At 46.4% G+C, this 72089-nt stretch overlaps 3 protein-coding genes across 3 annotated transcripts; 2 read left to right on the top strand and 1 right to left on the bottom strand.

The window, feature by feature from the left end:
- Positions 1-16508: 16508 nt before the first annotated feature.
- Positions 16509-20093, top strand: LOC123062910 (MLO-like protein 1). Its single transcript, XM_044486601.1, has 13 exons — positions 16509-16915; positions 17029-17086; positions 17203-17396; positions 17818-17934; positions 18026-18080; positions 18223-18314; positions 18445-18519; positions 18610-18698; positions 18794-18843; positions 18921-18961; positions 19051-19260; positions 19469-19536; positions 19650-20093. Exons 1-13 carry the CDS (start codon positions 16790-16792, stop codon positions 19921-19923), a joined length of 1449 nt encoding a protein of 482 aa, XP_044342536.1. The 5' UTR covers positions 16509-16789; the 3' UTR covers positions 19924-20093.
- Positions 20005-24258, bottom strand: LOC123062909 (serine/threonine-protein kinase rio2). The gene is made up of 13 exons (XM_044486600.1): positions 23954-24258; positions 23810-23856; positions 23253-23323; positions 23052-23165; positions 22533-22708; positions 22353-22441; positions 22139-22256; positions 21650-21723; positions 21524-21571; positions 21274-21433; positions 20848-20973; positions 20648-20713; positions 20005-20564 (listed from the first exon to the last, which is right to left on the bottom strand). Exons 1-13 carry the CDS (start codon positions 24035-24037, stop codon positions 20274-20276), a joined length of 1464 nt encoding a protein of 487 aa, XP_044342535.1. The 5' UTR covers positions 24038-24258; the 3' UTR covers positions 20005-20273.
- A 23094-nt stretch (positions 24259-47352) lies between these two features.
- LOC123058928 (protein AUXIN-REGULATED GENE INVOLVED IN ORGAN SIZE) lies at positions 47353-48330 on the top strand. The gene has a single exon (XM_044481593.1). It carries the CDS (start codon positions 47800-47802, stop codon positions 48133-48135), a length of 336 nt encoding a protein of 111 aa, XP_044337528.1. The 5' UTR covers positions 47353-47799; the 3' UTR covers positions 48136-48330.
- The last annotated feature ends 23759 nt before the right edge of the window (positions 48331-72089 follow it).

The raw sequence follows: 72089 nt of genomic DNA, 5'->3' as shown, positions 1-72089 counted from the left end.
TTCACCTAAGTTCTTTCCTTTTACAGATGATAATCATGCTACACCCGTCCAGGACATGGCACAACGGAGACACAAGCGCAGACATGCAGTAGGGACCCGCCCAAAGGTTTCTTTTTAGATTAAGACCCTGTGTAAACCTTTTTTACTGTCTCTTGTTGCTCATATCCTCCGGATACTCCGCACAACCGAGAAGGATGCTAGCGTTATTGGCATGTGGCCACGCCGGGATTTTGCACGTACTTGGACACATGGGGTTTCTTATTAAGGGCATTGTTTAGCCCGGTATATGTTATAAAGACCGAACACCTTAGGGAGTGTTCGGCGTCGCGAGTTTGGCCCTATATGCATCAGCTCCGAATCATGTCTTTGGTAAAATGTTGGGTTTGCCCGGCTCCCACGTTTTGGTACCTTGCGTTCCGTTATATCGGCTAAGGTAGCACTGAGAGAACTACTGCGATTGTGCCATGGTTCATCCGGATGAGCACCTCAGTAGAGAAAGCCGAAAACTGACTGTCATGATATAGCGAGAGACTGGTCAACCACTCGATGACTCATCGGAATCTTCGGGATTCCTCCGCATTAACGAAGGGTCGTTTCCCGGTCATGTACGTACGCGCCCCGTATTCGGACTAGCGCAGAAGTACCAGGGGCTATATAGTAGCCCCATTGTCAAACTCCTATGGCTAAGTGAAAGTGTTAAAGCAATATAGTCCGATTGCCTCGTTCGCTGCGCTACCACTTCCTTAACGGACCAAGATGTTGGATCAAGTGTGGATACGCATTTTTTGCGAACACCCCCGCATTATATGCGTGGGGGCGGAAGCCGACGACTACAAACTTTCAGGTTATATACATATATACATAAACGGCCGCACTGCATGCATCATAGTACTTTCGGGCAAAAGTATAAATAAAGCCTTGATAAGTCAATAAAACATTGTTTTTACAATGGGAATACATGCCACTAGAACATAATATTCTTCGAGCACTGAGTCTCTATCGAACGAGCGCCTTCAAGAACTTCTTCAAAGTAGTGCTCGGCAGCCACTCGGCCTACGGCCGAACCCTGTGTCGCAACAGTGGTGGCCTCCATCTCCGCCCAGTATGTATTGACACGGGCAAAGGCCATCCGTGCACCCTCTATGCACGCAGATCTCTTTACAGCATCGATGTGTGGCACAGTACCAAGGAATTGTTGCACTAAACTAAAGTAGCTATTCGGCCTTGGCCCTCCCGGCCACAGGTGATCCACAACGGACCTCATGGCAAGTCCGAACAACCTATGGAGCTCGGCCCACTCGGCCAATCACTCATTCAACAGCAGCGGACGAACTGGAGCATGAAACTGTGACCAGAACAGCTTTTCCACTTCGGGACCTTTCTGATCCTTGAAGTACTCGGCCGCATCAGCAGCACTTGCAGCCGGATCCATGTAGGCATCCACAGAACTCCATAACCGGTCCAGAGGAGCATACTTCGGATCTCCGAACTTAGTCCGCAATAAGAAGGGCTTCCCAGACACGATATCTGAAGCTTGATTCAGCTCCTCCTTCATCGCTCTAATTTTGGAGCGGGCTTCCTTGGCAGCCACCAGAGCCTTCTCCAGGTCCGTCGCCTTCGCCCGCTTTTCTTCTTCAAGAAGTTGGTAACGGTCAGCGGCATCTTTTAACTCTACAGCCATCTTGGCTAGTTTTTCCTTGCTCTCGCAATGCGCGGCCCGTTCGGCCCTTAACTCTTTGGCCGCCTTTAGAGCGGCCGCATTGCTACTCCTTGCTTGCTCCTTGGCTCGGGCAAGCTCCGCCCGAAGGGTCTCCACGGTGGCAGCTCCATCTACAATCACACAACATATTAAAGATACTGGCATCATGCTACTCTTATTATGTGACGATCACCAGAGAAATCACTCACCCTGTACCTCATCAAGCCGCTTGTTGACAAGCACGATGTCGGCGTCTGCCGCATCAAGTTGCCGCTTTAGCTCGGCAAACCCATCAGTCCGGCTAGCCACCGGAGCTTCAGCCACCTCCACATAAAGGCGGTCTGGTTATTACCTAGGACTATGATCCTCTGTTTGCTGCCGTTTTCGACGACAACCAGAGTCTCAGGGGCTACTATATGTAAAGGGCACACCTAATGTATGCGGTACTATCAAAAACATACACTATTTCACGTACCTTGAAGCCTTTTAGCAGACTCATAAAGGCTTCATGCAAACCGCTTTCAGCGGATGAAATCCTTTCAATTACCATACCCATTAGCATACGATGCGCTTCCAAGACGGCCGCTTGCCCCAGAAGATCCTTCAGCGCGTCCGACCGCACACTGTACGGACCCTTGTTGTCACTCTCTTTAGGAGCCGGATACTGGGAATCCCGGGTAGCCAAAGGGTTATCCTCCGGCCTGAGTGGATCCGGAGATACCCTTTGCGACGACACTTCAAGGTCGCCTGCTTCGTGAGGCGGGGTGTCGGGGGGAGGCGTTTCGCTCTCCATCATCTCCGGAAGAATATCCCCCGAAGACGAACTCTGTCGAGACGGGCTATGGTCCGGACTACAATTTATAAGCACTGGTTATTGTCTTAGGAAGTAAGGTAGAATATTTCCTTTATTAAAGTACTTTTCGATTACTTACAACTCGGTAGAGGGTTGATCTCCGCGCATACACTGTGCGGCAAGAATACCCTCCGAGGCAGGACCCTCTGATGAAGATTTCTTCTCTTGTTTGGAAACCTTAGTTTCCGGATCTTCAGAGGTAGTCCTCTTCCTTCCCCGGGGAGAGAGAATGTCAGATTCTTCCCTTTGATTGTCCTCCTCGCGGAGGTGCTTATCCCCCCGGCTGGAATGAGTAGCAAGTGAGGCCCGCTTTCGCCCTCTTTATTCCCCCCCCCCCATCATCTTCCTTCGAGGGCACTGGATAAGGCGCCGGCTTGAGCATCTTGTCCAATACCGGAATGTCCAAGCCCTCGGGAAGGGGGACCGAACACCTGATCATCATCGCCTTTGTTATTCAGTCATGGTCAAAGAGCGGCTCTTTAGAATGATGCCATGATAAATAAAAGGACAGCAAGTTCGACATGGGATTACTTACTTGGGCAGCGGGGCGGTTGCAGCTCAGGCCCATGTCCTCGGTGGTGTCCGGACACTCTACTTGGGGTCTGAAGAACGATCTATACATCTCTTCATGCATCATGCCGAGGAAATGCTAAATAACTCGCGGTCCTTCCGGGTTGAATTCCCACATGCGGAGGGGCCGGCGTTTGCAAGGTTGGACTCAACGAACTAGCATAACTTGCATTACCATAACCAGACTGAAATCTCCCTCAAAGAGATCTCGGATACGGCTCTGCGGTATTGGCACGTCCTTGGCTGGACCCCAGCTCAGCCCCCTGCTGATCCATGACATCAGTTGTGGTGGGGGCCCGAGTGAAAGATGGGGGCAGCTACCCACTTGGCACTTCGGGGAGCTGTGATGTAAAACCACTCCCTCTGCCATAATCCAGACACCTCTGGGAAGGAACCCTCTGGCCATGGAGCGTCAGCGATTTTGCTTATTAAAGCACCTTTGCACGATGCATGCTGCCCCTCGATCATCTTCGGCTTCACATCGAAAGTCTTGAGCCACAGGCCGAAGTGAGGGGTAATGGGGAGGAAGGCCTCACACACGACAATAAATGACGAGATGTGAAGAAGGGAATACGGGCCCAGATCATGAAAATCCAGCCCGTAATAGAACATAAGACCCCTAACAAAGGGATCTAGAGCGAGGCCTAGTCCTCGGAGGAAGTGGGAGACGAACGCACCGCTCTCGTTGGGTTCGGGAATAGGGACGACCTGCCCTCGGGCGGGCAGCCTATGCGAAATTTCGGCGGTCAGATATCTGGCCTCCCTCAACTTCTTGATGTCCTCCTCTGTGACGGAGGAAGGCATCCACCGACCTTGAAGGTTGGATCCGGACATAGTTGAAGGTCTGAAGCACCTGACCTGAGCTTTGGGTGTTAGAACTCGAGGCGGGGGAAGGATTCGATTGAGCACGGGAGGGAAAAAAGAAAAAGCCTCGTCCCCATTATAAAGAGGGTGAATATCAGGCGTCCTCCTTGTGTCCATTTGGGACTTGCCTAAGATCTAGGAGTCATACCAACAGGCACGGTTGGGTTACCCACGTTTGTATTGATGAGAATCCCGTGATAAGGGGGACACGATCTCTGCTTTGACAAGACGTGTCAAGAAAACCGTCTCGCATTATGTGCGGAGCTGGTTGAGAGAAACGGTTCGAATGATGACCGGGTCATGGCGTGATTTCATGCTGTCAAAACGTGTCAGCAGATTAGATTTGTGGAAATATTATTCTCTCTACAGTGGTATGTGGAACTTATTTTGCAGGGTCGGACACTGTCCTTGTATTCAAACTCTTCCATGGTGTATTCGGAGGAGGAACCCGCCTTGCAATGCCGAAGACAACACTGCGCGCCGGACTCATCGTCATTGTAGCTGGTTCAGGGGCTACTGAGGGAGTCCTGGATTAGGGGGTCTCCGGACAGCCGGACTATATCCTTTGGCCGGACTGTTGTACTATGAAGATACCAGTTTGAAGACTTCGTTCCGTGTCCGGATGGGACTCTACTTGGCGTGGAAGGCAAGCTAGGCAATACGAATATGTATATCTCCTCCTTTGTAATCGACCTTGTGTAACCCTAGCCCCCTCCGGTGTTTATATAAATCAGAGGGTTTTAGTCCGTAGGACAACATACAATCATACCATAGGCTAGCTTCTAGGGTTTAGCCTCTTTGATCTCGTGGTAGATCAACTCTTGTAATACTCATATCATCAAGAACAATCAAGCAGGACGTAGGGTATCACCTCCATCAAGAGGGCCCGAACCTGGGTAAACATCGTGTCCCCTGCCTCCTGTTACCATCCGCCTTAGACGCACAGTTCGGGACCCCCTACTCGAGATCCGCCGGTTTTGACACCGACAAAGGGTATGAAGATGCACTCCCCTCTCACTCTCGTTGCTAGTTTCTCCATAGATTGATCTTGGTGACGCGTAGAAAATTTTAAATTTCTGCAACGATCCCCAACAGTGGCATCATGAGCTAGGTCTATGTGTAGTTTCTATGCATGAGTAGAACACAAGTTGTTGTGGGCGTCGATTTTGTCAATTTACTTGCCATTACTAGTCTTATCTCGATTCAGCGACATCGTGGGATGAAGCGGCCCGGACCGACCTTACACGTACTCTTATGTGAGACTGGTTCCACCGACTGACATGCACTAGTTGCATAAGGTGGCTAGCGGGTGTCTGTCTCTCCCACTTTAGTCGGATCGGATTCGATGAAAAGGGTCCTTATGAAGGGTAAATAGAAATTGGCATATCACGTTGTGGTTTTGCCGTAGGTAAGAAACGTTCTTGCTAGAAACCTATAGCAGCCACGTAAAAACTTGCAATAACAATTAGAGGACGTCTAACTTGTTCTTGCAGCATATGCCATGTGATGTGATATGGCCAAAAGGATGTGATGAATGATATGTGTGATGTATGAGATTGATCATGTTCTTGTAATAGGAATCACGACTTGCATGTCGATGAGTATGACAACTGGCAGGAGCCATAGGAGTTGTCTTAATTTATTTATGACCAGCGTGTCAACATAAATGTCATGTAATTACTTTACTTTATCGCTAACCGTTAGCCATAGTAGTAGAAGTAATAGTTGGCGAGACAACTTCATGAAGACACGATGATGGAGATCATGATGATGGAGGTCATGGTGTCATGCCGGTGACGATGATGATCATGGCGCCCCGAAGATGGAGATCAAAAAGGAGCAAAATGATATTGGCCATATCATGTCACTATTTGATTGCATGTGATGTTTATCATGTTTTACATCGTATTTGCTTAGAACGACGGTAGCATAAATAAGATGATCCCTCGCAATAATTTCAAGAAAGTGTTCCCCCTAACTGTGCACCGTTGCTAAGGTCCATTGTTCCGAAGCACCACGTGATGATCGGGTGTGATAGGTTCTAACGTTCGCATACAACGGGTGTAAGCCAGGTTTACACACGTAATACACTTAGGTTGACTTGATGAGCCTAGAATGTACAGACATGGCCTCAAAACACGGAAGACCGAAAGGTCGAACATGAGTCGTATAGAAGATACGATCAACATGAAGATGTTCACCGATGATGACTAGTCTGTCTCACGTGATGATCGGACACGGCCTAGTTGACTCGGATCATATATCACTTAGATGACTAGAGGGATGTCAATCTGAGTGGGAGTTCATTAAATAATTTGATTAGGTGAACTTGATTATCATGAACATAGTCTAAAACTTTGCAATATGTCTCGTAGATCAAATGGCCCATGCTAATGTTGCCCTCAACTTCAACGCGTTCCTAGAGAAAACCAAGCTGAAAGACGATGGCAGCAACTACACGGACTGGGTCCATAACCTGAGGATTATCCTCATAGCTGCCAAGAAAGCATATGTCCTTGAAGGACTGCTAGGTGACGCACCTGTTTTCCTAGCAACTCAAGACATTATGAACGCCTGGCAGTCGCGTAGTGATGATTACTCCCTGGTTCAGTGCGGCATGCTTTACAGCTTAGAACCGGGGCCCCAAAAGCGTTTTGAGAAACACGGAGCATATGAGATGTTCCAAGAGCTGAAAATGGTTTTCCAAGCTCATGCCCGAGTCGAGAGATATGAAGTCTCTGACAAGTTCTACAGTTGTAAGATGGAGGAGAACAGTTCTGTCAGCGAGCACATACTCAAAATGTCTGGGTTGCACAACCGCTTGTCTCAGCTGGGAGTCAATCTCCCGGATGACGCGGTCGTTGATAGAATCCTTCAGTCGCTTCTACCTACCTACAAGAGCTTTGTGATGAACTTCAATATGCAGGGGATGGAAAAGACCATTCTTGAGGTATATTCAATGCTGAAATCAGTGGAGGTGGAGATCAAAAAGGAACATCAAGTGTTGATGGTGAATAAAACCACTAAGTTCAAGAAAGGCAAGGGTAAAAAGAACTTCAAGAAGGACGGCAAGGGAGTTGCCGCGCCTGGTAAGCAAGCTGCCGGGAAGAAGCCAAAGAATGGACCCAAGCCTGAGACTGAGTGCTTTTATTGCAAGGGAAACGGTCACTGGAAGGGGAACTTCCCCAAGTACTTAGCGGATAAGAAGGCCGGCAATGCCAAAGGTATATGTGATATACATGTTATTGATGTGTACCTAACCAGCGCTCGTAGTAGCTCCTGGGTATTTGATACCGGTGCAGTTGCTCATATTTGTAACTCAAAACAGGAGCTGCAGAATAAGTGGAGACTGGCGAAGGACGAGGTGCGATGCGCGTCGGGAATGGTTCCAAGGTCGATGTGATCGCCGTCGGCATGCTGCCTCTACATTTACCTACGGGGTTAGTTTTAAACCTCAATAATTGTTATTTAGTACCAGCTTTGAGCATGAACATTGTATTTGGATCTCGTTTAATGCGAGATGGCTACTCATTTAAATCCGAGAATAATGGTTGTTCCATTTATATGAGAGATATGTTTTATGGTTATGCCCCGCTGGTTAATGGTGTATTCTTGTTTAATCTCGAACGTGATGTTACACATGTTCATAGTGTGAATACCAAGAAGTGTAAGGTTGATAATGATAGTCCCACACACTTGTGGCACTGCCGCCTTGGTCACATTGGTGTCAAACGCATGAAGAAACTCCATGCAGATGGACTTTTGGAGTCTCTTGATTATGAATCATTTGACACGTGCGAACCATGCCTCATGGGAAAAATGACCAAGACTCCGTTCTCAGGAACAATGGAGCGAGCAACCAACTTATTGGAAATCATACATACTGATGTGTGCGGTCCAATGAGCGTTGAGGCTCGCGGTGGCTATCGTTATGTTCTCAACCTCACAGATGACTTGAGTAGATATGGATATGTCTAATTAATGAAACACAAGTCTGAGACCTTTGAAAAGTTCAAGGAATTTCAGAATGAGGTAGAGAATCAACGTGACAGGAAAATAAAGTTCTTGCGATCAGATCGTGGGGGGGAGAATATTTGAGTCACGAATTTGGCACGCACTTAAGGAAATGTGGAATTGTTTCACAACTCACGCCGCCTGGAACACCTCGGCGTAATGGTGTGTCTGAACGTCATAATCGCACTCTGTTGGACATGGTGCGATCTATGATGTCTCTTACCGACCTACCACTGTCATTTTGGGGATATGCTTTAGAGACTACCACATTCACTTTAAATAGGGCTCCGCCGAAATCCGTTGAGACGACACCGTATGAATTATGGTTTGGGAAGAAACCTAAGCTGTCGTTTCTGAAAGTTTGGGGATGCGATGCTTATGTTAAGAAACTTCAACCTGAAAAGCTCGAACCCAAATCGTGAAAATGCATCTTCATGGGATACCCTAAGGAAACTATTGGGTATACCTTCTACCTCAGATCCGAAGGCAAGATCTTTGTTGCCAAGAATGGATCCTTTCTAGAGAAAGAGTTTCTCTCGAAAGAAGTAAGTGGGAGGAAAGTAGAACTTGATGAAGTGTTGCCTCTTGAACCGGAGAGTAGCGCAGCTCAAGAAAATCTTTTTGTGGTGCCTGCACCGACTAGAGAGGAAGTTAATGATGATGATCATGAAACTTCAGATCAAGTTGCTACTGAACTTCGTAGGTCCACAAGGACACGTTCCGCACCAGAGTGGTACGACAACCCTGTCCTGGAAATCATGTTGTTAGACAATGGTGAACCTTCAAACTATGAAGAAGCGATGGCGGGCCCGGATTCCGACAAATGGCTTGAAGCCCTGAAATCCGAGATAGGATCCATGTATGAAAACGAAGTATGGACTTTGACTGACTTGCCCGATGACCAGCGAGCCATAGAAAACAAATGGATCTTTAATAAGAAGACAGACGCGGATGGTAATGTGACCATCTATAAGGCTCGGCTTGTCGCTAAGGGTTACGACAAGTTCAAGGGGTTGACTACGATGAGACTTTCTCACCCGTAGCAAAGCTGAAGTCCATCCGAATCATGTTAGCAATTGCCGCATTCTATGATTATGAGATATGGCAAATGGACGTCAAAACGGCATTCCTTAATGGCTTCCTTAAGGAAGAACTGTATATGGTGCAGCCAGAAGGTTTTGTCAATCCTAAGAATGCTGACAAGGTGTGCAAGCTCCAACGCTCAATCTATGGGCTGGTGCAAGCATCTCGGAGTTGGAACATTCGATTTGATGAGATGATCAAAGTGTTTGGGTTTACGCAGACTTATGGAGAAGCCTGTGTTTACAAGAAAGTGAATGGGAGCTCTGTAGCATTTCTCATATTATATGTGGATGACATACTATTGATGGGAAATGATATAGAATTCTTGGAAAGCATAAAGGCCTACTTGAATAAGTGTTTTTCAATGAAGGATCTTGGAGAAGCTGCTTACATATTAGGCATCAAGATCTATAGAGATAGATCGAGACGCCTCATTGGTCTTTCACAAAGCACATACCTTGACAAGATATTGAAGAAGTTCAATATGGATCAGTCCAAGAAGGGGTTCTTGCCTGTATTGCAAGGTGTGAGATTGAGCACGGCTCAATGCCCGACCACGGCAGAAGATAGAGAGAAGATGAGTGTCATCCCCTATGCCTCGGCCATAGGGTCTATTATATATGCCATGCTGTGTACCAGACCTGATGTAAACCTTGCCGTAAGTTTGGTAGGAAGGTACCAAAGTAATCCCGGTATGGAACACTGGACAGCAGTCAAGAATATCCTGAAGTACCTGAAAAGGACTAAGGATATGTTTCTCGTTTATGGAGGTGACGAAAAGCTCGTCGTAAAGGGTTACGTCAATGCTAGCTTCAACACAGATCTGAATGACTCCAAGTCACAAACCGGATACGTGTATATTTTGAATGGTGGGGCAGTCAGCTGGTGCAGTTGCAAGCAAAGCGTCGTGGCGGGATCTACATGTGAAGCGGAGTACATGGCAGCCTCGGAGGCAGCACATGAAGCAATCTGGAGGAAGGAGTTCATTACCGACCTAGGAGTTATTCCCAATGCGTCGGGCCCGATGACTCTATTCGGTGACAACACTGGAGCTATTGCCCTTGCCAAGGATCTCAGGTTTCACAAGAAGACCAGGCATATCTAGCGTCGCTTCAACTCCATTCGTGAAAATGTTCAAAATGGAGACATAGATATTTGTAAAGTGCATACGGACCTGAATGTCGCAGATCCGTTGACTAAACCTCTTCCTGGAGCAAAACATGATCAACACCAGAACTCTATGGGTGTTCAATTCATCACAATGTAACTAGATTATTGACACTAGTGCAAGTGGGAGACTGTTCGAAATATGCCCTAGAGGCAATAATAAAAGGGTTATTATTATTATATTTCCTTGTTCATGATAATTGTCTATTGTTCATGCTATAATTGTGTTATCCGGAAATCGTAATACATGTGTGAATACATAGACGACAACATGTCCCTAGTGATCCTCTAGTTGACTAGCTTGTTGATCAATAGATGGTTACGGTTTCCTGACCATGGACATTGGATGTCATTGATAACGGGATCACATCATTAGGAGAATGATGTGATGGATAAGACCCAATCTTAAGCATAGCACAAGATCGTGTGGTTCGTCTGCTAAAGCTTTTCTAATGTCAAGTATCTTTTCATTAGACCATGAGATTGTGCAACTCCCGAATACTCTAGGAATGCTTTGGTTGTGCCAAACGTCACAACATAACTGGGTGGCTATAAAGGTGCACTACGGGTATCTCCGAAAGTGTCTGTTGGGTTGGCACGAATCGAGACTGGGATTTGTCACTCCGTATGACAGAGAGGTATCTCTGGGCCCACTCGGTAAGACATCATCGTAATGATCTCAATGTGACTAAGGGGTTGGTCACGGGATGATGTGTTACGGAACTAGTAAAGAGACTTGCCGTAACGAGATTGAACAAGGTATCGGTATACCGACGATCGAATCTCGGGCAAGTGCTATACCGGTAGACAAAGGGAATCGTATACGAGATTGATTGAATCCTCGACATCGTGGTTCATCCGATGAGATCATCGTGGAACATGTGGGAGCCAACATGGGTATCCAGATCCCGTTGTTGGTTATTGGCTGGAGAGATGTCTCGGTCATGTCTGCATGATTCCCGAACACGTAGGGTCTACACACTTAAGGTACGATGATGCTAGGGTTATAGGGAAAGTTTGTACGTGGTTAAAGAATGTTGTTTGGAGTCCCGGATGAGATCCTGGACGTAACAATGAGTTCCGGAATGGTCCGGAGACAAAGATTTATATATGGGAAGTCCTTATTCGATCGTCGGAAGTGTTTGGGGGTTTATCGGTATTGTACAGGGACCACCGAAAGGGTTCCGGGGGTCCACCGGGAGGGTCCACCTGCCCTGGAGGGCCCTATGGGCTGAATATGGAGGGGGGAACCAGCCCCTAGGTGGGCTGGGCGCCAAACCCCCTAGGGCCCATGCGCCTAGGGTTTGGGGGAACCCTAAAGCCCCCCCCCCCTGGCTTGGGGGGCAAGCCTCCCCCCTTGGCCGCCCCCCCCCCCCCCCCCCCTCTAGATCCATCTGGAGGGGGGGCGGCCCCCCTCTCCCTTGCCCCTATAAATATAGGGGAGGTGGGAGGGCAGCCGCACCACATCCAAGGCGCAGCCCTCCCCCTCCCCAACACCTCCTCCTCCCGCGACGCTTGGCGAAGCCCTGCCGGAGTACCACGCTTCTCCAAGGCCACCACGCTGTCGTGCTACTGCTGGACGAAGTCTTCCCCAACCTCTCCCTCTCTCCTTGCTGGATCAAGTTATGGGAGACGTCATCGGGCTGCACGTGTGTTGAACGCGGAGGCGCCGTTGTTCGGTGCTTTGATCAGAATCAACCGTGATCTGAATCGCCACGAGTACGACTCCCTCATCCGCGTTCTTGTAACACTTCCGTGTCATGATCTTCAAGGGTATGAAGATGCACTCCCCTCTCACTCTCGTTGCTAGTTTCTCCATAGATTGATCTTGGTGATGCGTAGAAAATTTTAAATTTCTGCAACGATCCCCAACAACACTAGGTACTTACTTAATAGATAATCATTACATAGAGAGGCTCATGAACTCAACAAGTTGATATTAAACTTCACAAAAGTTCACTCAAGTACTCTAGTTACTCAATCATCATCAACTAATAAGATGAGCTAGCTACTTAAAAAACTAATCTTCAGCAAGGAGTATGCCCAGTTGCATCAGCTTCTTTCTATCTACTTCTCCTTCTCTTCTGAAATGATCTATGTCCATCTTCAGGTCAATCCTCTCACCCTTGAGGCGTCTCCTATCCTCCTTCAGTTTATCCCGATCCTCGACGAGCTTATCCCTCTTGTCCCTAAACTGATTAGTCTCCTGAATGAGCCGAACAACATCCTTGCGTAGCTCTTTAATCTCCCCTTTAGATCGGCATTTGCCCCTTGCACGCTCTTGATGACATACTCAAAAGTGTTTAAGAATTCATTGTTGGTCATGTCCACATCGCACACCGACTTGTTGTTGCCTCCAAAATTGGCCATGGCCTACAGACACATCGCGTATATATATATATGATCAAGATAATATGCAATATAAAATAGTTCATGTGTTGGAAAGATATGATTTGTGAAGTTTCATTATCAAATACTTGGTGTGAGCTGTATCAAAACAAAATCAGATACTTTTATAGTGAATAGTGCATGTGTTGGAAAGACATGATTTTGTTAATTAAGTAGAATAAATAAAATTATGAATCTATTTTGATAAATAAGATATAGCAAACTGACTTCTATGCATACGCATACGATCATATATAAGAATAACTTCTGTATGCAAAGCTATTCGATTTTCATATACCAGTCAACCTATACATAAATGTGTAAAGAAAACTAAAATGATAACTTTGAAGAATATACATAACACATTCTATAAATTTCTACTAAACTTGCTCAGATCCGCCAACGGAAGATTGTCACTACAATTTCCAGCCGTTTGGCGTGTCCGCGTGAACGGAGGAGTGGATCTAATCTTGGCGCCGGCGAGGGGCGGCGGCGGTGACGGGGGTGGAGACGGGGCGGCGGCGGGGCGGCGACGGGGGCGGCAGCGGCTTTGGTCCAACGGGAGTTGTGTCTAGCTATGACGGGGCCCGGTGGGGTGTGAAATGAGAGCGGGCGGTGGACTTAGGTATTTTACTAGGTCATTGTTGGTGTTGGATAAAATGACAACGCCATAGCTAATCACGGGCAAAATAAAATGATGGCAAAAAAATATAATGTAATTATATACTATGGTGTGCAAAGAAAAATAACGCCAACACTAATAAAATAATTATGGCGTGCAAACAAAACCAACATCATCATTGGTTTCCAAACGGTGAGTGTATATGAGCCAATAGATTTGTGACGTTTACAAAACAATCAACGCCAGCACTATGCTTGTAAAGCTGGCATACGGATTTGGCCTACGCAACACTATTTGAAAAAAAAAATGCTGACGCGGATGTAAAATGCCACGCCATCTATAAAAGTTATGGCTAGCACTTTTTCCAGTAGTAGAATACTCGCGTGAAGCGAGATATAGTCCTGGCATAGTAGAGGGAGGTCCTGGTTGGCGCCTTAAACGCCACGAAGACTACTGGCGCTCACGCGCTCCCCCTAGTGGATCGTCACGTATAGCTGGCTCGATAGCTGTTCTTCCTTCGTTCTCACATGATGTGCTCGTTCGATCCATTTCTATGCAGGGATGCTTGCTAGGGTTTTTTCTCTCTCTTGTGAGCATGTGCTGTGAAAAAAGTTCATGAACGAAAAAATGTTCCCAAATTCAAAAAAATTCATCAATTTGAAAAAAGCTCATGATTTGGAAAATATTTAGAAAATTGAAAAAGTTCACGAATTTTAAAAATGTTTGTTAATTCCAAAAAATCATGAATTTGAAAAAAGTCAAGATTTTTTTAGAAAAAACATAAATTTGAAAAAAAGTTCACTATAAAAATTTAGCAAAAACTGAAAACAAATCACGGATTTGAAATAAAACCATAAATTTAAAAAAAAACTAAAAAGTTAGCAAAAACTGTAAAAGTTCGCAGATTTGAAAGAGTTCACAAAAAGAGTTAGCAGAACTGAAAAGGTTCACAGATTTCAAAAGGATTCATGAAATTAAAAAATCATAAAGTTGAGAAAAAAATTACAATTTATGAATAAGTTAATGAATTTGTATAAGTTTTTAATCTAAAAGTTCACGCAATTGAAAAAAGAAAGAAGATGAAAAAAGGAGAAAATGAAAAGAAGAAAAATGAAAAAAAATGATAAAACTGAACAAAAACTGGTTTAGAAAACTAGAAAAAAACGGAAGCTTAAAGAAGCTTCACAAAACCGGGCTGGGAAGCTTCACAAAACCAGGATGAACTTCTCCGCCTCCTGGATGTGCGCCGATTTGCAAAACATACTAAAACCGGCGCTTAAGGCGCCATATAGGATTTGGCGCATGGATGTGCAGCTCGAGTTTTTGGGTTCGGGGCGATAGAAAAAACACACCCCAATGGGATGTGAAAGTGGGCTCGTTTTCTTCTCCGGCTGAGCTTGGCTCGGCAAACCCATCGATCTGATCACACCAATGATACTATATCTACTACTTTAAGTTGGGTGGGCCCTCCTACCCTCACACCCAATCACAGTTTGCCAAATGGCTAATTACATAAAACTTAAACGTAAGTTTGTGTGGGTGTAGGGAGTAAATAGCATAAAACTGCTAGTTTACATGCTAGGGCTTCAAAAAACTATCACATTTTAATTTTTCTCAAAGACCTATCAAACGTGTGGTCGGCTGTTTTAAAAAACCCAAAACCACAGTGACTAGCGATTTAACCGTTTCCCTGACCTATTGGGCCCACCGGTCAGCCCACGTGGCCCAGCGCGCGGACGGAGCAGCAGTTAACGGCCGTTAGCCGACCGGTCCGGTCGGAACCAAAGGTGTCGGTCGGGCCATCCTCCCTCTCACTCCCCCCCCCCCCTCCTCCCTCCCTCCTCTTTGACCTAGGTGCGATGGCGGCGCCGCAGCCAGATGTCGTCGGCGGCGTGCCTTTGAGCCAAGGCGTTACCGTCGAGGAGGGCGGAGGACATTCAGAGGTGGAGAAATGGCTAGTTATTACAATGTCATGGTTAACTTGGAATTTTCTACCAATAAATAACATAACTGAAATATGATAGGGTTATTACAGTGCCATGATTAAGTTTGCAAAGTAACAAAGAATAACATAAGTGAAATAACAAGTTACATTGTCATATCATCCACAAATTGCACTCAAACTGCTGCATCATGTGCTATGCTGAACATCCATATGTAACAAACATAATTGACATCTAACCTGGACTCGGTAGCCATAGAAACGCCTTCCTGTTAAAGTGCCTTCAAAAACCACACACTTAACATGCCTCATGTGGTGCAAAATGCAGTTGGGTTCAGAAAGCTCAAGTTGATCACAGAAAAGGGGCTCCACAATGGTGTCTGGTTCCTCCTGTAACCAAAAAAACCAAAACAACACTGGTTCCAATCACCACTCAAAAGCACAATAAATTTGCACTGTTCATTAACCCTAAACAATCAATAAATCTCCAAATCAGCAAGAACCCTAACACTGTACAAAGATGAACCCTAAGTTAGCTCAATCCTACAACCAACCCCCGCCCTCACTAATCAAGATCCATATGAGAGAGACAACAATAACCCTAAACTAATCAAGATCCATGGTTGTAGCCTAGGCCTACTAGCACTTAACCCTAACCCTAGGTGGCAAGGAGTAAACTTACCATAAGTCCCATGTCCATGCTGACGACCTCGTAGTCATCGTCGAAGCTCGTTTCCTCGTCGTTCCAGGAAGGCATGACGGCAAGGAGGCCGACGGCAGCCGGCCTCGAAGATGGCGAGAGGCGGCGAGCTCATACTGAAGTAGGGGAGTGGGAGCAGGGGAGTGGGAGAGTGGGCAGGGAACGGACCGACCGACGGAGGGGTATTTACCCAGTTCTGACCGGACCGGTCGGCCTAACGGCCATCAATTGCTGCGCCGTCAGCGCACGGGGCCACGTGGCCTGATCGGTGGGTTCGGGCGGTCAGAAAAACGGTTAAAACGCTAGTTGCCTGCGTTTTGGATTTTTTGAAACAGCCGACCACGCATTTGGTAGTTATCTAAGAAAAAATAAAATCTGGTAGTTTTTTAAAACCCTAGCCTATAAACTACCCTCCGTTTGAAAAAACTTGTCTCTCAAATAGATATATCTAGCATCAAGTTAAAGCTAGATACACCCATTTAAGAGACAAGCTCGAACAGAGAGAGTAGTTTTATGCTATTTACTCGGGTGTAGCATTGCTCCTGATCACACACCCCTATCGATCGGATCGCACGGCCGAACACCAATCACGCGGGCGCTCCGTGCGTACGAGCGAACGGCCGGGCGGCCGGACACCGGCGCGGACGGCACGGGCGCCAAACAGTGGCATGGACGCGTGGGCTCACGCTGTGCAGCGATCGGGACAACACGATCAACGCGCTCCTGTGTCCGAACGGACCAAGCCCACACTGCCGATCGCGAACCACGACTCCACCTCCACCGGCGCGGCGGCCCACGACGTCTCTTCTGCGTTTCGCGGCCAGATGGCCGGAAGGTGAGGCCGATCGCCTGCCGGCGGCGGCGGCGGAGGGCGGGCGACCGGGATCATGGAGGGCGGGGAGCTGGAGGTGGACGCGCTGGAGTACACGCCGACGTGGATCGTTGCGGGGGTCTGCTCCCTCATCGTGACCGTCTCCCTCGCCGCCGAGCGGTGCCTCCATTACCTCGGCAAGGTGACCCTCGATCCCCGTCGCCCTCCTCCGCGTTTCCGAACGGCGTTTCGCCGGCCGATGATCTCTCGCGCATCGACGCGCCTAATTTGGAGTGCATGCGTGCATGCATGCAGACGCTCAAGAAGAAGCACCAGAAGGCGCTCTTCGAGGCTCTCCTCAAGGTGAAGGAAGGTGCGGCAGCATTCAGCTTTTCCTTCAGAGCAGAGGGAAGATGAACAACATTTTGCAGTAAGAAATGTTCTTGAGACGCCCCCAGTTTCAGACCGTCTTTGGGTGTGGTGATGCAGAGCTGATGCTTCTGGGCTTCATCTCCCTGCTGATGACGGTGTCCCAAGATGTGATCCAGAGGACGTGCATTCCCCCTAGCTGGACCAACTACCTGCTGCCCTGCAAGAGGATGGAGGAGCGTTCTGTCGTCGATCTCGGCGGTCGCCGGCTGCTTCCTAAGAGCGTGCCGCGGTCCGACCATTGCAAGAACAAGGTGGATGGACCATGGGTTTTTAAACAGTACATCTTGCTTCATTGTGCAGTTCATAATACGTACAGTTTCAGTATAATTCAGGTCATGCCAGTGCACTGGCGCCTATGCTTCATGTAGTATGCTGCAGGTTTATAATTGAGCTACTAGTTGTTTAAATGCTTTTATAAAGGTAAGTGATGTGGAAAACCAGCGACAATTAATATGGATCGGAGGGAGTATATGTTTTCCAGCTGCTAACTACAGATCTTAGCTTGCTCACTGAATTTTAAAAGTGGATGCGCACAAAGATAAAGAGCCAATAGTCCTTGCACTTCCATATGCTATATGACATCATCCCCAGTTCTTCCAACATCTTAAGAGATGTGCAATGCTGGAATGATCCTAGGTAACCTTGTGCTAACTCCAGTTTCTGTGTTTGCAGGGAAAAGTTCCTTTGCTGTCACTCGAAGCGTTACATCAGTTGCACATTTTCATTTTTGTTCTGGCTATCACCCATGTGATTTTCAGTGTTCTGACCATGGTTTTAGGAGGAGCCAAGGTAGTCTTTCATAACACTGTTCTTTTTTCTTAAACTACACTAATGATTAATTTTGGCTGCAAGTTAACTTGAACACGGTTCTATTGTGCAGATTCGCCAATGGAGACACTGGGAGGCTGAAATTCATAAAAACGATGCAGGAAACGGTCGGTTGCTGCTCCACATTTTGATCTAATAAATACCTTTACTTCAGAAATAATTTAATCCTAGAAATGTATGTATATTTAAGGAAAAACAGGCTGCCTTCTTAATACCAGTTATGGCTGATGCAATCCTGTGCAACTGCAGGACCTAAGAAGTTGACCAACGTTCAACAATTTGAATTCATCAGGGAACGTTTTAATGGCGTTGGCCAGGAGTCTACGATGTTGAGCTGGATGGTAAGAAAATGCATCCCATATAATCAATCATACGGTTCTCAGTCAAAACACCATGTATCCTCTTTATACTAACACACATATCTATATTTTTTTTGTTAAACCTACCCTACTAATCAAAACATTCCTTCAGCATTCTTTTGTTAAGCAGTTTTACGCGTCGGTCACTAAATCGGACTACGCGACCATGCGACTCGGTTTCATCATGGTAAGGATGATATATAGTTCAACAGCACGCTGACACTCTATCCCCTCTTCATTTATGAAAATTAATAACAAGAGATCCTTTTCTCTGCAGACGCATTGCCGGGGGAACCTGAAATTTGGCTTCCACAGATACATGGTGCGAGCCTTGGAGGCCGATTTCAAGAAGGTGGTTGGCATAAGGTGAAAATTCTTATGTTTTGGGGGTTCATTTACCAGTAGTTGTTGAGCAGCGCAGCCGAGTGGCCTGATCATTTCTTAACCTTGCTTCCACCTAGGTGGTACCTGTGGATATTCGTGGTGATATTCATGCTGCTGAACGTCAATGGTAAGTTGCAATCACATTGCCATCTCCAGTGATTGCAGCTCTCAGGATCATATACCAACTTGCTGATTGACCTGCAGGCTGGCACACCTACTTCTGGATCTCCTTCCTTCCTCTCATCGTAAGTGTCCCTGAACCCCCCAGCACGCATGTCAAAGTGTGAATTTCTGTAGGTAAGCCTCCTTGTGCTGTTGCTGCTGCTGCCTGCAGCTCCTGCTGGCCGTGGGCACGAAGCTGGAGCACGTGATAGCTCAGCTGGCGCACGACGTCGCGGAGAAGCACTCGGCGATCGAGGGCGACCTGGTGGTGAACCCGTCCGACGAGTACTTCTGGTGCGGTAAACCCAGGGTGATCCTCTACCTCATCCACTTCATCCTCTTCCAGAACGCCTTCGAGATCGCGCTCTTCTTCTGGATTCTCGTAAGTGTCTTCTGTTGCCGCATAAATGCATAGCCCATCTTTTTCCCATCAGCTTGAGCTTTTTGGGTGAACTGGCTGGTGCGCGCAATTCTACATCTTCTGCAAAAGTGTATCAGTAGAAGAGCATCAGGGCATGGACAGTTCTTTGATGCTCCTACTAATGACTAACTGAGATGTCTCTGTTGGGTTGCAACTGGATCGATCCAAGACCACCTACGGGTTCAACTCGTGCATCATGGACCACGTCCCCTTCATCGTGCCGAGGCTCGTCATCGGGTCGGTCGCAATCCGTCGTTTCACTCTTCTCTCATCACCAAGAAGAAGCAAGCAGCCATGTTTTCTTCTAAGGCTCAGGCTCAAAGACTGCTGCTGTTTGCTTTTGCTTGCAGGGTGGTCATCCAGCTGCTGTGCAGCTACAGCACCCTGCCGCTGTACGCGATCGTGACACAGATGGGGACCTTCTTCAAGAAGGAGATCTTCGACGATCACATCCAGCAGGGGCTGGTGGGGTGGGCGCAGAAGGCCAGGATGAGGGCAGAGTCATCCAAGGATGCTGCTGCCGCTGCCGCCGCCGGAACCACCAGGCACGGCGCCTCCTCCCGGCTGGAGATGCTGCGGCGAGCCGCCGCCATGATGCAGTGCCGCCGCGCGCTGCCAAGGTAGCTCCAAAAGAACCAAGATGAAGTGTCATGTCTCACCAAGACACGATCTAGCAAGAACGGCAACTAGTTACACCTCAGAGGATTGATATAGGCTTGGTTTTGCTTTAGTAAACTGTCAAAGAGCAAGAAGTGTATAGTACTTATAGCTGATAATAGTACAAGATACCAGTATCACATATTTCTTTTTTTACTACAGCTCAGCGGGTAAAACCCTGGAGAAGCACCAGTACAACAACCAAAACTGACAACGGAAATATACTCATACGACTAGCGAGTCCGCTCGGCGCACTCAAGACCGCACCAAACCGTCTTGAGATCTCCAGCCAGAAACAAAGCAGACCAACCAACTATTCACCATTGGCAGGCTTGCCTCTGGATCTTGGAGTTCATGGTGCCCTTACCCTTATCCTTGTAGGCGTTCCTCGAGTTGAGGGGCCTTCTCCGCCCGAGGGCAGCTGCCATCGCCCTTTTTCTTTGCTTGTTCAGCTGCTTTGTCAGCAATGCGTCGTCCTCATCCTCAGTATCCTCAGACGAGTCATCGTCGTCGTCGCCTCCTGATTCGGCTCCGTTAGGGTCCTCGATGCCATCGTCGGTTGGATCTGTCGATTTGTTCTCGCCACTGGGACTTGTGCTTGTTGCATGCTGCAAGGTAGATCAGCAGAAGTAAGCAACATCCATTGATAAGTTTGTCTAGTCAGTCAGTCAAATGAATATATATTACTAACCTCTTTAGATAAAGTTTCATGTTTATCTGAATCCATCACAACAAGATCAGGCACACCTGCAGGGTCCTGAACAATATCCACCAAAACATACTTCAAAAACTAGTAACTGAGAGAACTGAATCTGCTGGGTGATAGCTCGGCAGTGGGCAAAGCTTGGCGACACATTTGAGTTAGAAAAGTATTTAGATGCAGATCAATACCTGGTCTACTATTTTCAAGGAACTGATTTCAGCAGACACGGCATCGCTACCTTCACTTTCCTGTTCTGATGTTGAATCCTCATCATCTGAGCCGGAATCGTGTTCTTCAGCATTCTCATCAATGAACTGTAATCACGTGAAAGGAAGAGAAGGTCAGCACTCACCAAGATCTAATTATCCGATATTCAATGTGAAATTAATACGACTGCACATGAGAAGGAACACTCCATGTTTATCTAACTTTAACATAATTTTGTGATCAATGTTATTGCCTTCAAAAAGTGCGTTGTCGCAAGATCCCCGTATGGCCACGTCCCCATTATCAATATTAACCAAATGACATACTTCTGCCTTTATAGTAAAATCTTATAGATCTTCAAAATGAGAAACTCATCAATATGAGTTTTGTACCAACATCTGACCCACCTTTTCTATCTCAACTTGCTCTTTTTTGGTGAAGCCACTGGCAGCTAGTTCTTTGTCCAAGGCACCAGAAGACTTTTGAATGGATAGAAAGGACGGTCTGCCACTGTCATCATCATCAGTTTCAGAACCATCTTGTCCACCTTTCTCTGTAAGATTGAACCTAATACAAAAGGAAGACAAAGCTTAATAAAAAAATCAGTGTAGTGGATAAGATAATATTTTTGATATTACACACTCGGTAAGGTGATACCTTTTGTTGAAGAACTTGTAGATACACCCAATATCTCGATCAAAATACCTGCAAAAACAAACCTCATGAATACTGAACAGAAAGCAGTCCTCCGTTAGGCTTTAGCTATTAGAATATGCTACATACATCTGGGCATTCCGGTGCGAAACAGATACCATCTGTGGGAAGTCGATCATCGTAACAGTTTCATCATCGTCAATCTGCAGAACATCAATACACATGAAGGATAAAATATAGGGTATGATACTAAGATACATACTGACAAATCAAAAAACTTCAGTTATGTTTGTTGAAGAATTAAATACTGAAAACACCATTCTGAACAACTCGAAATGGCAGTTGGAAGGCATGTGTTTTCTTTTGTACAATTGGCAAATCTTGATAAAGATTACGATCCAAAATCACTATTATTTCTCTCTGAAACCTCCAAAACCACTGAAATCAGAGCATACTTCAAAGAAGCAGCACCGAAAAAAACATAATTTGTTCATAAATATGATGCAGAAACTACAGAATCTCAAACATTGCAAAGGCAATACAAGAAAGAGAGAAACGAAGAATGGACAAGCTGAATTATCCGAGTGTAATAATGATAAGAGAGGGTAAAAGTAGTACCATGATATTGAATTCATTAAAATCACAATGTATCAGCCCATGCTCCGCCAAACGAATTACAAGACCAAGAATTTTGTCAAAAACATCATCTGGATTTTGCAATTCTCTTATCTGAACACTGCATAACAGAATGCAACACCTATGTCAGTCTCTGTGTAAAGGGAAAAAGACTCATGAATAAAATTAAAAATCATTTACAAGAATGTCAACTTACAGTGGATATCCCGGCACAAGTGACATAATGACACAGTGCCGATTGCAGTCCACCGCTGTGGGAACAGGGAATCCATGGTCTCCTAAAGCCTTCGAGTGGAATGAGAAAACAGTATAAGAGTGTTAAACAATTAAGCAGTTAGACAGATAAAATGAATGGAAAGTATAGCTGTGCAAAAACCTTCATAAAAGCAAATTCCTTTAGGGCCGCAAGTCGTGATAGGTATAGCCAGTTAAAGCTCCTCCGGTGGGCTAAATAGTCACGCTTTGATTTGACAGCCCTAAAAGATGTCCTACCCAACCTATGAAGCTTCATGGCCAACACTGTTCCATCCTCCGTGGCAACCTCAAATATATCTATAAGAAAAATAAACATTCCACATAAAGCACTTGACATTTGCTAGGTACAATCTAGGATTCGATATGGCATTGCCATGGACTATGATAATCTAGTTTGGTTGGGCTGTGTTTACATGATTGGGTGTTTAGAACTTTAGATAGCTGTTCTTTTTCTTAATCAAGTTGCAAACTGATATGTCATCACAGATAGTATATCACAGAACATGCAAGGACAGGCAGTGACTCGTATGTTTCACAGTGTCTTTCCTGTGCAACTTTAAAATATAATAAAAGCACAGGATAACAACCATAAACTGAGGCAAAATATATATAATGAGCAGGACATCAATAATCCATGTACCTGACTCTTTTCCAACACCGATTTGGCGACCAACCGAAGCAAAGACTCCACGATTAACCAAAGTTTTTATGGCGAGGAAGTCATACCCAAGGTATGTGAGCCGAAACCCATCATCTATAACCAAGAAAAGAAAAGCAGCTATGATAATCCAGATATCCATCTAAGCATAAAATGAAGCAAGATTCGACATCAATGACTCACACTTTTTACAATCATGGTGCACCAGTTTGTTCTTCAACAGATTCCGCAGCACTTTATATGTGCCTCCATGCCTAAATCCACAAAGAATTATAATACACTCACCAAGATAACGGAGAGATCCATTAAACCAAACAATATAATCCATTTGAAACTGGTTTCCAAAGAATACTGAGCTCTAACACACAGAGAACCTAAGTTGTTTTAAGCCGAGGTCTCGGACCTCGACTTTTTCAACATGCAGTGGACATTAGATTACTGCAGACAAAATTTCTGACAGTGAATTCCAATTTCGTTTTAATCAACAGTTATGTATACAACTATTGATATTGTGCATCACAAATTGCAAAGGTGCAAAGCTTAACCGAAACACAGTGTGAAGTTCAGACCCAACGATTAACCTTAAATGGCAGCCCACGAACTATCATATCAACTCGCCTAACTGCCTGAGAACGCTAATCACCATCCCCACACTTGGCAGCTAAATACACCTACCACAGGAATCAATTTCCCAAACCACACAAAGCAAAATTCACAAAAGAGCACGTGGTAGAACTCACTTCAGTCCGGCGATACGGTCGACGAGCTCCGCGGGCACGATTTCGTGCTGCGAATTTCAAAACCAAAAGCACAAAGCGTCAGGGCGAACAGTCTCACATGGCGTCGGGTCAAGGCTGGCCGAGGTGTAGGGTTTAAGGCCTTACGTTGCGCATGCCCATCTCGCAGGCGGTGAGGACGCGGAAGTCATCCTTGGAGAGGTAGCGGAGGGCGTTCACGTCGAGCTTCATGGTCTCCTCCTCGCAGCGGCTGACGGGAGTGGCAAGCGAGCGGGCGGGCTGGCTGGCGGCTCTAAGGCTAGATAGAGAGGAGGAGGTGGTCGAGGAGGAGGAGGAGGAGGAGGTAGCTAAGAACGGCGTAGGAGGAGGGCGAAAGCGGCGGTGGACGCCGAGGATGGGGAGGGCGGCGGGCGGTGACTGGGATGGTGGATGGGCTCGGCGCCGTCTTGGCGGCTAGGGTTGGTTGGTGTCAGGCGAGACACGACGAGCGTAGTGGGCCGGCCCACTCTGTCGATTTTCGTTCTTCGGTTTTCCTGTCTGTTTTAGCCCGATAACCGGCTGTCGAATCTTTTTTACATTTGACATACTATAAAAAATAAAAAATAATCCCTCAAAAATAAAATAAGAAGAAAATTAGTGGATGTTAAAAAATGTCGACGGATTTCTAAAAACTGAGAAATTTAAATACTCGTAATATGAAAAGATTGCTTAATTTTAGAAAGTAGCTACAATTTTTAAATGTTAGTGATTTTTGAAAAATATTCACTGCATATTAAAAAAATATAAAGTGTTCAAATACGTTGCCATGTTTTAAAAATATTTTAATTGGAATAAATTTCATCGTGTTATTGTAAAATGTTAACGGTGTATATAATTTTTTTCATAAATTTTAAATATCACAAAAACATAAGATGTTCACAAATATATTTTTAATAATATTTTATAAAAAATGTTCATGATCATAATTCAGAAAATAAAAAAATGGGTAAAAAAAGAGAAGGACAAAATAAATCCAAAGTAACCGAGAAAAGCCGAAAGGAGTCCGTAGAGAAAAAAAAAGAAGAAAAAAACTCATCAAGAAAGAAGAATAAAAGGTAAGGAAATGGAACCAAAAAACCAACAAACCAAAGAAAAAGAAAAAGAAAAAAATGAAGAGAACAAATGAAATAAACCATGAAAACCAGAAAAGGAAAGATGGGCCAAAATTGTTGAAACGAAATGAAACTGCTTCTGAGTCGCTCCCCGAGTTGGTCTGTCCCACTAGCTGCGCCATGTGTGTTTGTCAACCAATTTGACACAATAAACATCAAATAGGGAATTTCGTATGCCAAATCACTAGTTAACCCTCAAAATGGAAAAATACTAGAGCTGCAATGTGGATGGGACTTGGCTTCATGGGTTAGGTAAATATAGTACTTACACTAATAAAGATAGGGGTGTTCTCTTGAAAATGATAGAAAAACTAAGGATGCCCTTCCTGCAGAAAGAAATTCCCTGCAACTTAGACATCTTAGGAAACAATTGTATTCATCAAATACTACATAATATTACGTCCGATCGAAGAAACCAAAATACACTTACAAAAAAGATTTCTCATACAACTAAAACCTGCATCAAAGTCCCTTGATGTCGTTGCCTCTAACTTCATCTTTTGCATTTTCACATTTTTTGGAGCCCTCGACGAAATTGCAGAAGACTAAACGTGCATAAGCTGGACTAACCTCAAAGGTTTTAATAAGACTGATGAACCATCCACACTGGTAAGTAAGAACAGAAGATCATTGAATGCACTGCAATCGGAGACGAATGTGATGTCCGGATAATTAGGCTACAGTAATCGCACGTTAATGATGTCATGTCACCACGATTACTGTTGTTAATCTCGTGTTAGTTCAAAATCGATTCGAAATTCAAACTTAAAATAAAGTCAAATGGTAAAGATTTTCAAATATTAAAACTAAAATGTTGGGGTGTTGCCAAATAATGCATAGGTAATTATTGTGGAGAAACCACAATTTTATAAAACGTTTAAAGGCTCTAAAGTAATTAAAACGCAGCTATGAGAATTAATTAAATGCCCTTTTAAAAATAATAATAATGCAAACTATTTTAATTAGGTGCCATACTTATTGGGGCAGTAGAATAAATTATAACATTAATTTAGGAGTTGTATTTATATTTTCTAAAACAACAATTAAAAGAATAAAATAGGAAAGAAAAACAAATAAAAAGAAAAGGAAAAACAAAACTAACAAAAAAAGGGAAAGAGAAACCCCCCTGCCCCCCCCCCCCCGAGCTTCGGCCCAGCAGGCTACAGGCCCAGCCGGCCGACCCCCCACTCCACTTAACCCCCCACCCCGATCAAACCCTAGGGCAACCACCCCCACTTCCCCCATCGATCCAGATCTGGATCAGGATCACCCCGTCGCCCGCACGACCCCCCCACTCCTCCTGACCGAAACCCCCAACCGCTCTCGCTCTCTAGCATCGCCAAGCACCACGTGCTCGGCCCCTTGCCGCGTCGAAGACCCACCTTGCCGGCGAGCCCGCGCCCAAGGATGGCCGCCTCCGCCCCGCACCTCTACTTCGCTTCGCCGGCGCCCCATTACCTGATGCCGACCACCCCGCCTCGCGACCGGACGAAGCCGCCGCCGGAGCACCTCGCCCCGGAGTGCTCCCTCGCCGGTCTGCTTCGTCTACGTCGACGCCGACGTCTCCGACCACCACCCCGACCCCCGCTGCCACGAACCCTGCACCCCGCCGTGAGCCTCGCTCCCTCCCTCTCCCTGCGCCCGCCGCGCTCACCGCGACCCGGGGCCATCCCGGCCGCGCATGCACCTCCCAATCGCTGTGTGTCGCCCGCCTGCGCTGCTGCCGCCGTTCGTCGACCGCGCCCGGCGCATGGCCTCGCTCCTCGGTCCCTACAGCCACCCTCGTCGTCCTCGCCTTGCCGCTCCAGCCCCGGGACGCCGATGCCTGCCGCCGACGCCCGCCGCTCGCCTCCTGCGCCAGTGCCCACGGCCTGCTGCTTGCTCCGGTCCCCCTGACCTTGCCGGCGGCGACCCGCATCCGCCCCGCGGCCACCACGCCATCGCCCTGGCCCGTGCCCCGCCGCAGCCCCGGTTGCCTCGCTCCGCGGCGCCCGTGCCCAATGCCCGCTATGCCCCCTGAGTCTATGACATGGGGCCCCACGCCCCAGGACGTTAAAAAAATAAAATATAAAAACTAATTAATTAATTAATTTACTCAATTAATCCTGTTAATTAACTTAATTAAGTCTGCTAAATTAACCTAATCACTTATCAAACTAACTAATCGTGTTTAGTTAAACTCTATCAATGACAAAGGGGCCCACATACACTATTCACTTTGGACTAGTCAAAATGTTGACTGGGTCAACACAGCCCGTGGCCCCACATGTCATATGTATATACACATTGCTGGGTACACTCATGTGTACCCATAGCAGTTTGTCTTTTGATTATTTCGAATTACATTAAATCCAGAAATTCCAGAATTTGTTTAAATCTTCGAAAAATCATATAAAATAAACTGTAACTCGGATGGAAAAACTTTGTACATGAAAGTTGCTCAGAACGACGAGACGATTCCGGATACGCATCCCATTCGTCCGCCACACATCCCTAACCTATCGAACTCGCAACTTTCCCCCTCCGTTTCATCTGCCCGAAAACGCGAAACACCGGGGATACTTTCTCGGATGTTTCCCCCCTTCACCAGTGTCACTTACTACCGCGTTAGATCACCCCTGGCACCGCGTATTGCCTTGTTATATTTTGTGATGCCTTGTTTGCTCCGTATTTACTATTTCTTCCCTCCTCTTCTCTCCGGTAGACTACGAGACTGACAACGCTGCTGGTGCTCCGTTCGACTACAGAGTTGAGGACCCCTCTCTCTTGCCAGAGCAACCAGGCAAGGCCCCCCCCTTTGATCACCAGATATCGCCAACTCTTCTCCCTACTGCTTGCATTAGAGTAGTGTAACATGTTACTGCTTTCCGTTAATCCTATTCTGATGCATAGCCTGTCCTTGCCACTACTGTTGATACCTTTACCTGCAATCCTAATGCTTAGTATAGGATGCTAGTTTATCATCAGTGGCCATACATTCTTGTCAGTCTGCCATGCTATATTATCGGGCCGTGATCACTCGGGAGGTGATCACGGGTATATGCTATATACTTTATACAGGATACATGTGGTGACTTAAGATGGGTTGGCTTGTGGAGCACCCGCGAATGATTCACGGATTGGGGGCTGAAAGGACCTTTGTCCCAATGGCCCTCTGTGTGGATCTTTGTGGTGAAGCGACAGGGCAGGTTGAGACCACCTAGGAGAGAGGTGGGCCTGGCCCTGGTCGGCGTTCGCGGTTATTTCAAAATAACACGCTTAACGAGTTCTTGGTATTTGATCTGAGTCTGGCTACTGGCCTATGCGCACTAACCATCTACGCGGGGACAGTTATGGGCACTCGACGTCGTGGTATCAGCCGAAGCCTTCATGACGTCAGCGACTGAGTGGCGCGCGCCGGATTGGACCGTAAGCCTGCTCTTGTATTAAGGGGGCTAGTTCTGCTTCCGGCCGCGTTCGCAACGTGCAGGTGTGCAAAGGGCGATGGGCCCAGACCCCTGCGCCATAGGATTTAGACCGGCGTGCTGACCTCTCTGTTGTGTCTAGGTAGGGCTGCGATGTGTTGATCTTCCAAGGCCGGGCATGACCCAGAAAAGTGTGTCCGGCCAAATGGGATCGAGCGTGTTGGGTTATGTGGTGCACCCCTGCAGGGAAGTTAATCTATTCGAATAGCCGTGATCTTCGGTAACAGGACGACTTGGAGTTGTACCTTGACCTTATGACAACTAGAACCGGATACTTAATAAAACACACCCTTCCAAGTGCCAGATATAACCCGGTAATCGCTCTCTAACAGGGCAATGAGGAGAGGATTGTCGGGTAGGATTATGCTATGCGTTGCTACTTGGAGGACTTCAGTCTAATCTCTTCTACATGCTGCCAGACGGAGGCTGCCAGAAGCGTAGTCTTCGAAAGGACTAGCTATCCCCCTTATCCCGGCTTTCTGCAATTCAGTCCACATATAAAAGTCTTATTCCAGTTGATACCAATGCATACATATGTAGTATAGCTCCTTGCTTGCGAGTACTTTGGATGAGTACTCACGGTTGCTTTCTTCCTCTTTTCCCCCTATCCCTTCTACCTGGTTGTCGCAACCAGATGTTGGAGCCGAGGAGCCAGACGCCACCTTCGACGACGACTCCTACTACACCGGAGGTGCCTATTACTACGTGCTGCCCGCTGACGACGACTAGGAGTAGTTTAGGAGGATCCCAGGCAGGAGGCCTGCGCCTCTTTCGATCTGTATCCCAGTTTGTGCTAGCCTTCTTAAGGCAAACTTGTTTAACTTATGTCTGTACTCAGATATTGTTGCTTCCGCTGACTCGTCTATGACCGAGCTCTTGTATTCGAGTCGTCGAGGCCCCTGGCTTGTAATATGATGCTTGTATGACTTATTTTATTTGTAGAGTTGTGTTGTGATATCTTCCCGTGAGTCCCTGATCTTGATCGTACACGTTTGCGTGTATGATTAGTGTACGATTGAATCGGGGGCGTCACAAGTTGGTATCAGAGCCGACTGCATGTAGGAATCCCCCTTCCACACTCCTTGGCCGAAGTCGAGTCTAGACATTGCAAAACTTTTACTAACATGGTTGTGTGCCTTACGGGCCCACGTCGCCATCTGGGTGGTATTAGGATCTTTTACTCCTCGATCCTTACTCTGGGACTCTGAGCTCTCTTCTATTCGGGTTAAATGATTTTACTAAACCTGACTCTAGGTTCTCGTAACTACTTTCTCCCGGAGAGCCCCTTATCACAGATGATCGCATGCTGCATCAGAAGATTCCGAAGATACTCTCCAATGTTCTCTTGAGACTTTGTGCCCGCCGCCTTTGCAATTCCCTACCACCGAATTATCCCTATGGATAAATAGATACACCAGTCGTCCTTACTTTTATTCCTAGCTGATCTTGTTATTGCAAGATACCCCGAAATTCTCTCTATTGTCCCGAGAATACTTTGTGCCTACCGCCTTGCAGTTCTTTGCCGCCTGAATACCCCTATGGATAATTCTCGCACTTATCGAGTATCCGCTCACCCCCAAGTTGTTCATGTGTTTCACTAAGGTCTTGGAAATAATATTCGATCTTCCGAAAATCCTTAGCAGCTTATTGCCCTTGAAATTCTTGCTTGCTTGCATTATGGTTAATCCCATAAGTCTCTAATCATTATTGGCATCCCTTGTCATTGTCATTTTCGGTCTTTGATCCAATATGGTTGTGAATGCTTGCAATCCTCAGGATTTATCCTTCCGGCTCAGACATCATTTTAAACATGAGCTGGTTCTCGACCAATCGGATTGCCATCGATTGTGCCCTAAGCATACGTAACTTATCCATCCTTAATCAAAGTGTTTGCTTCTGATCCCTTGGTCGGAAATCATAATTCTTTTGCATTTGAGCTTTGAATTAGTCAGTTGTTTCTATAGTCTGATCTCCTTGCATTGTTTCTTCCTCTGGTTGAGTACCGATGCTCACATCAGATCCTTCGAGGACCACCGGATCCTTTGTTGGATTTTATCCGATAGCGTCCTTCATATTCAATCCCTTTGGAAGTTCTTTCTCCATTGGTAAATCCTATCCTCTGATTGACCAACCATGCTCTGCTTTCGAGCTTGTGGTGTTTACTATTGAAGATTGTGGTATATGTTTCCACGATACCCTGACGGGTTGAACCTATGCCTTCCTTAATATGTGTGAACTCAAAAGTTTTCACGAGTCATACTCATCTGGTATTTCACCAGATAAAACTTTCAACACTAATGCCTTTATCAAAGCGAAAAGTGGATGGAAGGTTATACATTGAAGAAGTGGGAGTCGACCTTGAACCTTGCGTTCATGCCCAGGGACACGATGTATAACTTATCATGGAAGTTGCTCGTAAAAATAATTACCCCCTTGTTATAAGTTCATCTTGTAACCGTGGTTCGATCCTTTATGATCGTGGATTCCGACCATATTTTCTCCTTAAATACCATTTCTCGGACAAGTTGAAGTACTTGTCTTGTGCAGATCATTGCACTTGTCCAACCTTTACTTTGATCTACCGTCGAGTATTACACTATGATATCTTGATAATGTCATGGTACTACATAACTTCTTATGGGTTCTTCGTCAAATGTTATTTCTCCCCTAATCCAATTTTTCTTGGGTTCTGGGTTGTCATCAACCGAGGACACCGATTAGTGAATCGAATCACCCCTGTGATTCAGTACTCCTAGTACTTTGTGGTTGAGAAGTTTAATACTCCATCACGTCATTCCTAGTCTGATCGACTATATCATTTTGTGCTAAATTTTAAACTGTGCTACCTGGTCCTTCCCGGAGCACAATTTTCGATGATGAGATAACCTTATGCCGATCTTCCTCGTCGTATCATTTCACCTTGAACAACAAGATCGATTTCGAGTTTGGGTCATACCCATGGTTTCAATAACTTTTCGCTTCATCATTCCGTTGACTTGATGTCATCGCCGATCGGTTACATCTTCTTGAAACCTCTCGACAAATGTGTCGTGATCATCATCAACTTTCTGAGGTCTTCCAAGATATCAATTGAATTCATGATGAAAAATAACATTCTTACCCTCAATGATTGGTGTTATCATTGACCCCTTTATTGCCTTCCGTTCAACACAAACTTGTTCGTGTTTTGTGTTATACCTAGAGATCCGTGCTATCCAGCAATTATTCTTCCTTACCTTGGAGTATTACCATCTTTTATGTCAAGAATGTCGTGAGGATTGCTCCACCTCTTAAGAATTCTTGGTATATTGATGCTTCTCACCATCACCATTCTTTCTTGGTCTCCGTGTTGTTTCTAACCGGAATACCGACAAATGGTCTGTGATGTGTAAATTCTAAACTTCTAGCAACCCTATTGCTTTCAAGTTAATGGTCGATATTTCATTCTTAGACTATTGGTTGTTGGATCACCTTTCTGACATTGATCATGCTACCTAAGGCCATACTTTGGGAACCCTTTCCAATTAGTGTTTTATTGTGTATGTTTTTCCTTGAGCATACATCATTATATCATTTGATCCGACAAATGTTATCTCCTTGTTCACATAACGGTGGAAATCCATCTTTTGGATACCTCGTTGAATTATTGCTGAGTCCATCAGCCACCTCCTCATCCTCTCCTTGGCTTAATGATGAATCCCTTCGTGTATCCAGAGTCTGACCTTTGATTGGAGACCATGCCAATGCTATCTCAAAGCATGTCTATGGTATTCCAATTTTCAACAAGAACATTGAAGCTAATGCTAAATGTTTCCTGCTCAATTATCCGAACACCGTTGTATGTGTAAAGTCATGAAATTCCTCTCCCCTTACCTAAGTGGTTTTCTACCTTCTATCCGGCCTTGGATATCATACCCTGCTTGTTCTTGGGAAGGGTATACCCCTGAAATATGTGTTTAAACATGTTTTCCTTTCCATTGTTCGGTTTAATATGAAGATCACATTTTTCCTTTCCATTGTTCTGTTTAACCTGATGATCACATTTTCCTTTCCATTGGTTTGTTTGACCTTTCTTGTGATCTATATAATCTAAGCAGCAATAATTCACTGCTTATGTAAACACCTCATTGTACAACTCTGCCAGTGAGACCCTATTTCTACTGTTGATGACATTTCGGTAACCGCTGATGGATGAGAACCTTGCCTCTTGGCCCGCCTCGTTCAACGAGCAGGAAAATGGTTCTCTTCATCCCTCGCCCTTGGAACCGACGTTGATGCCGACATAACTGACAGGCTGATCCCTGACATGCCTTGCTTACATGATCACGCAAGATGTCTCCGCCCTTCATACTTTTAACCCACATGGTGGGCCCATAACCCACAGTTCCACATGATCGAAACCTGACTCTCCTGTACACCTTGTTGACACTTTTATCCCTTGCTCTTGGTTTCGTAGGTAATTCGCGAGCCACCTTCCTAGTGATCTATTCTGGTATCAAACACAATACTTATTCTCGTTGCTCTGAACCCCTTTTCACACTCTGTTTCAAGCATCGAACGATTGCCTACCCGTTTGAAACTTTGGTACCATCGTATATTGCACTCGGTGAATTCACTGAAATACAACTCGTGGGGTACCTTATGTATTTCCCATTGAGTTCACCGTCAGATGCCCAGCTTTGTGGAGATGCGTCCTTCCGGAGTTTTTCCCCTTGGTCGCGTTCGTAGGACGATGGAGATCCTGAAGAAAGGATGACGACTTGATCATGATAAGCTGGAGCAGAGAAATAAAGACTTCAACGTAATGAATCGACCTCTTCGAGAAGAGCAACCAAGATTGAGAAGACCCGTTAGAAATCCGTAACCAGATCTTTCCCCCTTACCCTCCCTCTTAAATCTCGGGACGAGATTTCTTGTAGTGGAGGAGAATTGTGACGCCCGGATAATTAGGCTATAGTAATCCCACGTTAATGATGCCACGTCACCACGATTACTGTTGTTAATCTCGTGTTAGTTCAAAATCGATTCGAAATTCAAACTTAAAATAAAGTCAAATGGTAAAGATTTTCAAATATTAAAACTAAAATGTTGGGGTGTTGCCAAATAATGCATAGGTAATTATTGTGGAGAAACCACAATTTTATAAAACGTTTAAAGGCTCTAAAGTAATTAAAACGCAGCTATGAGAATTAATTAAATGCCCTTTTAAAAATAATAATAATGCAAACTATTTTAATTAGGTGTCATACTTATTGGGGCAGTAGAATAAATTATAACATTAATTTAGGAGTTGTATTTATATTTTCTAAAACAACAATTAAAAGAATAAAATAGGAAAGAAAAATAAATAAAAAGGAAAGGAAAAACAAAACTAACAAAAAAAGGGAAAGAGAAACCCCCCCCCCCCCCCCCCCGGGCTTCGGCCCAGCAGGCTACAGGCCCAGCCGGCCGACCCCCCCACTCCACTTAACCCCCCACCCCGATCAAACCCTAGGGCAACCACCCCCACTTCCCCCATTGATCCAGATCTGGATCAGGATCACCCCGTCGCCCGCACGACCCCCCCCCAGTCCTCCTGACCGAAACCCCCAACCGCTCTCGCTCTCTAGCATCGCCAAGCACCACGTGCCCGTCCCCTTGCCGCGTCGAAGACCCACCTCGTCGGCGAGCCCGCGCCCAAGGATGGCCGCCTCCGTCCCGCACCTCTACTTCGCTTCGCCGGCGCCCCGTTACCTGATGCCGACCACCCCGCCTCGCGACCGGACGTCTCCGCCGCCGGAGCTCCTCGCCCCGGAGTGCTCCCTCGCCGGTCTGCTTCGTCTACGTCGACACCGACGTCTCCGACCACCACCCCGACCCCCGCTGCCACGAACCCTGCACCCCACCGTGAGCCTCGCTCCCTCCCTCTCCCTGCGCCCGCCGCGCTCACCGCGACCCGGGGCCATCCCGGTCGCGCCTGCACCTCCCAACCGCTGCATGTCGCCCGCCTGCGCTGCTGCCGCCGTTCGTCGACCGCGCCCAGCGCATGGCCTCGCTCCTCGGTCCCTGCAGCCACCCTCGTCGTCCTCGCCTTGCCGCTCTAGCCCCGGGCCGCCGATGCCTGCCGCCGACGCCCGCCGACTTGACTCGCCCGCCGCTCGCCTCCTGCGCCAGTGCCCACGTCCTGCTGCTTGCTCCGGTCCGCCTGACCTTGCCGGCGGCGACCCGCATCCGCCCCGCGGCCACCCTACCGGCCACCGCGCCATTGCCCTGGCCGGTGCCCCGCCGCAGCCCCGGTTGCCTGCTCCGCGGCGCCCGTGCCCAACGCCCGCTATGCCCCCTGAGTCTATGACATGGGGCCCCACGCCCCAGGACGTTAAAAAAATAAAATATAAAAAACTAATTAATTAATTAATTTACTATATTAATCATGTTAATTAACTTAATTAAGTCTGTTAAATTAACCTAATCACTTATCAAACTAACTAATCGTGTTTAGTTAAACTCTATCAATGACAAAGGGGCCCACATACACTATTCACTTTGGACTAGTCAAAATGTTGACTGGGTCAACCCAGCCCCTGGCCCCACATGTCATATGTATATACACATTGCTGGGTACACTCATGTGTACCCATAGCAGTTTGTCTTTGATTATTTCGAATTACATTAAATCCAGAAATTCCAGAATTTGTTTAAATCTTCGAAAAATCATATAAAATAAACTGTAACTCGGATGGAAAAACTTTGTACATGAAAGTTTCTCAGAACGACGAGACGATTCCGGATATGCATCCCATTCGTCCGCCACACATCCCTAACCTATCGAACTCGCAACTTTCCCCCTCCGTTTCATCTGCCCGAAAACGCGAAACACCGGGGATACTTCCCGGATGTTTCCCCCCTTCACCAGTGTCACTTACTACCGCGTTAGATCACCCCTGGCACCGCGTATTGCCTTGTTATATTTTGTGATGCCTTGTTTGCTCCGTATTTACTATTTCTTCCCTCCTCTTCTCTCCGGTAGACTACGAGACTGACAACGCTGCTGGTGCTCCGTTCGACTACAGAGTTGAGGACCCCTCTCTCTTGCCAGAGCAACCAGGCAAGCCCCCCCCCTTTGATCACCAGATATCGCCAACTCTTCTCCCTACTGCTTGCATTAGAGTAGTGTAACATGTTACTGCTTTCCGTTAATCCTATTCTGATGCATAGCCTGTCCTTGCCACTACTGTTGATACCTTTACCTGCAATCCTAATGCTTAGTATAGGATGCTAGTTTATCATCAGTGGCCATACATTCTTGTCAGTCTGCCATGCTATATTATCGGGCCGTGATCACTCGGGAGGTGATCACGGGTATATGCTATATACTTTATACAGGATACATGTGGTGACTTAAGATGGGTTGGCTTGTGGAGCACCCGCGAATGATTCACGGATTGGGGGCTGAAAGGACCTTTGTCCCAATGGCCCTCTGTGTGGATCTTTGTGGCGAAGCGACAGGGCAGGTTGAGACCACCTAGGAGAGAGGTGGGCCTGGCCCTGGTCGGCGTTCGCGGTTATTTCAAAATAACACGCTTAACGAGTTCTTGGTATTTGATCTGAGTCTGGCTACTGGCCTATGCGCACTAACCATCTACGCGGGGACAGTTATGGGCACTCGACGTCGTGGTATCAGCCGAAGCCTTCATGACGTCAGCGACTGAGTGGCGCGCGCCGGATTGGACCGTAAGCCTGCTCTTGTATTAAGGGGGCTAGTTCTGCTTCCGGCCGCGTTCGCAACGTGCAGGTGTGCAAAGGGCGATGGGCCCAGACCCCTGCGCCATAGGATTTAGACCGGCGTGCTGACCTCTCTGTTGTGTCTAGGTAGGGCTGCGATGTGTTGATCTTCCAAGGCCGGGCATGACCCAGAAAAGTGTGTCCGGCCAAATGGGATCGAGCGTGTTGGGTTATGTGGTGCACCCCTGCAGGGAAGTTAATCTATTCGAATAGCCGTGATCTTCGGTAACAGGACGACTTGGAGTTGTACCTTGACCTTATGACAACTAGAACCGGATACTTAATAAAACACACCCTTCCAAGTGCCAGATATAACCCGGTAATCGCTCTCTAACAGGGCAATGAGGAGAGGATTGTCGGGTAGGATTATGCTATGCGTTGCTACTTGGAGGACTTCAGTCTAATCTCTTCTACATGCTGCCAGACGGAGGCTGCCAGAAGCGTAGTCTTCGAAAGGACTAGCTATCCCCCCTTATCCCGGCTTTCTGCAATTCAGTCCACATATAAAAGTCTTATTCCAGTTGATACCAATGCATACATATGTAGTATAGCTCCTTGCTTGCGAGTACTTTGGATGAGTACTCACGGTTGCTTTCTTCCTCTTTTCCCCCTATCCCTTCTACCTGGTTGTCGCAACCAGATGTTGGAGCCGAGGAGCCAGACGCCACCTTCGACGACGACTCCTACTACACCGGAGGTGCCTATTACTACGTGCTGCCCGCTGACGACGACTAGGAGTAGTTTAGGAGGATCCCAGGCAGGAGGCCTGCGCCTCTTTCGATCTGTATCCCAGTTTGTGCTAGCCTTCTTAAGGCAAACTTGTTTAACTTATGTCTGTACTCAGATATTGTTGCTTCCGCTGACTCGTCTATGACCGAGCTCTTGTATTCGAGTCGTCGAGGCCCCTGGCTTGTAATATGATGCTTGTATGACTTATTTTATTTGTAGAGTTGTGTTGTGATATCTTCCCGTGAGTCCCTGATCTTGATCGTACACGTTTGCGTGTATGATTAGTGTACGATTGAATCGGGGGCGTCACAAGTTGGTATCAGAGCCGACTGCATGTAGGAATCCCCCTTCCACACTCCTTGGCCGAAGTCGAGTCTAGACATTGCAAAACTTTTACTAACATGGTTGTGTGCCTTACGGGCCCACGTCGCCATCTGGGTGGTATTAGGATCTTTTACTCCTCGATCCTTACTCTGGGACTCTGAGCTCTCTTCTATTCGGGTTAAATGATTTTACTAAACCTGACTCTAGGTTCTCGTAACTACTTTCTCCCGGAGAGCCCCTTATCACAGATGATCGCATGCTGCATCAGAAGATTCCGAAGATACTCTCCAATGTTCTCTTGAGACTTTGTGCCCGCCGCCTTTGCAATTCCCTACCACCGAATTATCCCTATGGATAAATAGATACACCAGTCGTCCTTACTTTTATTCCTAGCTGATCTTGTTATTGCAAGATACCCCGAAATTCTCTCTATTGTCCCGAGAATACTTTGTGCCTACCGCCTTGCAGTTCTTTGCCGCCTGAATACCCCTATGGATAATTCTCGCACTTATCGAGTATCCGCTCACCCCCAAGTTGTTCATGTGTTTCACTAAGGTCTTGGAAATAATATTCGATCTTCCGAAAATCCTTAGCAGCTTATTGCCCTTGAAATTCTTGCTTGCTTGCATTATGGTTAATCCCATAAGTCTCTAATCATTATTGGCATCCCTTGTCATTGTCATTTTCGGTCTTTGATCCAATATGGTTGTGAATGCTTGCAATCCTCAGGATTTATCCTTCCGGCTCAGACATCATTTTAAACATGAGCTGGTTCTCGACCAATCGGATTGCCATCGATTGTGCCCTAAGCATACGTAACTTATCCATCCTTAATCAAAGTGTTTGCTTCTGATCCCTTGGTCGGAAATCATAATTCTTTTGCATTTGAGCTTTGAATTAGTCAGTTGTTTCTATAGTCTGATCTCCTTGCATTGTTTCTTCCTCTGGTTGAGTACCGATGCTCACATCAGATCCTTCGAGGACCACCGGATCCTTTGTTGGATTTTATCCGATAGCGTCCTTCATATTCAATCCCTTTGGAAGTTCTTTCTCCATTGGTAAATCCTATCCTCTGATTGACCAACCATGCTCTGCTTTCGAGCTTGTGGTGTTTACTATTGAAGATTGTGGTATATGTTTCCACGATACCCTGACGGGTTGAACCTATGCCTTCCTTAATATGTGTGAACTCAAAAGTTTTCACGAGTCATACTCATCTGGTATTTCACCAGATAAAACTTTCAACACTAATGCCTTTATCAAAGCGAAAAGTGGATGGAAGGTTATACATTGAAGAAGTGGGAGTCGACCTTGAACCTTGCGTTCATGCCCAGGGACACGATGTATAACTTATCATGGAAGTTGCTCGTAAAAATAATTACCCCCTTGTTATAAGTTCATCTTGTAACCGTGGTTCGATCCTTTATGATCGTGGATTCCGACCATATTTTCTCCTTAAATACCATTTCTCGGACAAGTTGAAGTACTTGTCTTGTGCAGATCATTGCACTTGTCCAACCTTTACTTTGATCTACCGTCGAGTATTACACTATGATATCTTGATAATGTCATGGTACTACATAACTTCTTATGGGTTCTTCGTCAAATGTTATTTCTCCCCTAATCCAATTTTTCTTGGGTTCTGGGTTGTCATCAACCGAGGACACCGATTAGTGAATCGAATCACCCCTGTGATTCAGTACTCCTAGTACTTTGTGGTTGAGAAGTTTAATACTCCATCACGTCATTCCTAGTCTGATCGACTATATCATTTTGTGCTAAATTTTAAACTGTGCTACCTGGTCCTTCCCGGAGCACAATTTTCGATGATGAGATAACCTTATGCCGATCTTCCTCGTCGTATCATTTCACCTTGAACAACAAGATCGATTTCGAGTTTGGGTCATACCCATGGTTTCAATAACTTTTCGCTTCATCATTCCGTTGACTTGATGTCATCGCCGATCGGTTACATCTTCTTGAAACCTCTCGACAAATGTGTCGTGATCATCATCAACTTTCTGAGGTCTTCCAAGATATCAATTGAATTCATGATGAAAAATAACATTCTTACCCTCAATGATTGGTGTTATCATTGACCCCTTTATTGCCTTCCGTTCAACACAAACTTGTTCGTGTTTTGTGTTATACCTAGAGATCCGTGCTATCCAGCAATTATTCTTCCTTACCTTGGAGTATTACCATCTTTTATGTCAAGAATGTCGTGAGGATTGCTCCACCTCTTAAGAATTCTTGGTATATTGATGCTTCTCACCATCACCATTCTTTCTTGGTCTCCGTGTTGTTTCTAACCGGAATACCGACAAATGGTCTGTGATGTGTAAATTCTAAACTTCTAGCAACCCTATTGCTTTCAAGTTAATGGTCGATATTTCATTCTTAGACTATTGGTTGTTGGATCACCTTTCTGACATTGATCATGCTACCTAAGGCCATACTTTGGGAACCCTTTCCAATTAGTGTTTTATTGTGTATGTTTTTCCTTGAGCATACATCATTATATCATTTGATCCGACAAATGTTATCTCCTTGTTCACATAACGGTGGAAATCCATCTTTTGGATACCTCGTTGAATTATTGCTGAGTCCATCAGCCACCTCCTCATCCTCTCCTTGGCTTAATGATGAATCCCTTCGTGTATCCAGAGTCTGACCTTTGATTGGAGACCATGCCAATGCTATCTCAAAGCATGTCTATGGTATTCCAATTTTCAACAAGAACATTGAAGCTAATGCTAAATGTTTCCTGCTCAATTATCCGAACACCGTTGTATGTGTAAAGTCATGAAATTCCTCTCCCCTTACCTAAGTGGTTTTCTACCTTCTATCCGGCCTTGGATATCATACCCTGCTTGTTCTTGGGAAGGGTATACCCCTGAAATATGTGTTTAAACATGTTTTCCTTTCCATTGTTCGGTTTAATATGAAGATCACATTTTTCCTTTCCATTGTTCTGTTTAACCTGATGATCACATTTTCCTTTCCATTGGTTTGTTTGACCTTTCTTGTGATCTATATAATCTAAGCAGCAATAATTCACTGCTTATGTAAACACCTCATTGTACAACTCTGCCAGTGAGACCCTATTTCTACTGTTGATGACATTTCGGTAACCGCTGATGGATGAGAACCTTGCCTCTTGGCCCGCCTCGTTCAACGAGCAGGAAAATGGTTCTCTTCATCCCTCGCCCTTGGAACCGACGTTGATGCCGACATAACTGACAGGCTGATCCCTGACATGCCTTGCTTACATGATCACGCAAGATGTCTCCGCCCTTCATACTTTTAACCCACATGGTGGGCCCATAACCCACAGTTCCACATGATCGAAACCTGACTCTCCTGTACACCTTGTTGACACTTTTATCCCTTGCTCTTGGTTTCGTAGGTAATTCGCGAGCCACCTTCCTAGTGATCTATTCTGGTATCAAACACAATACTTATTCTCGTTGCTCTGAACCCCTTTTCACACTCTGTTTCAAGCATCGAACGATTGCCTACCCGTTTGAAACTTTGGTACCATCGTATATTGCACTCGGTGAATTCACTGAAATACAACTCGTGGGGTACCTTATGTATTTCCCATTGAGTTCACCGTCAGATGCCCAGCTTTGTGGAGATGCGTCCTTCCGGAGTTTTTCCCCTTGGTCGCGTTCGTAGGACGATGGAGATCCTGAAGAAAGGATGACGACTTGATCATGATAAGCTGGAGCAGAGAAATAAAGACTTCAACGTAATGAATCGACCTCTTCGAGAAGAGCAACCAAGATTGAGAAGACCCGTTAGAAATCCGTAACCAGATCTTTCCCCCTTACCCTCCCTCTTAAATCTCGGGACGAGATTTCTTGTAGTGGAGGAGAATTGTGACGCCCGGATAATTAGGCTATAGTAATCCCACGTTAATGATGCCACGTCACCACGATTACTGTTGTTAATCTCGTGTTAGTTCAAAATCGATTCGAAATTCAAACTTAAAATAAAGTCAAATGGTAAAGATTTTCAAATATTAAAACTAAAATGTTGGGGTGTTGCCAAATAATGCATAGGTAATTATTGTGGAGAAACCACAATTTTATAAAACGTTTAAAGGCTCTAAAGTAATTAAAACGCAGCTATGAGAATTAATTAAATGCCCTTTTAAAAATAATAATAATGCAAACTATTTTAATTAGGTGTCATACTTATTGGGGCAGTAGAATAAATTATAACATTAATTTAGGAGTTGTATTTATATTTTCTAAAACAACAATTAAAAGAATAAAATAGGAAAGAAAAATAAATAAAAAGGAAAGGAAAAACAAAACTAACAAAAAAAGGGAAAGAGAAACCCCCCTGCCCCCCCCCCCCCGGGCTTCGGCCCAGCAGGCTACAGGCCCAGCCGGCCGACCCCCCCACTCCACTTAACCCCCCACCCCGATCAAACCCTAGGGCAACCACCCCCACTTCCCCCATTGATCCAGATCTGGATCAGGATCACCCCGTCGCCCGCACGACCCCCCCCAGTCCTCCTGACCGAAACCCCCAACCGCTCTCGCTCTCTAGCATCGCCAAGCACCACGTGCCCGTCCCCTTGCCGCGTCGAAGACCCACCTCGTCGGCGAGCCCGCGCCCAAGGATGGCCGCCTCCGTCCCGCACCTCTACTTCGCTTCGCCGGCGCCCCGTTACCTGATGCCGACCACCCCGCCTCGCGACCGGACGTCGCCGCCGCCGGAGCTCCTCGCCCCGGAGTGCTCCCTCGCCGGTCTGCTTCGTCTACGTCGACACCGACGTCTCCGACCACCACCCCGACCCCCGCTGCCACGAACCCTGCACCCCACCGTGAGCCTCGCTCCCTCCCTCTCCCTGCGCCCGCCGCGCTCACCGCGACCCGGGGCCATCCCGGTCGCGCCTGCACCTCCCAACCGCTGCATGTCGCCCGCCTGCGCTGCTGCCGCCGTTCGTCGACCGCGCCCAGCGCATGGCCTCGCTCCTCGGTCCCTGCAGCCACCCTCGTCGTCCTCGCCTTGCCGCTCTAGCCCCGGGCCGCCGATGCCTGCCGCCGACGCCCGCCGACTTGACTCGCCCGCCGCTCGCCTCCTGCGCCAGTGCCCACGTCCTGCTGCTTGCTCCGGTCCGCCTGACCTTGCCGGCGGCGACCCGCATCCGCCCCGCGGCCACCCTACCGGCCACCGCGCCATTGCCCTGGCCGGTGCCCCGCCGCAGCCCCGGTTGCCTGCTCCGCGGCGCCCGTGCCCAACGCCCGCTATGCCCCCTGAGTCTATGACATGGGGCCCCACGCCCCAGGACGTTAAAAAAATAAAATATAAAAAACTAATTAATTAATTAATTTACTATATTAATCATGTTAATTAACTTAATTAAGTCTGTTAAATTAACCTAATCACTTATCAAACTAACTAATCGTGTTTAGTTAAACTCTATCAATGACAAAGGGGCCCACATACTCTATTCACTTTGGACTAGTCAAAATGTTGACTGGGTCAACCCAGCCCCTGGCCCCACATGTCATATGTATATACACATTGCTGGGTACACTCATGTGTACCCATAGCAGTTTGTCTTTTGATTATTTCGAATTACATTAAATCCAGAAATTCCAGAATTTGTTTAAATCTTCGAAAAATCATATAAAATAAACTGTAACTCGGATGGAAAAACTTTGTACATGAAAGTTTCTCAGAACGACGAGACGATTCCGGATATGCATCCCATTCGTCCGCCACACATCCCTAACCTATCGAACTCGCAACTTTCCCCCTCCGTTTCATCTGCCCGAAAACGCGAAACACCGGGGATACTTCCCGGATGTTTCCCCCCTTCACCAGTGTCACTTACTACCGCGTTAGATCACCCCTGGCACCGCGTATTGCCTTGTTATATTTTGTGATACCTTGTTTGCTCCGTATTTACTATTTCTTCCCTCCTCTTCTCTCCGGTAGACTACGAGACTGACAACGCTGCTGGTGCCCCGGTCGACTACGGAGTTGAGGACCCCTCTCTCTTGCCAGAGCAACCAGGCAAGCCCCCCCCTTTGATCACCAAATATCGCCAACTCTTCTCCCTACTGCTTGCATTAGAGTAGTGTAACATGTTACTGCTTTCCGTTAATCCTATTCTGATGCATAGCCTGTCCTTGCCACTACTGTTGATACCTTTACCTGCAATCCTAATGCTTAGTATAGGATGCTAGTTTATCATCAGTGGCCATACATTCTTGTCCGTCTGCCATGCTATATTATCGGGCCGTGATCACTCGGGAGGTGATCACGGGTATATGCTATATACTTTATACAGGATACATCTGGTGACTTAAGACGGGTCGGCTTGTGGAGCACCCGCGAGTGATTCACGGATTGGGGGCTGAAAGGACCTTTGTCCCAATGGCCCTCTGTGTGGATCTTTGTGGCGAAGCGACAGGGCAGGTTGAGACCACCTAGGAGAGAGGTGGGCCTAGCCCTGGTCGGCGTTCGCGGTTATTTCAAAATAACACGCTTAACGAGTTCTTGGTATTTGATCTGAGTCTGGCTACTGGCCTATACGCACTAACCATCTACGCGGGGACAGTTATGGGCACTCGACGTCGTGGTATCAGCCGAAGCCTTCGTGACGTCAGCGACTGAGTGGCGCGCGCCAGATTGGACCGTAAGCCTGCTCTTGTATTAAGGGGGCTAGTTCTGCTTCCGGCCGCGTTCACAACGTGCAGGTTTGCAAAGGGCGATGGGCCCAGACCCCTGCGCCATAGGATTTAGACCGGCGTGCTGACCTCTCTGTTGTGCCTAGGTAGGGCTGCAACGTGTTGATCTTCCGAGGCCGGGCATGACCCAGAAAAGTGTGTCCGGCCAAATGGGATCGAGCGTGTTGGGTTATGTGGTGCACCCCTGCAGGGAAGTTAATCTATTCGAATAGCCGTGATCTTCGGTAATAGGACGACTTGGAGTTGTACCTTGACCTTATGACAACTAGAACCGGATACTTAATAAAACACACCCTTCCAAGTGCCAGATATAACCCGGTAATCGCTCTCTAACAGGGCAATGAGGAGAGGATTGTCGGGTAGGATTATGCTATGCGTTGCTACTTGGAGGACTTCAGTCTAATCTCTTCTACATGCTGCAAGACGGAGGCTGCCAGAAGCGTAGTCTTCGAAAGGACTAGCTATCCCCCCTTATCCCGGCTTTCTGCAATTCAGTCCACATATAAAAGCCTTATTCCAGTTGATACCAATGCATACATATGTAGTATAGCTCCTTGCTTGCGAGTACTTTGGATGAGTACTCACGGTTGCTTTCTCCCTCTTTTCCCCCTATCCCTTCTACCTGGTTGTCGCAACCAGATGTTGGAGCCCAGGAGCCAGACGCCACCTTCGACGACGACTCCTACTACACCGGAGGTGCCTACTACTACGTGCTGCCCGCTGACGACGACTAGGAGTAGTTTAGGAGGATCCCAGGCAGGAGGCCTGCGCCTCTTTCGATCTGTATCCCAGTTTGTGCTAGCCTTCTTAAGGCAAACTTGTTTAACTTATGTCTGTACTCAGATATTGTTGCTTCCGCTGACTCGTCTATGATCGAGCTCTTGTATTCGAGCCTTCGAGGCCCCTGGCTTGTAATATGATGCTTGTATGACTTATTTTATTTGTAGAGTTGTGTTGTGATATCTTCCCGTGAGTCCCTGATCTTGATCGTACACGTTTGCGTGTATGATTAGTGTACGATTGAATCGGGGGCGTCACAACGAACCCCTTGCAAGCTAGATTGTCGAACTGTTACACGTTGTTGTATTGTCGGGGAAGAGGATCGGGCAAATAACTATTGACAGACCGAAGCGCCGAACAATGACCCAACAGGTTATAGGTATGTCATTTTGTGGGACAAAAGCACCACAAACTTCATGATGTGTTTTGTCTTGGCCATGAGACCGCACCAAGACATATAGTTAGAGTAAGCCTTTTTATTATGACTAAGAAAAAAAAGACTATAACCGATAGAAACACGTATGATTAAATTGAGATTCTACCACTCTTGTGGCTAGGGTTTATCTCTTATGGGTTATGCTTCTTTCCAAAATCACAATTGATTGGATCAAGCAACGACCAACCTCAGTATGTTACATCTAGAAAAGTTTATGTGTTTTTTATTTCACGACCCATCCTCTCTTATGCTGACCAATGGGTTACCTGCTACCACCACTGGCATTGTCTTGTTTCTTGTCCATTCACCATTGTTGTCAGTCATGTTATTGCCTCGATCATCCATCTATCTTTTGGGGGACATGTCTCTTCTCCAGGGTCGTCGTCCCACCTCCCATCCATACCTTCACACCACGAACCCAACCCACCATCCTCGCACCCACCATTTTCTTCAACTTCTCGTCATCATGGGCGTTTTGTTCAAGATCAAGGATGGCTTGGCTGAGGATATCCTTAACCATGTGGTTGGGGATGTCCACTTTTTGCCGTTTGGTCGTGAGGGATTAGGAGAGTTGGATAACCACATTTTAGTGTTTGGTTGGAAGGATAAGAGGTGGCTATGGATAGCCATTTGTGTGTTTGGTTAAGGGGATGAAGAATAGATAATTGTTGTAGTGACCACTTTGGTTGAAGTAGTGAGTTTATATATATGCCAAGTTTGGTAACAACATTAATTTTAAATTTTATAACTAAACTTTAACATTATATAGCCCAACATAACACATTGGAACAATAGTTTTGAAAACAGGAATCGAGGATGAACCTCATAATCCAACATCATAAACAAGTTGCAACTATTACATGCATTAGTTAAACTAGTACTCCCTCGGTAAACTAATATAAATAAAAGCGTTTAGAATACTAAAGTAGTGTTTCAAACACTCTTATATTAGTTTACAAAGGGAGTACTTGAGAGTTGAAACCTAGATACGAAACCATCATATCTAATGTGTTGGATGGATAAAAGCGCCCGGACCGTGTGATCTGGACAGCGTTGAAGTTGCCCTTATTTTGCGAGCTAGCGTCGAGGCTGATCGCGCTTTATACAGAAAAGAGAAAGGCAGTCACCTGCCGTCTAAGAAATTGCGTAGAAAAATGGCGATCATGCTCATCGGATGGCACCACGGTTACGTTTCCAGGCGAACGTCTTCCTTTTTCTTGGGCATATACCTTTTGGCGCCGTCAAGTCACTGTCAAAGAATGTGACTAAAAAGAAGAGCATAAAGTGCAGCACCAAAGACTTTCGACGAGTAATTTGCAAAAAAGAAAAGGACTCTAGACGAGTCGTCTTGGATACAGAACAAGATATGGTCAGGCTTCTGATGTCACTAGCACATATCAGCATGTACGTGATATATTTTCGAAGACGAACTATTTTCGTACATGGCGATTCTTCTTCTTCTTCTTCTTCTTTTGAGTAAGATTCTTCTTCTTTCAGTTTACGCAATTTGCATACTCTCAAAAAGAAAAGTTATGTGTATGATTTGTTGATTTGCTGGTCACTTGTGATAATCTTCACTGTGCAAAGTCCTTGCGACGCCCGTTCGTACGCACGCACGCTTTTCAAACGCTTGAAACCTGAACACGCAGACGATAACAGCTCAGCATCCATGCACACACGCTTAAGCCCGTGCGTAGAAGCTGACGTCGTCGCTCCAATCTTCAGCCGAGTCGCCTGCTGCAATCAGCACGTGTTCTTCCCAGCCAAGAACTAGTACAGTACGAGCACATGCTGTCTCCTCCAATTAATCAACAAACTAAATTAGCACGCCACCATTCCAACAACCGTGATGACGACGACGCGTCGGCGCACGATGGTGTCCCGAATTAGAAAGCGGCGGCGACAGGGAAGGCACACCCGATGCCGCGCCGTACGTATGCCCCGGGACACTGAACCTGCGCGCGGGCAAGCTGTCGGACGGCCGGCGGCGACAGATCGGGGACGGGAAAGGCGACCGCCGACTGCACGCACTTGGTCAGGTGCGTCGCCCCCTTCCCTCAACCAACAAACACGTCCTAATTGGGCTAATACGACCTGGAATTCATGCTCCCCACATGCGTCCGTCCACTGGCTCCTCCACATACGCCGCACCTGCTGCCCCCCACTGCCCGAGACGCCGAGATCTCCACGTCGCCGGCCCCGGGCGCACGCGATCTCCGACCCGATCTCGCCGTACGGAGCCACGACCCGGCGTGTGCTTGCATGGGAACGGAGATGCGACTATACGAGGTTGGGCGTGGCTGGAGCCCGAGTCCAGTCAAAACATGCAGCAAAGCCATCACGTTGTTCAACGAACCTGCCCCGAAGCAAGCAGCCGCCCCACTTTGATCCTGCTCCTACTCCTACTACTAATAAAGCCGTTGAACCACCACCAGCTCGATCCCCCCTTCTATTGCGTGCAGCCTCCTTCCTCTTCCAGAAGCACAATCCATCGCAGCCTCCCCCCTCCTCCGCTGAAGCCTCATACCTCCCCCGACGAGCTCGTCCGACTGGCCGGCCGGAGAGTCTCTCGTGGTCCGTCAGTTGCCTTCGCGGGGTCTGAACTTCACGTACGATCCCTGCGCCTACAAGGATGGAGAGGAGAGCGGCGAGGGGCACCTCTGATCACCGTCGGCGAATGCAGATGCCGCCGGCGCAGGTGGAGCAGAAGCCGCAGCGCCGCGGGGGGCCGAAGAGCTGCCAGAGAACGCCGCCGCCGCCGGGCTGCTTCACCATCCAGCTGCTCATGGTGTTCCTCTGGGTGGCCGCGTCGCTCGCCTTCCTGCCGCTCGTGCTGCCGCCGCTGCCCCCGCCGCCGCTCTCGCTGCTGCTCGTGCCCGTTTGCCTGCTCGCCGTCCTCGCCGCGCTCGCCTTCGTCCCGCTGGACGCCCACAACAACGTCGTCGGCGGCGGCTCGTCTTGTTTGTAGAGAGGCTGCATTTTTTCTTTCTTTTCCGTGTCGGTCAGAGCTAGCTGTTTCAGATCTAGCCTGTAGTACAAACTGTGAACCTTTTTTTCTAGATTAGATTAGAAATTAGGATTGATTAACAGAGGACTACTTTTTGGCTTTGTAATCACTTGAATTCCGGCAATGTCAATTGAGATCTCACGGTATTTATGCTTATCAAGTGGAATCCATAAATCATTTGTTGAATAAAGAAAGAAACTACTCCGCGTGTCCCATAATAAAAGACCATTTTGCAAGCTATGTTAGACTGCAAACGGAACACCGCATCCGTTGACAGACAGGGACAGGTTTGCGGGCACGGATGTAGGAGCCGGCCATCCAAGACTAACCACCTTTCTTGGGCCCTCCTCTGGCGCTCCCACGGGCGGCAGGGGAGGAAACCCTAGCCGCCGCCGAGCCGCGACCCTCTCCCCATCCCTCCCCTCGCCGCCGCCAGGGCGTGTCGGCGGGCGAAGCCCGCCCGGCATGGGCGGCGGCGGGGCTTTCTCTCCTTCTCGCGAGGCGGGATCGCCGTGGGGCGATTTACCCTGGCCGGAACGCGGCGTTGTGCGGGACGCGGCGACGCTGGGCTGCCACGGTGGCTGGCGTGGAGGGCTGCACGAGGCGGGCTGCGTGATGGCGGCGCCCGTCGGCGGGATCTGGCGCTCGTCGTTGGCGTTCGTCGGCGGCGGCAGCGGGACTGGCGCTCGCGCTGGTCGGGCGCGCCCCTCGTGGGGAGCCTCAGATCCATGGCGGCGGCCCTGGCTGGTGGTACGCGGCGTAGCTTCAGCGGGCGGCGCCGGCGTGGGCAGGTGGGCCACTTCCCTGGCCATGTGGATGGCGGGGCGGTGGTGGGCTTCGGCTGCGGCGACGGTTCTTCGCTGGATGTTGGTGGCCATGGTGATGTTCGTCCTCGACCCCAATCTACTCCGATCTGTATCCGATCCGGCCCTTGGTGGCTTCGGCCACCGTTCATGGGTGCTGGCCTTGCAGATCCGGTGGCTGGAAGGGTTCCGGGGGAATCTCTTGGCCGGCGTGGCGGCCACTCCGATGGCAGTGCCTTTGGGTGTTGCTTTCCTCGTTGGAGGCTTCGGAGAGGAACTCCTTTCTTCTACCCCTCCCAGGAGCTCAGGTGAAAATCTCAGACCCCCCTGTTCCAAGCAACGACGACACCAAGGTGGCGTGCTCCTTCCTGAAGGCGTTGCTCGGGGGCTGCTCAAGCGGCGGTGGAAGTGGTGGTGGTTCGGCGTCGACACATGCATTCTGGTCAGCTTCATCCTGGAGGTTGCGGCGACGTAGGCGACGCTCGTCTGGTGGAGCTACTGCCGATGGTCGAGGCATCGTCGGCAGTCTGCGCCATCAGGCTCGGGGTGCTCAGGGGGAAACCTCAGATCTGGGTCTTCCGGATCGGATGATGATGGCGTTTTATCGCTTTCCCTTCTGGGGGCATCGTTTTGGAGCAAGTGCTGGCTGGAGGGATGGTGGAGCGGTGCTTCATCTCACACATTGATGGCAGCGGAGATCGATGGCATGGCGCTGTGGAGACTCGACGTCCGATGCGCGGAGATGGGCTCGCGCAGGAGGAGGTTGATATCTGGCGTCATGGTGACGTCGATGGCAGAGTGGCCAGACAGGGTAGAAGCCTCAATATGATCTGAAGACCTGTGGAAGATGGCGGCGACAACACACGAGTGCGTCTGACCAGATTGTCCTGGTAGGTGGCTCGGCTGGGGAGTCCGAATGAGTTTCGGCTTCCGGCTTTTGATGTTAGGCTTAGGTGAGTGGTCTGGGTAGTGGCCCAGCTAGCACCCCTTCATCATATTGGATAGGATTAGCGGCATATGTTGCCAAGATGGTGGATTCAGACACATTGTTGTAATACTTTGTACGGTCCTCGTGAATAATCTATAAAGTGGCCGTATGCATCTCCCAGATGCAGAGGCCGGGGGTCATCCTCCTTTTCTAAAAAAAAATCCAAGACTAACCGAATACATCAGCCACCAATTCTTTTTAAGAAGTCCACATACATCCGCATGTTCAAAATAGCCGTAGGTTTAAATATGTAGTCTTCGTTCATAATGTCCATGTTTAGTGCTAGTTCCTAATGCTGATGTGTAGTGTGCTCCACTCTTACTGATGCTTACGCTTGTAGGAAATGAGCATGCAAAAGTTTAGTCAGGCCCTTGCTATGCCCCAAAGCCAGTTCGTGGCCTCCTATGCCGAGGACTCCCAGCCTCCCATCGACAACCAGATGCCTCTTGATTTGGATGTTTTCGAAGAGTCACCTATGGTTCCACCATTCATGGCTACATCATTTGTGCAAGCTCAACCAATGCTATAACTCAAAAGGCAGCCACCAAGGAAAAGAAAGAGGGCAAGGGGAACTCAATGAAATAGCAACCGTTTTTATCGACATTCGTGCTTAAAAAGATGTGTAATATCAACCAGTGGGGTGAGGACTGACAAGGGCTTCAAGGAGGTTGAAAGTACATGTAGTCTCCATGTGTGGTTTTGGTAATTAAATAACAATCCTATAGGACTAATGTTTGCATTGAGATATACATTTGAAGGTTAGTCCCGTTGAAAAATGATTGAAGAATAATGAAAGACAACTCCTTTGAAGCAACAATTACATCCAGATGATCAAAATGGAGTTCATTGGAGTATCTTAAGGGTTGCCATGCTTAGAGCTATGGTTTGAGCCATAATGGATCAAGATCTTAAAAGGATGATTTGTATGATGAATTCTAGGAGTGGCTCAATGATATGATCATAATGGACTCATGTGTTGAGTCATGATTGAGCAAGCTATTCAAGTGAAGAATTCAATATACCCTTCATGACGTCAAGATTAAACATGGAGTAGAGATATCGGTTGACCAAGATGAAGCTCAGAGATCGAACTCTAAATCGTCAACACACGAGTGCAAACGATGCACCACATAGGATCTTGTGGTATGTTTTTTAGGGTTAGGTGATTCTCATGGGCTCGCAGAGAGAGAGAGAGAGAGAGAGATCAAGTGTCCATGAGAGGATGACATCAAGTGTTGATGATCATGGTTGACAAGGGCAAGTTCAAGATAGCTATCCTGAAGGATTGCATGCTTGAAGCTTGTGGATGATCACATGACAAATGTATGAAGATGAATACAATGCAATGCTCCCCGCATGGCTTATGGGGGAGCTATTTGAAGCCTTCACCAAGTGTCATGATCAAGATTATCATTCTGACTTGAGTCAAGCATAAACGTCAACATTAAGCTCAATTGGAATGCTTTAGTCAAAGATATTAGTTCCTTTGGCTTTAGTTGTGAGGATCGATGACCATCGAAAAGGACATATGCTCAAGAATGAGTTTCCATAAGCTATCTAGTATAGTTTTTTTATGATTCTTGAGTTATAGGGATCCCGCACTATTAAGAGGGGATCAAAGGGGTTAGTGATAGATTTGCTCAAGTCAACATCTTCTATTTCTACTTCCTCACATCATATTCCAACATAAGCATATTTCACTCCTATCCAATACAAATACAAAATGCCTATACATCCACCAAAGAAAAATCAAAGCAAAATAGGTTACCCAAATACATGATAAAACCTTTGCATAATTTGCATCCTCCATTTTTGTTGATCTTGGGTGGTTCTCCATGTGAGGACCTGGTTTTTTTCCATAGATTCAAAACGAGCCCAAGATCATCAAAATCGGAGTCCGGATGTGAAAGTTATGCATGTTTTAGTTTTGGGGTTTCTACAGTTTTTGGGTTAGCCTGATATCCGGGACTTGGCCCGGAAATCCGACCGTAGATGTCCAGAAACCTTACCGAAATGTTGTTTGTGTACGCCAGATGTCCGGCACTTGGCCAGATGTCTGGGGCCCCGAGTTTGGCCAGATGTCCGGGCCCCGTAACCTGTTTTTCCGCGTACCTGTGTGCACACTTCACAACGTCGGATGTTCAGCCCCAGGCCCGGATGTCCGTCCTGGCACAACCACTTACACTCCAACGGCCATATTTGCACTACCACTATATATATCCCTCTACCCATCCGGTAGAGGGTTGACCACTTCATCCCAAATCGCCCCAAGAACACAAGTGGCCCCCTCTCACTTCTCCTACACCAAATCTTAGATCTTGGAGAGATTCGAGAGAGTTCTTGAGAGTTTTTCCAATCAAGTGATAGATCCACTCCCTCTCCCTCTATCGACCAAAGGAATTAGTGATTTGAGCAAGTCTTGAGCATTTCCCCTTTGTTCTTATTACTCTTGGTGGTTGGAGACTCCTAGGCGGTAGGAGTGCTCCGGTGAACAATCAACTTGTGACTTGTCCCCCATAAAGTTTGTGACGGTTTGGAGGCCGTCTAAAGGTCTATCACTAGTGGTTGAGAATCGCCTTTGTCGTGATATCTCAAGGAGAATAGGGTGAGCCTTCGTGGCGTTGGTGTGCCTTCGTGGTAACATCCACCTCTCTAACGGTGACTAGCTTCCCTCCAAGGAAGTGAACATCGGGATACATCCTCATCTTCGTGACTTTGGTTATCCCTAACCCTAACTCCTTACTTGTGGTTTACTTTGTTCACTTGACCGTGCATTCACTATATCTTATTGTCCTCATTATATTGCGTTGGCCATTCCCTTGAAGAGATTATTTAGGCCTACACTTTATATTCGCAATTCATACTTTCTACTATTGTTCTACCTTATGCTTAGTGTGAATTGCTAGCTTGTAACATTCATTTCCATATCTCATGACATAACTTGTGTAAGCTTGTAGTGCTTACTTGAGTTTGCTTGTATCATTCAATTCCATATATTGTGATACGATTTGTGTAAGCTTGTATTGCTTATTTGTGGTTGTGTGTATTATTCATTTCCATATCTCATGATATACATTGAGTAAGTTTGTGTGACTGATGACCCACAAGTATAGGGGATCTATCGTAGTCCTTTCGATAAGTAAGAGTGTCGAACCCAACGAGGAGCAGAAGGAAATGATAAGCAGTTTTCAGTAAATTATTCTCTGCAAGCATAGAAATTATCGGTAACAGATAGTTTTGTGATAAGGTAATTTGTAACGGATAACAAGTAATGAAAGTAAATAAGGTGCAGCAAGATGGCCCAATCCTTTTTGTAGCAAAGGACAAGCCTGGACAAACTCTTATATAAAGAAAAATGCTTCTGAGAACACATGGGAATTATCGTCAAACTAGTTTTCATCACGTTCATATGATTCGCGTTCGGTACTTTGATAATTTGATATGTGGGTGGATCGGTGCTTGGGTACTGCCCTTCCTTGGACAAGCATCCCACTTATGATTAACCCCTCTTGCAAGAATCCGCAACTACAAAATAAGTATTAAGGTAAACTTAACCATAGCATGAAACATATGGATCCAAATCAGCTCCTTATGAAGCAACGCATAAACTAGGGTTTAAGCTTCTGTCACTCTGACAACCCATCATCTACTTATTACTTCCCAATGCCTTCCCCTAGGCCCAAACAATGGTGAAGTGTCATGTAGTCGACGTTCACATGACACCACTAGAGGAAAGACAACATACATCTCATCAAGATATCGAACGAATGCCAAATTCACATGACTACTTATAGCAAGACTTCTTCCATGTCCTCAGGAACAAACGTAACTACTCACAAATCATATTCATGTTCATAATCAGAGGGGTATTAATATGCATAAAGGATCTGAACATTTGATCTTCCACCAAATAAACCAACTAGCATCAACTACAAGGAGTAATCAACACTACTAGCAATCCACAGGTACCAATCTGAGGTTTTGGGACAAAGATTGGATACAAGAGATGAACTAGGGTTTGAGAGGAGATGGTGTTGATGAAGATGTTGATGGAGATTGACCCCCTCCTGATGAGAGGATCGATGGTGGTGATGGTGGTGATGATTTCCCCCTCCCAGATGGATGTTTTCCCGGCAGAACAGCTCCGCCGGAGCCCTAGATTGGTTCCGCCAAGGTTCCGCCTCGTGGCGGTGGAGTTTCATCCCGTGAGCTTTATTATGATTTTTTCTAGCGCAGAAGACCTCATATAGCCAAAGATGGGCACCGGAGGCCTGCCAAGGGGCCCACGAGGCAGGGGGCGCGCCAGGGGGGTAGGGCGCGCCCCCACCCTCGTGGATGGTGGGTGGCCCCCCTCTAGTGCTTCTTCCGCCCAATATTTTTTACATGTTTTGAAACTGACTTCCGTGGAGTTTCAGGACTTTTGGAGTTGTGCAGAATAAGTCTCTAATATTTGCTCCTTTTCCAGCCCAGAATTTCAGCTGGCATTCTCCCTTTTCATGTAAACCTTGTAAAATAAGAGATAATAAGCATAAGTATTGTGACATAATGTGTAATAACAGTCCATAATGTAATAAATATCGATATAAAAGCATGATGCAAAATGGACGTATCAGTGACTTACTTGTGGTTACTCATATCCTCGTTGTTCTCATCTTGTTTATCCTAAGTTGTTGGTGCACTTAGTGAGCCTAGTATATTTAGGATTTGTGCTTGAAAAGTATCCGCTTAGTTTATTTCCGCATTAGGATATAGTCAAATCCGCAAAAAGATTTTAAAACGCTTATTCACCCCCCTCTAGGCGACATCGTGGTCCTTTCAGAGGTGCATTTGAACGTTGCTGCAAAACAGGTGTTCGAGTTTTGTGGGAAGGAGGTCACCTCAACCCAAGTCTACAACAACCTTAGGAACCGGAGAGCGAGGTGGATCACTATGTCCAAGCTCAGAGACCTGAGCAACGCTTCATGGGATCAGGAGGACTGCTCGATCATTTTGAAGCTAGAGCACTACCAGGGCCACACAATGGTTAACTCACGAACCACCACCAGATGCAGTAGATCTTCTCCTTCGGGATGGCAACCGACAAGCATGCCTTGGGCTCCGGTCAGCCGATCGGTTCTACTATCCTGAGTATCCAGTCAGTTAGGAATTAGAGAACATCGTCCTTGATGGTCGTGACAAGGATGCTGACCACGTTTGTGTGCTTGATATTGTTTTTTTCCTTTTCACCGGTTTTTCTTTGTTTGTTTCTCTGTTTTTACTGATTTTTTTCTCTGGTCTTTCTTTTATTTCATTGTTTTCTTTGGTTTTCTTCATTTCTTGCTTTTTTTTTCTTTTCTTTCCTTTTTTTCATTTGTCTTTGGTTTTGTTGTCTCTTTCTGGTTTTCATTTGTTTTCTTTTTGTTTTCTCTCGGGTTTTCACTATTTTTCTATACAGTTTTTTTGTATATATGTAATACATTTTTTAATAAACATTCAATATTTTTCAAATAGAAGATTAACATTTTCAATACATGGTCAACATTTTTCTATACACATTTCACATTTTTCAAATACTAGATTCACATTTTTAATACATGGTCAACCGTTTTTTCTATACACATTTTACATTTTTTTCGAAATGCTCAAGTGACATTTTTCAAATACCAGGTCTACATCTTTTTAATACATGATCAACATTTCCTCTATACACATTTAACAATTTTTAAATTTTTTTGTGGGGCATTTAACATTTTTTTTCAAATGCATGAGTAACATTTTTTAAATATCAGTTCTACATTATTTTAAAGTTTGGTCAAAAAAATTCTATACACATTTCACATTTTTTCAAATGCTTGGTTAACATTTTTGAAATATATGTTAACATTTTTTAATACATGGTCACATTTTGCCTATAACAATTTAACAATTTTCAAATACTTGTTAAACATTTTTTTGAAATGCTTGGATTTAACTTTTTGAAAGTACATGATCAACCTTTTTCACACACACCGTATATATTTTTTGTACACATGACAACCATTTTTTTATACACATTTAACATTTTGTAAGTACTTGGTTAATTTTAAAAATATAATGTTTTTACATTATATTTATCTAGAATATTTGAAAGTACAAAAAAGTAGAAAAAAGGGAAACCAAAAAACATGAAAAATATAAAAGTAAACGAGGCTGTGGTCCCCCCGCGCCTGGGCCGGCCCATCTAGCGCCTCGAACTCACGAGAAGTGGGATTGGAACTCCGAACGCCAACGTGTGAATGCCCACACACTCCTGGTTTGTTGATTACTAGTGAGGTAAATACACTAGAAGTCAAAGAACTTGCACGCAACATTTAGTTTAGTGCATAAACTTGTAAAATACGTGTTTCTGGTCATCTAACTTGTCCTTTTGTTCATATACGGTGCTTTCTACGGTATCCAGTCGTATCCCTATGCATGCCACATGGAGGGGCCCACTGTCAGTGGCTGTGATGGTGGTAATCCGCATGCACTTTTTTAGATAGCACCCTATTCGAGACTCCTAAGATATATATCAAAGAGTAAAAGTATACATTCTGAACTATGTTTTCTCTTATCTAGATTATTAATTTAAAATTATTTGAATTCAGACAAAATTTTCGTTGATTTGTCCGAATTTTTTCATTACTAAAACCAAAGTTACTTGGACTACTATTATGAAAAAGTTCAGACCTCGGGCTCGAGCATGTACATTCATTCTACACTATATTTTCTTTTATTTAGATTTGATTTGTCCAGAATAATTTATGTACATCCATTCTGCACTGTACGTTCTTTTATCTAGATTTTTAAATTTACATTTATTCGAATTCAAACATAAATTGAGTTTATTTGTCCGAAAACATACGTACATTCATTGTGCACTATATTTCCTTTTATATAAATATTTAAATTTAGAATTATTCAAATTCAAACAATTTTTTTGTTGATTTGTCCAAAAGAATTTACGTATATTCATTCTACATTTTATTTCCTTTATCCAGATTTTATAATTTTAAAAAATCAAATTCAACCAAAATTTTCGTTGGTTTGTCCAAAAGAATTTGCATTCATTCATTCTGCACTATTTTTTGCGGGAATATATATTTAAAGTTAGGTACTATGTGCAAAAAAAGATCTATCTTTGCGTAAAAAAATTAAACATAGCTCACTGCCATTGGAATACATAAATTTTATACTATACAATACGTAACACTTTTATCATTTTTATCTCTATTTATCACTGATAAACTAAAATCAAATCTATCTTACATAGAAAAAACAATATACAAGATAAAATTTGTTTGTGTTACTAAGTGTCGGTGTGGCCTGATGGTTGGCACTTGTACACGATGCCATAGTATCAAACTGGGGCTTTCCCTTTTCAGCAAACCCTTTTGTCCTTTTAATTTATATTTTTTTATGCAGTACGTGTTAAATAGCTTTAACTGTGCATTTTAGCGTCAACTGTTAAATTTTCTTTTTTGAGGAAGCGTCAACTGTTAGTTGGTCTAGTCGCTCTCTACGCTAGGCGGATCGTACTAGCTCATCGGTTTGAATCCCATCATGCGCTGCAGCTTCTTTCATTTTATTTGAGGATTGTTTGTGTAAAAATAAATAGAATGTATGGGTCCTTTCTTAAAAAAAACAGCCTCGGCCACTGATGGTGGCCCTGCCACGTTGGCACTCGTAGGGATACGGTTGGAAGCACCGTATATGCACGAGATGACGAGTTAGATGACCAGAAACACGTATTTTACAAGTTTATGCACTAAACTGAACATTGCGTGCAAGTTCTGTGACTTCTAGTGTATTTACCTCATTACTAGTGGAAACATAGTTGTTTTGACTATTCATTATGTACAAACATTAAATATATATTTCCTCCATACTAAAATAAGTGTCTCAATTTTAGTATAACTTTATACTAAAGTTAGCAGAAAGTTAAGACTTATTTTCAGACGGAGGGAGTACTAGTATTATATAGGCACTATAATTATTTGAATAAAGAAAACAAAAATTTGAAAAAACATTCACAAAAACCACGAATTGAAAGAAATCAAAAATTTTAAAAAGGTTTTTACCAATTAAAAATATTCATGAATTATATAATTTCTTTGAATTTGAAAATAAGATCAGGAAAATTTTAAAACTGTTCATTGATTTTTTTAAAAAAATAATCAATTTTTAAAATAGGTTTATAGGATTTTTTAAAAGATTATAAAATTGAAATAGGTTTATCAAATTTGAAACCAAGGTCTTCGAAATGAAAAAAAGGTTCATCAAATCTGAAAAAAATTCAATTTTTTTCTAAAACAAGTTCATCGATTCTGAACAAAGTTAATCTATTTTAAAAAAAATTCATCAGTTTGAAGAAAAAGTTCACTCATTTAGAGAAAACAAAAGGACAAACCGTTAGAAGAAAAAAGAAAAAAGGAAAAAAAATGATTGAAACTGTTCCAAGAAAAAAGGAAAAAAAAAGAATGAAGAAGAAAAGTACTCCCTTCTTCTCGTAATACAAGAGCGTTTTTGGTACTACACTTGTGTAGAACACGCTCTTATATTATAAAACGGAGGGAGAACACAAAGGTAAGGTGGCTTAGATGGTTAGCGCAGCATTTTGATAGCTAGGAGGTCGTGGTTCGAATCATGTCCATGCATTTACGAAATCCTATTTGACGCATGCTCCGTCAAAGTACTGGTGTTACCCACAGGTAAGCGGCCGAATCGACATGATGGGCCGGCCCCGTTTGCTTCCACAACGTACCTATAACTTCATTCGGTTTTGGAAATGCTATGCAGATTGGATCGGGCGTGCGCTAAGCCGGCGGCGGCGGCGAATTCCATGTACGCGTGGGCGTGGCCCAAGGCGTTGGCAAGGTGTGGCTACGTGCACAGAAAAGCCTAGTCGCAGGAGGCCCATAGGCGTGCAGGAAGCCGCGAGTTGAGCAGCTAGGCGACGTGCGGGAGGTCCGTCCAGGAACATCGTGGATTTGGTGACACGTTGAAGCTACAAGGCAAGTTGAGATTTGTTTGGCGAGTTTTCTCTCCCCAACGGCGATAGCCTAGGGTTTCGACATACTCCGGCGCTGCGGCCGGATCTTACCTTCTTTTCCCCGATCGAACCTGCTGGTGATCCCCTGGACTCGGGCTGATCAAGGGAGGCCCCTCGTGACCTTACCCGGCCTTGGTTATAGTGGTTTCTCCGGCAGATCGATCTAGGGTTTTCGTTGGCGGCGACTAGACTGCTCGGTTCATGGCGTCGGGATCAAGCTCGCAGGGGCGGCATGGCAAGGAGACGATGGAGGAGCTGCTAGCCAAGTTGAATTTGCAGGAGGAGGAAGATGATGATTTTGTGTGGGAGGAGGAGTTGCCGGATCTGGGGGCGCCGGCGAAGTGGCTAGCCATAGCCAGGGTACACACTACAAGGACTTTCAGCCCTAATGCTCTTTATGGGGACATGCGTGCAGCCTGGAATCCAGTGAAAACGGTGGTCTGGAGGAAGGTGAAGGACAACTTGTTCACAGCGCAGTTTGGTTGTCTAGGGGATTGGAATAAGGCCATGCTAGAGGGGCCATGGCTTTTCAGAGACCAAGCAGTGATTTTGGTGGAGTATGATGGGTTCAAAAACCCTGATAGCATCAAGTTGGATAAGTTGGCAGTTTGGGCGCAAATCCATCGTTTACCTGACAACTTTTTGATCGAGCCTGCAGTCAGGGGGATGGCATCGCGAATTGGCGAGGTGGAAGAAGTGCAGCTCAAGCTACCGGCAGGTTTCTTTGGTGAATTTGTCCGGGTGAGGGTGAAAATCGATATCAACGCAAAAATTAAGAGGTTTGTCACTGGAAAGAAGGGGGATGAACGAGTTAGATATCAAGTAAAATACGAGAAATTACCTGTCTTTTGCTTTAACTGTGGTGAATGCGGGCATTGGCACGAGGAGTGTGGTGATGGTGTTCATGATGAGACAAAGTTTGAGTGGGGTGACTTTGTTCTGGCTGACAATATTCGCTTCAGGCAACCTGGCAGAGGTGGTTTTGGTAACCAGAGGGGACGGGGCGGCCCAAGGAATGCAGGAGGAAGAGGTAGGGGGCGAGAGCAGTATAACCCCAATCAAAGTTGGCGCTTCAATGCATATCAGAATGAACCTCGCAGGGAGGCGGGGAGGCAGGATGAAGGAGAGGACAATGCAATGACCACAGAAGTATCGGGGCCAAGCGAGCCCAAGGGTATGATCGAGGAACCGACTGCTGCAACGCTGGGGGTAGTGGTGGCAAGTAACAAGAGGCAATCTTCGGACAAGAACCATCCAGAGACAGTTCAGTCGAGCGATGATGGAGAAGGGGACGTGGTCCTAGTGAGCTCTACAGCTCTTGTAATCTCTGGAAAGCCGGACGGGGTTCCACCGATGCCGCCTGTATATGTGTCTCCAAGGAAAGAGGTGAAGCGACGGAAGAAAGATGTTGGCAATAAAGGAGCCCTGTTTAAGGAGATGTCTGATGCAGGGACACCGAGTATGGTGACAGATGGAGTGGAACGTGGCAAGGACCAGTATGATGGATCGGCGGGCTCCTCCGAGGAGTGCCACCGGATGCAATGAGTTCATTTTGTTGGAACTGTCGCGACGCGGGTAAAGCCGCGACAGTTCGTGAGCTTCGCGACTTTGCGAAGAAATTTACCCCTACCGTGTTGTGTATTGTTGAAACTCAAGTAAAGGGTGCACGTGTAGAAGCTTTAGCTAACACTTTGGGCTATGATAATGCCTATGCGATAGATAGTCAAGGAAGAAGTGGAGGAATAGGGATTTTTTGGAATAATACAATAAATGTTGAGATCTTGGGTGATTCTGTTTATCATATTGATGCAAAGGTGGTAGAGGAAGGGAAAGACCCATGGAGGTTGACATGCGTGTATGGCGAGGCCCAGACACAACTGAGACACCAAACATGGGATCTCCTAAAGGGGTTGGCGTCTTTTAGCAACCTCCCTTGGCTGTGTTTGGGCGATTTTAACGAAGTTTTACGTCCGGATGAACATGAGGGAGCTGCTAATCGGAGTAATGCACAAATACAAGGTTTCCGGGATGCGGTTGACGTTTGCATGTTGATGGACTTGGGCTATCATGGAAGATTTTGGACCTTTGAGAAAAAAGTGACCGGGGGATCCTACACCCGCGTGAGGCTTGACAGAGCGATGGCCACAGCTGATTGGGTGGCGCTTTTCCCTATGGCCAAGGTTACAAACTTAACTTCGGCGTCCTCGGATCATGGACCAATACTCGTACAGTTTGAAGAGGTTTTACCACGCCCTAAACCGAGCTTCCGGTACGAAGTGATGTGGGAGTCACATGAATCATGGCGTGACACTATCAGCTCAGGATGGAGCGAACTGCAAGCGGATCAAGGAGTTGAGGGGATTCGCAGAAAATTGGAGCTTCTGTCAAAGAACCTCTCGGCATGGGAGGATGCAACTTTTGGAAGTGTTAGGAAGGAGATCAAGAAGGCAAAAGCGGAGCTAGAGAGGCTTCGGAATGTTCCGTCTAGGACTGCTCCAAATCACCTTGAGCAAAAGTTGAATGAACGACTGGTTGAGCTCTATCATAGGGAGGAGTTAATGTGGAGACAAAGATCGCGCATACAGTGGCTGACTGCGGGTGATCGCAACACAAATTTTTTTCACATGAGAGCAAATATGCGGCGTAGGAAGAATATGATTCGAGCTCTACACAATGCGCTGGGTATAAGAGTAGAGGACAAGGCTGAGATGAAACAACTTGTGACAGATTTCTATAAAACCTTGTACACGACGGAAGGTGTACAGGGGGTAGATGATGTATTACAACATGTGCCTCGGAAAGTGACACCAGAGATGAATGCTTCGCTTTGCGCTCCTTACACAAATGAGGAAGTAAAGCAGGCCCTGTTTCAGATGTTTCCTACGAAGGCACCGGGGCCAGATGGTTTTCCTGCACACTTCTATCAGCGCCACTGGGACATTTGTGGGGATGAAGTAACTAAAGTGGTGCTTCGGATCGTCCGTGGAGAGGAGACTGCTGCAAGCATTAATGATACGGTACTCGTGTTGATACCCAAGGTACAAAATCCCACTCTACTTACCCAGTTTAGGCCTATCAGCCTTTGCAATGTGATTTATAAAATAGCTTCTAAAGTGGTGTCGAATAGATTGAAGTTGATATTGCCAGATATTATCTCAAAGGAGCAATCAGCCTTTGTTCCCGGGAGGTTGATCACGGATAATATTATTTGTGCGTATGAATGTTTGCACTTCATGAAGAGAAACAGATCCAAGACAAACAACTTTTGTGCACTTAAGCTTGATATGATGAAGGCATATGACAGACTAGAGTGGCCTTATCTAAAGGCAATTATGGTTAAGCTTGGCTTTGCACCAGATTGGATCCATACATTTATGAGCATGATCACTTCTGTTTCATTCTCGGTCTTGTTTAATGGAGAAAGATTAGAGAGCTTCTCACCTTCCAGGGGTATCAGGCAGGGAGATCCTATTTCCCCTTACTTATTCTTGATTGCAGCAGAGGGCCTTTCATGCCTTTTAAAACACAGTTCTCAGTCATTAGTGCTCGGTGGCATAAAGGTGGCGCCCACGGCTCCGGTAGTGAACCACCTTTTGTTTGCAGATGACAGCCTGTTGCTTTTGAAGCCTAGTGTCCAGGGGGCAAATGAGGTTTCAAACCTACTTGATGCATATTGCTTGGCTTCGGGCCAAAGGGTAAACTATGATAAATCGTCCATATTTTTCAGTAAGGGATGCCCGGAGACCCTTAGGGTGGAGATAAAGAATATACTTAATGTGCAGAATGAGTCTTTGAGTGAAAAGTATTTGGGTCTGCCGACCGATGTTGGACAGTCCAAAAATGGCACCTTCAAATATTTACGAGACAGAGTTTGGGAAAGGATAAAGGGATGGATGGAGAAACTTTTATCAGTGGCAGGAAAGGAGGTTCTCATAAAATCTGTGGCTCAAGCTTTACCAGTTTTTTCGATGTCTTGCTTCAGATTACCTCGAGGCCTTTGTGGAAGCATTACGTCACTCATTCATCAATTTTGGTGGGGGAGCAAGAGAGGCAAGAGGAAACCATGTTGGGTAGCTTGGGATTTGATGACCCGACCGAAAAGTTTGGGAGGACTTGGCTTTCGGGATATAGAAATCTTCAACTTGGCACTTTTGTCTCGGCAAATTTGGAGATTATTGAATGATCCCTCCTCTCTTAGTGCACAAATCCTTAAAGCATCATATTTTCCACAATGTACAGTCCTTGAAGCTCAACTAGGTCCACATCCTTCTCAGGTGTGGCGATCTATACTTGATGGGAGAGATATTATCACCCAAGGAGCTATCCGGCGTATTGGTGATGGAACTACCACGAACATATGGCAACATAGTTGGCTCCCAAGGGACGGAATGATGAAGCCGGTGGCCTCCTTAGTTGCTGACCCACCGCAACTGGTTTCTGATCTGATCGACCACACTAGAGCTGCGTGGCGAGAGGACTTGCTTAGACAGGTGTTCATACCCATTGATGTGGAGGCGATCTTGCAAATACCGCTCTGTACACGGCGTGTGGACGATTTTTGGGCATGGAATGATGATCCAAGGGGGCGTTTTTCTGTACGGTCAGCTTATAAGATGATTGTCAAGATCAAGATTGGGCGCGAGGCATGGCTGGAGGAAAGGGAGGATCCTTCCAACTCTGAACATGAGATGAGGGGGTGGAACTCGCTATGGAACATGTCAGTGCCACCGAAACTGCGCTTTTTCACTTGGCGATTGGCGCAACACTCACTCCCTACGGGAGATGTCCTAAACCATCGTCATATGGCCACTACGAGTGCTTGCTCCCTATGCGGAGGGCAGGATAGCTGGCGGCATTCTTTGCTGGAGTGTAATGTGTCTAGGTGTGTGTGGGCACTTTCAGAAGCCGAGATGGTCGAGCACATGTGGGCAACCTCAGAACCTGACGCACGGCTGTGGCTCTTTGCCATGAATGACTCTCTTTCACCGGAGCAATTTCAGTTGATGATTGTTACTTTATGGGCGATTTGGAGTGCAAGACGGAAAGCTATACATGAGGATATATACCAGACTCCGTTTGCCACTGACAACTTCATCAAAGCTTACTTATCAGACATAGAGTTTTTGAAGAAGAAGAAGGAGGAAGCACATGGGATAGCAGTACCACGACCCCGTACGTGGATTCCACCACCACCAGATTACTACAAACTCAATGTGGACGCGGCCGTGTCACGCCCAGCTACGTTTGGCGCAGTTGGTGTGGTTTGCAGGGATGAGAGAGGTTTGTTCATGGGAGCGTCAGCTCTCGTTTTCAGAGGACTGCACAACCCCCAAGTGCTAGAAGCACTAGCTGTTCGGGAGGCATTAGCACTTTCAGAAGATCTCTATATCAATCATTTACTTGTTGCCTCCGATTGCAAGGTGGTGGTAGATGCAATCAGACAGGGAAGCTCAGCAGAATTTGGAGCCATTGTCGAGGAAATCAAGACTAGAGCAACTACCTTTATTTCATGTTCGTTTACTCATGAGTATAGGACCTCCAATACGGAGGCCCATAATCTCGCAAAGCATGCATTATATTTAGGGTTTGGCCGACACACTTGGCTAGGACAACCCGGCGATCTTCTTTTTGTACCTATGAACATTATGATTCAGTAATAAAGCTTTGTGACATTCTCAAAAAAAAAAATTCGGTTTTGGAAACTTACAGAAGGTTTTCTGTTTCTTTTTTCTTTTTGGTTATCATGTTTCTGTTTTTGTTTCTTTTTATTTTCGTTTTTTTCTTTCATTAATGTTTTAGGTTTTGAAGTTCATTTTATTTTCATAAAAATGTTCATTTTTTTAAAGTTCGTCCTTTTAAGGAATAATAAAACGGTTCAGGAAACGAGCAAGATGGGCTGGCCCAAATGTTCGCAGCGGGAAGCGGGGGGTGCGCGCGCGGTTGCTACCTTGCGACCCGCGCGCCAAATATGAATTCCGCAGAGGCGCCCGTCGGTCGACTGCTTGCTCCGCGCCTGCGCCTATGACCCGTGTGACTCGAGCACGCCGGCTGTGTCCACATGGGCCGACGTAGTGACGCACTGCTGTGGTCGAGGATGTCCGAACTCAATGCATGCGCCATGGTTTTGCTGTGCTCGACTTTGTTGCTTGCTGTACACTGTAGTAGTGTTGATTACTCTCGCATGCATAGACCGCTGAACGCATGCTTTGGCTCGATTGATGTTGCATGGCGTGCTCCTGTGACGTGTGATCGTACATGGGGAAGTGTAAATCTCAGCATGATGTTAATTTAAATCATCCCTATCCGCATCCCGGATGAAACCCTATCAACTCCACTCCACTCTGCCCCAAACTCCTTTCCGGTGATATTCGGCCATCTCCAGCGTGGCGTGCAGGGATCCAACTTCGAGATTTCCTGATCCGTCGACTAAGACCTCGTCCCATACGGGGACGAGGCGGGGATGGTCGTCTGCATGGCTCTGTGCCGCTCCCAAGAGGAGACCGCCTGACCGCGACCAGACTCGATCCGGTGGGAATCCATTGCATCGGCGCAAATGACACATGGATCCCTCGGTGCTGTTGGCTCGAGGCGCGTGACCGTGGCCTCGCCGGACGCGTTGACCACCATCTAACGCCACGACTCTGGGGTGCAACGCAAACCCTTCGATGGCGCTTCGTCCCCGCGGCGTCGGGCTCCGAGTCAGTGGCCCACACTAGCATGCCTCATGGCCCGACCATTGCGGACGCACGACGTGCTCGCTACGCAAGGCAGAGGATGCGAGAGGCTGCGACAACCCTTGAGGCCGAGGCCGCGGAGGCAGAGTCGCATGCCGCCTTGGACGAGGAAGCCCTCCGTGCCCGCATCGTCGAGAAGCGGCAAAGGAGGATGACGTGTGCCCTCACAAGGGGGCAAAACCGAGAAGTCCATGTCGTGGCCGGACTGCACCCAAAAGAAGAGGAGGAAAGCAGTGAAGGGTCAGATAGCTCCAGCAATGAGAAGATCCGCTTCTACTTCCACTACAAAGACGGCAAGGATAATGAAAAGGGCAAGTGCAGCCGTGGATGAGCTTTCTCTGTTGTTTTAGTATGTAGAACATGTTTGTTAGTCTGATGGCACGTATGATGTAGTGGAGCATGCCAGTTTTTTGTAGTCCAATGGCATGAATGATGAAGTAGCTGGACCTTATGTGTGGGATCAAGATGTGCTTACGTGAGTTAAAGTTTATGTTGCATGTGATTGTATGGATTTAAGGATTTAATAATAAGGTACTCGACTATGGATGCAGACATTTAGGGGGGCGGATTAGCTACGTCGGATGTAGATGCTATAAGGTAGTAAGGCAGCCCTCTGTTATGAGGTGTGATACGACGTATTAGTGATGGAAGGCCAACAAACATCTTAACACATCCCAAAGGACTCGAACATGAAGAGGGTTGTTTCATTATCAGCTAATTCTCCGAAACTAGTTAGTGACCTTATTGATCGCACAACCGCTATGTGAAAAGATAATTATATCTCAGCCACATTTCTCCCAATGGACGTAGAAGCTATTATCGGCATTCCTCTATGATTTTGGGCATGGAACTATGATACAAAGGGTACTTTCTCAGTCAGGTCAGCCAATTGTATGATTATATCTACAAAACTTCATCATTAGAAGTATGTTGAGATCAATGCTGGTGGGTCAAACCTGTAAGTGGAGAAGAATGCATGGACAAATATGGAGAATTAATGTACCTTCAAAGCTTAGGGTTTTTCTTTGGAGGTTAGCTCGGCAATCTTTGCCTAGAGCGGATGTTTTGGAGGATCATAATATGGCAACATGAAATTGTTGTGTGCTTTGTGGTGGAACCGATTTATGAAGGCACTCGTTGATTGAATGCTAATGTTGAGGTGTGTTTGGACCCCCTGCACAACAAATTAATGGTGGAATAGATGGTCGCCAACATAGAACTGAGCGCTAAACATTGGCTTTTTGCCATAACTGAGTCATTCCCACATGACGAGTTCACAAAGTTGACGGCTACTCTATGGACGAGCTGGTATCCAAGGAGAAAAGCAATTCATGAGTATATTTTTGAGCACTTGATGATTGGCTTAATCAATTTGTATATATCAGAGTTGAACGGGTTGCCAAGTTCAACAGTTCATGTAAACATCCTTGATATGGACTGGTGTCTAGGATCTTTCTATGAGAGGTGATAAATATGATTTTTGAGGATTTGACCCTCATGACCCGGCTATCAATCGTACATGGAGAACCGTAAATGACTAGTATCCACATCAATCGCTGAACAAACTCCATGATGTTATCGATCAAGCCAACGAGCGATCGGCATATCCACGAAAGGATTTTCTTGCAAGCAAATCGAATAACTGAAAGATAATAATAGTAAAAAAATTCTAAAATTACGAATATGGTAGTTGGATTAAAATCTCACAAGACCAAATATTTAAGGTTTTAATAGGATGTCTTGACCATGTCTTGACAATGTCTTGACGGTCGCACTTACCGCTACAAGCGAAGACAGATGAAATTAACATTAGCTTTTTTAAAAAAAGAAGGATTACCCCCGGCCTCTGCATCCGAAAGATGCATGCAGCCATATTATTAAAAAAGTTCGTCGAAAACAAAGTCTGGTATCTGAAGTACAACTCACATCAGGAGCACAAAAAAGGATAAAAAAAAAGCAAAGCCACAACCGGCTAGATGCAGTGGACATCAAGGACCTATCCTATTATGCGACTGCCATCCAAACCGGTTGAATATAGCTCGTGCTACCATCTCTCATTGGTTGCACCCAGTATCCAAATGCCCCCTGGAGCAGTGGCAGAGGACTCCGGTGGGCAAGGTGTGGCATCCACCACACCTTGATTTGGTCCAGTTTTCCTTTTATACCTACGCGTATATACGTGCTCTCTCGACTAGCTACACAGCCTAGGCTAGGGGTGTTGGGGAACGTAGCAGAAATTTAAAATTTTCTACGCATCACCAAGATCAATCTATGGAGTAATCTAGCAACGAGGGGAAGGAGAGTGCATCTACATACCCTTGTAGATCGCTAAGCGGAAGCGTTCAAGTGAACGGGGTTGATGGAGTCGTACTCGTCATGATCTAAATCACCGATGATCCTAGTGCCGAACGGACGACACCTCCGTGTTCAACACACGTACAGACCGGTGACGTCTCCTACACCTTGATCCAGCAAGGGGAGAAGGAGAGGTTGGGGAAGACTCCATCCAGCAGCAGCACGACGGTGTGGTGGTGGTGGAGGAGCGTGGTACTCCAGCAGGGCTTCGCCAAGCACCGCAAGAGACGAGGAGGGAGAGGGGTAGGGCTGCGCCAAGAAGGAGATTGAATCGTGTCTATGGCAGCCCAAAACCTCAAGTATATATAGGGGAAGGGGAGGGGCTGCGCCCCCACCTAGGTTTCCACCCCTAGGGGTGGCGGCCAGCCCTAGATCCCATCTAGGGGGGCGGCCAAGGGGGGAGAGAGAGGGGCGCACCACTAGGTGGGCCTTAGGCCCATCTGAGCCTAGGGTTTGCCCCCTTCCACTCTCCCTTGCGCCTTGGGCCTTGGTGGGGGGGCGCACCAGCCCACCTGGGGCTGGTCTCCTCCCACACTTGGCCCATGCAGCCCTCCGGGGCTGGTGGCCCCACTTGGTGGACCACCGGGACCCTCCCAGTGGTCCCGGTACATTACCGATAAACCCGAAACTTTTTCGGCGACCAAAACAAGACTTCCCATATATAAATCTTTACCTCCGGGCCATTCTGGAACTCCTCGTGACGTCCGGGATCTCATCCGGGACTCCGAACAACATTCGGTAACCGCGTGCATACTTTCCCTATAACCCTAGCGTCATCGAACCTTAAGTGTGTAGACCCTACGGGTTCGGGAACCATGCAGACATGACCGAGACACCTCTCCGGCCAATAACCAACAGTGGGATCTGGATACCCATGTTGGCTCCCACATGTTACACGATGATTTCATCGGATGAACCACGATGTCGAGGATTCAATCAATCCCGTATACAATTCCCTTTGTCCAGCGGTATTGTACTTGCCCGAGATTCGATCGTCGGTATCCCGATACCTTGTTCAATCTCGTTACCGGCAAGTCTCTTTACTTGTTCCGTAACACATCATCTCGTGATCAACTCCTTGGTCACATTGTGCACATTATGATGATGTCCTACCGAGTGGGCCCAGAGATACCTCTGTTGGAAATATGCCCTAGAGGCAATAATAAAAGGATTATTATTATATTTCCTTGTTCATGATAATTGTCTTTTATTCATGCTATAATTGTGTTATCCGGAAATCGTAATACATGTGTGAATACATAGACACCAACATGTCCCTAGTAAGCCTCTAGTTGACTAGCTCGTTAATTAACAGATAGTCATGGTTTCCTGGCTATGGACATTGGATGTCATTGATAACGAGATCACATCATTAGGAGAATGATGTGATGGACAAGACCCAATCCTAAACATAGCACAAGATCGTATAGTTCGTTTGCTAGAGTTTTTCCAATGTCAAGTATCTTTTCCTTAGACCATGAGATTGTGTAACTCCCGGATACCGTAGGAGTGCTTTGGGTGTACCAAACGTCACAACGCAACTGGGTGACTATAAAGGTATACTACGGGTATCTCCGAAAGTGTCTGTTGGGTTGACACGGATCAAGACTGGGATTTGTCACTCCGTATGACGGAGAGGTATCTCTGGGCCCACTCGGTAATGCATCATCATAATGAGCTCAAAGTGACCAAGTGTCTGGTCACGGGATCATGCATTACAGTACGAGTAAAGTGACTTGCCGGTAACGAGATTGAACGAGGTATTGGGATACCAACGATCGAATCTCAGGCAAGTAACGTACCGATTGACAAAGGGAATTGTATACGGGATTGCCTGAATCCTCGACATCGTGGTTCATCCGATGAGATCATCGAGGAGCATGTGGGAGCCAACATGGGTATCCATATCCCGCTGTTGGTTATTGACGGAGAACCGTCTCGGTCATGTCTACATGTCTCCCGAACCCGTAGGGTCTACACACTTAAGGTTCGGTGACACTAGGGTTGTAGAGATATGAATATGCAGTAACCCGAAAGTTGTTCGGAGTCCCGGATGAGATCCCGGACGTCACGAGGAGTTCCGGAATGGTCCGGAGGTGAAGAATTATATATAGGAAGTGTAGTTTCGGCCATCGGGAGAGTTTCGGGGTCACCGGTATTGTACCGGGACCACCGGATGGGTCCCGGGGGTCCAACGGGTGGGGCCACCCATCCCGGAGGGCCCCATGGGCTGAATTGGGGAGGGGAACCATCCCATAGTGGGCTGGTGCGCCCCCCTTGGCCCACCCCCTGCGCCTAGGGTTGGAAACCCTAGGGTGGGGGGCGCCCCACTTGCGTTGGGGGGTACTCCAACCCCCCTGGCCGCCGCCCCCCTTGGGAGATCTGATCTCCAAGGGCCGGCGCCCCCCCAAGGGGGCCTATATAAAGGGGGGAGGGAGGGGCAGTCGCACCCTTAAGCCTTGGCGCCTCCCTCTCCCCTGCTACACCTCTCCCTCTCATAGAAGCTCGGCGAAGCCCTGCTGCGGTGACTGCTGCATCCACCACCACGCCGTCGTGCTGCTGGATCTTCATCAACCTCTCCTTCCCCCTTGCTGGATCAATAAGGAGGAGACGTCACGCTGACCGTACGAGTGTTGAACGTGGAGGTGCCGTCCGTTCGGCGCTAGGATCTCCGGTGATTTGGATCACGTCGAGTACGACTCCCTCATCCCCGTTCTTTGAACGCTTCCGCTCGTGATCTACAAAGGTATGTAGATGCAATCAGATCACTCATTGCTAGATGAACTCATAGATGGATCTTGGTGAAACCGTAGGAAATTTTTTATTTTCTGCAACGTTCCCCAACAACCTCTCCGTTACACGGAGTGACAAATCCCAGTCTCGATTCGTGCCAACCCAACAGACACTTTCGGAGATACCTGTAGTGTACCTTTATAGCCACCCAGTTACGTTGTGACGTTTGGCACACCCAAAGCACACCTACGGTATCCGGGAGTTGCACAATCTCATGGTCTAAGGAAATGACACTTGACATTAGAAAAGCTTTAGCATACGAACTACACGATCTTTGTGCTAGGCTTAGGATTGGGTCTTGTCCATCACATCATTCTCCTAATGATGTGATCCCGTTATCAAAGACATCCAATATCCATGGTCAGGAAACCGTAACCATCTATTGATCAACGAGCTAGTCAACTAGAGGCTTACTAGGGACATGTTGTTGTCTATGTATCCACACATGTATCTGAGTTTCCTATCAATACAATTCTAGCATGGATAATAAACGATTATCATGAACAAGGAAATATAATAATAATCAATTTATTATTGCCTCTAGGGCATATTTCCAACTGTCTCCCACTTGCACTAGAGTCAATAATCTAGTTCACATCGCCATGTGATTAACACTCACAGGTCACATCGCCATGCGACCAACATCCAAGAGTCTACTAGACTCAATGATCTAGTTCACATCACTATGTGATTAACACTCAAAGAGTTCTGGGTTTGATCATGTTATGCTTGTGAGAGAGGTTGTAGTCAACGGGTCTGGCCATATTCAGATCCCTATGTATTTCGCAAAACTTTATGTCATATCGTAGATGCTGCTACCACATTCCACTTGGAGCTATTCCAAATTGTTGCTCCATTATACGTATCTGGTATCTCTACTCAGAGCTATCCGGATAGGTGTTAAGCTTGCATCGACATAACTCTTTACGTTGAACTCTTTATCACCTCCATAACCGAGAAAAATTTCCTTATTCTTCTAAGGATAATTTTTGACCGCTATCCGGTGATCTACTCCTAGATCACCTTTGTACCCTCTTGCCAGACATGTGGCAAGGCACACATCAGGTGCGGTACTCAGCATGGCATACCGTATAGAGCCTATGACAAGAGCATAGGGGACGACCTTCGTCCTTCCTCTTTCTTCTGCCGTGGTCAAGCTTTGAGTCTTACTCAACTTCACACCTTACAACTCA

Source organism: Triticum aestivum, chromosome 3A (genome assembly GCF_018294505.1).
Source record: "Triticum aestivum cultivar Chinese Spring chromosome 3A, IWGSC CS RefSeq v2.1, whole genome shotgun sequence".
Taxonomy (NCBI): domain Eukaryota; kingdom Viridiplantae; phylum Streptophyta; class Magnoliopsida; order Poales; family Poaceae; genus Triticum; species Triticum aestivum.
This window is presented reverse-complemented; position numbering and strand designations above follow the sequence as displayed.

What these genes read in the sequence shown, in the direction of transcription:
- LOC123062910 (XM_044486601.1), top strand. Translation starts at nt 16,790, where the DNA reads ATGGAGGGCGGGGAGCTGGAGGTGGACGCGCTGGAGTACACGCCGACG. An exon ending in TCTCCTTCCTTCCTCTCATC is followed by an intron (nt 18,962 to 19,050) that starts GTAAGTGTCCCT and finishes TGCTGCCTGCAG; the next exon opens with CTCCTGCTGGCCGTGGGCAC. An exon ending in GTGCCGAGGCTCGTCATCGG is followed by an intron (nt 19,537 to 19,649) that starts GTCGGTCGCAAT and finishes TTTTGCTTGCAG; the next exon opens with GGTGGTCATCCAGCTGCTGT.
- LOC123058928 (XM_044481593.1), top strand. Translation starts at nt 47,800, where the DNA reads ATGGAGAGGAGAGCGGCGAGGGGCACCTCTGATCACCGTCGGCGAATG.
- LOC123062909 (XM_044486600.1), bottom strand. Translation starts at nt 24,037, where the DNA reads ATGAAGCTCGACGTGAACGCCCTCCGCTACCTCTCCAAGGATGACTTC. An exon ending in CCTTGAAAATAGTAGACCAG is followed by an intron (nt 20,714 to 20,847) that starts GTATTGATCTGC and finishes GATATTGTTCAG; the next exon opens with GACCCTGCAGGTGTGCCTGA. An exon ending in ATGAAACTTTATCTAAAGAG is followed by an intron (nt 20,565 to 20,647) that starts GTTAGTAATATA and finishes TCTACCTTGCAG; the next exon opens with CATGCAACAAGCACAAGTCC.